This window comes from Cavia porcellus, unplaced genomic scaffold (assembly GCF_034190915.1).
Source record: "Cavia porcellus strain 051 isolate PalLab524CR breed Dunkin Hartley unplaced genomic scaffold, mCavPor4.1 scaffold_23, whole genome shotgun sequence".
Lineage (NCBI taxonomy): Eukaryota > Metazoa > Chordata > Mammalia > Rodentia > Caviidae > Cavia > Cavia porcellus.
This window is the reverse complement of record NW_026947506.1, coordinates 13,594,498-13,648,783: the sequence shown is the minus strand read 5'-3', so window position 1 is coordinate 13,648,783 and position 54,286 is coordinate 13,594,498. Positions and strand designations below refer to the sequence as shown.

The following is a 54,286-nucleotide window of genomic DNA, read 5'->3' as shown; positions in this document are numbered from 1 at the left end:
ATCTGAACATCACATTCTGTGTCTGTTTCTCTCACATCCACATTTCCATCTAGAGTGTAAGGCAATGTTCTTTTATAGTGATTCCTAGCTTTGTGTCCACAGCATTTTCCTAACGTCATTTCTGTAAAAAAAAAATGGGTCTGTGTATTAATGATTTAGCAGAATGAGTTCTTTTTTGATGCCAGCTAAGAAATTTGGACAATAAATTAACTGAATGCTTTGCAGGATATGCTCAAAACAGCCATTTTTAAGAGTGGTATTCATTCAGGAATGTTTAATTTTGTATATTTTGAAATACAGAATGTTTAGCTTCATTTGGGCAAAGGGTACATACATATATTACACATTGATCATTCTGATATGCTTCCCTTTCCTAATTTTTTCTTACCCTGTTTGTCTTTTCTTTCTTCAAAAAGTCAGTCTTTTTTTTTTTTTTTTTTTGTCTTTTTGAGACAGGGTCTCACTATGCAGCTCCGGCTGGCCTTAGGCTCACTTTGTACCCCAAACTTGCAATGAGCCTCCTGCCTCAAGCCTCCGAAGCCCTGGGATTATAGGAGTATGCTACCATGCCTGGCTGGTCATTCTTTTCTTTAGCAGCTCTCCTTGATTTTACTCTGTAACTTATATTTTGATTTCTCATGTAAGGGAAACCATATGACACTTCTCATTTTGCAACTGAGTTATTTCACTGAATTTGATGGGAAGAAGACCAGCCTATTTCTTTTGACAAATGACATGATATTGTATACCTTTAGGCTGATTATGTAGCACATTTCTTTTTTCTTTTCAGTGCAGGGAATGACACATAGGTACATGCACAAAATCTGTAGATTTTTTTAATTTCCTGCTATGATAAATAGTCACAGATGATTAAATTGTTCAGGGAGAGGTTCAACTTGCCATTGTGCAAAATCTGCTTCCAGGGTGCTGGGTTTACAGAAATAAACAGTCACATGGTGATTACAAACAATTTTCTTCATCTGCAAATCCAGTGATATCTAAGATGATCTAAGTCCTTCACTGGTTCTGAAATGAATTACTTTGAGTATGGGCATACATATTTTCTCTCTTCTAAGAATATACCCAGAAGTATGCAAAGACCAACTTTTAGAGGCATCTGGGTACTGATCATCACAGTGACTGTACTTAACAATCCACCAATCTTCTAAGAACCTTAAATCAGAATGGACTCAGTTCTTTGGAGAATGGCTTGAAACACATGTTGAATAACTAGCATTAAGTTTTACTTTGAACACTGCTTCCAGGTTAGCAATATTTAGATACTGAATATATTATATTTACATGTATCTATAAATAGGTATGCTAAACAAGAATTGCTGTCAAAATTGAAAAAAATTTTTATATTCATCTATATATAACACCTAAACTCATTTCAGATACTTTCATGACACGGTTATCAAGTTATACATACTCAAATTGTACACAGCTTTAGAGAATATTTTTGACATTAACTTGAAGGTCATCTCATTTCCTTGCCTGTCATGTTTTTGTTCTCTCACTGACTTCTGAGGAACATTATTTCTCCTGGTAAGTGAAAATTACCTTAGATATCTCCAGTCAGTTTTGCATTCTTTTTCAACTTCCTGGTTATCCCCAGCTATTCCTGAATTGTAGATACAATGACTCATTGTAATAATATATAACAATTAATAGATTTCAATTAGATTCATGATAAAATGTAACTAAGTATGAGATATTCTTGAAAATATTTTTAAATTTCCAATGAAACATAATTAATGACAAACAAAGAATATTCTCTGGTTGTACAAATGAGAAAGAGATGTCACCCTTACCAATCGCAACCATGTTCCTAAAGGTTTCCTCCATCACATCTCTGTAGAGCTTCTTTTGGGATGGACTCAGCAAAGCCCACTCCTCACTGGTGAAGTTCACAGCCACATGCTCAAAGGTCATTGGCTGCTAAAGGATCAGACATATCATTCTCAAAGGAAGGTTGAGAATCACAGCCTGGAATGCATCAACTCCTCTAATAAAATGTTGCATTGAGCGTGACTTGTGGTAGTGTATATCTGTAATCCCAACATTGAGGAGGCTCATGCAGGAGGATTGCCATGTGTTCAAGACCAGTGAGCTCCAGAGTGAGTTCCAGGTCAGTCTGAACTACGCTGTAAGACACTGTCTCAATACAATAAGACAAAACAAAACAATACAAAACAGCTGAATGAAAGCTGAATTCTTCAAATCATAATTACATGTCTTGGTCATTCATTCCATGTATATGCACATTTTCTTCAGACAAAAATTCTGACATTAGATTGCTACTCATTGCTAATGCAAAAGCAGAAGAGCACTGATTCTTTAGCTGGGTCACTGCAAGGGTGTCAGCAGTATCTCTAAGGTAGACCCCTCAGTGGTAGTCTACAAGACCACCATCCAGAAAGCACAGGGCCAGATGAAAATCCAGTGAAATACTTTCATACACTACAGATAATATCTTTTCAAATCTGATTTTTTTTATCGGTACCAGAGACCAATCTCACAACCACCTGCTTGCAAGGCACGTGCTTATGCTGCTGAGCTAAATCCCCAGCCCTTCAAATCCGATTATTGATGGCACTGAGTCCTTGTTTCTGTGATATACTTAAGCAGTATTTTGAAATTTGAATTTGGGGCTGGGGATTTAGCTCAGCTGCATAAGTGCCTGCCTTGAGAGCAGGCAGTCATGAGTTCGATCCCTGGTACCGATAATAAACGAAAAAGACAAAAAAAAAAAAAAAGAATTTGTTTTTCCTATGAAAAACCATATCATATCAGAACATCAACATAGTATACACATAATAACTAAAATGTAAATGTAAAAACAATTATATTGCAACAAGTGTATGGACAATGGAAATAGACAAAGTCTACAAATTATCTTATAGCTCATGTTACCAAGTGACCACCTTCCTCTCAGATATAAGAAATTCTAGGATGGTCTGAGTATAAGATGCATAAAATGTATCATATGTACTGATAACCAATGTATCACAAAGTAATTAGGCACAAGAATGACAAATCCCACCGGTTGCAGTGGTACATGCCTGCATCCCAATGCTTGGGAGGCTGATTCAGGAGAACTATGTTGAGTTTGAGGCCAGCCTATTACACAGCCAGCTGAAATACAAAAGGAGGCTCTAAATCAACTTCCCTACAAAGCAAAACTTCAAAAATCATAGCGCTACAAACACTAAATTTCTAACATTCAATACCTTCTAAGCAATAAGGTTGATATCTTCCATAATAAACACAAAACACATTCAAATTCTACCTTCAAATTCTACCATTATTACAGAAAAAAACAAATAGACCTCAAGAATGGAACACAGAATTCAGTGGTTTGACAAATATGTGGAATACTGCATAGACCTGGTGTTCAATGTCTCTAAAAGTAGTCAAAATCTATTTCATACATGTGCACGGAGAACAAGTATGTATGTGGGAACCTGGGTTGTACAGTCTTCTATTCTATATGCAATAATTATATTATACATTGACATGGAAACGATAACCTTGAATGCCTTGAGAATTCATAATGAAACAAGTTTTTTTTTTTTAATTCTTTTTTTTTTTTTTTTTTGTCTTTTTCATTTTTCTCGGTACCAGGGATCGAACTCACGACCGCCTGCTTGCAAGGCAGGTGCTTATGCCGCAGAGCTAAATCCCCAGCCCCCAAAACAAGTTTTTATATGTGAAAAAAGATGCTCCTTAAAAGAAAATGAAGTACATTGTTTTGAGCTCTTTGCTAATGTTATTTGTCTTCTTTGTTTCTTGTTTTTTCTAGTAATTTGTTTTGTTTTTCCCGCTAGTAAGGGTAAGATAGATGTACATAGAGGCTTATACATGCCAAAACTTCTCCTAAACAGCTTATCAGAGTTGATTGTATTATGCGTGATGAAATGAACAACTACTTTGAAGAAAAAGAGGCATTATGGTATCCAGCATTATGGTATCCATTGCTGATTCCCTATCATCATGCTGTGAAATCCAGTAATGCCATTATTCTTGTTCAGAGTGGCTGTAGTCTGTTTTGTGGTATTACATTTCAACAAACATGAAGGTATGGACAGCTATTTTGAAGAGAATAAGAGACATTATGGTAGCCATTGTTGAATTTCCTATTGTCTGGTTTTGAAGGCCTGAAAATGCCTTTATAATTCTGTTTTGATCAGTTTTATACTGTTTTGTTTTGTATGAATTCATTGTGTGTGAAGATACACAGATAACTACTTAGAAGAAAACAAGAGATATTATGGCACCCAATGTTTTTTTTTTTTTTTTTTTTTTTTGGCTTTTTCGTTTTTATCGGTACCGGGGATCGAACTCACGACTGCCTGCTTCCAAGGCAGGTGCTTATGCCGCTGAGCTAAACCTCCAGCCCCCATGGCACCCAATGTTGATCTCCTGTTGTCTTGGTTTGAAATCTGTGTCACTTACATTGTTTCCTTCTGATCTTCTTTGTTCTGCTTTGTTAAGTTTTGTTTTACCATCTTTAAAATGATATAAAATTTGAAAGAAGAAAATGAAGTAACCATTATCATTGGAATGAAAATGAAATAAATGAAAAAATGAAATATAAACAAGATAAGAAAATACAGATTTTGCACAAGGATTATAGATTAATAACCACAAGTCTAAATGGTATGACAAGTCATTAAAAGAAGGAATAAATAACAAAGACCAAACTGATTTCAGAAAATCACTAAAAAAAAAAAAAAAAATGGAAGTGTAAAGGAACACAATAAGAACAGACTTCTGAGGGAATGGAGAATCATTTTCTACATTGCACTTACTACTCTTACCTAAAAGTTTACCAAAACGTTCAGAACAGTAACTTCTCTTCAGTAAGCTGAGAATACACTGTTAGTATTCCAAGAGAGAGATGTGACTCCTTAGAGAAAACCTGAAAAATTCTATGTCACATGGCCAATGAAATGGATGAGAAAATAGTTGGCTCTTGATTCACCGATCAACACTGGTAAATGACAGTGAAAGAAAAAAATAATTTCTGAAAAAAATTCTTGGCAAATGTATAGTAATCACTTTGGAAAATTCCAAAAGAGAGAACCAAAAGAATACTTTCCATAGATAGGATTGAGTCAGGCAGGGTAACACCTTACCCATTGCCAAAGCCCAGTGAAGAAATTTTGTGAATATTTCCAGGTTATTTACATTATTACAGATTATTTACATTATTACTGTTGAGTCTAACTTACAATTTAGAGAATAAAATTTATTGCCAAGTATTTAAGCACTAAATCACCAATAGGAGAGTACACACCTATACCTGTCTGCATTCATCAACGAAGAGATAACAGTCACCCAGTAGGCATCAACAGAAAAAGCAGCACAGTTGCAAAGTAGAAACCCACAGATCTACAGGTAGCAGAGTCAAACACTACATGGCCCATTAGAAGGACTAGACCAGCTGTCAAAGAAAGACAGAACTGATCCATTGTACATATCTGGGTTACAGACTCAAAACTGTGCCCACTTGGACAGGAGTGGTTGTTAGTTTGACACTGATGAGTGTAGATTACATAGAAACCTATGCAAGAGACACACTGGTCCACCAAGATTCAATAAAATCTGCAGAAGCTGTATTAATTTGAGATTTAGTCAAAGTATGTCAAAATATATCCAGTGATCACATAATGATATAAAAGCCAGTTCTCTAAAAAGAAGAGTCCTGAAATACAAGTTTTTAGTGGATTTAGTGGATTAACTAATGGTTAACTTGGAACACCCAGAACAAATCAGCATGCTTCAGGGTTTAAGGCCCACCAGAGGATTCTTGCCAACAGCATAAAATGAGAGCTGGAGGGAAAGATGGTATGCTACTACTGCTGGAGAAGCTTGGCCTGCTGGTTTTCCTGACAAAAAGTCAGCTGTTGGCATCAGGGGAGCTTGGATCCTCACCATTGCTGTAGGTGGCTTCTGTTCTCTTCAGGGGAGCTCTAGTCTTTATCCTTAGCATCACTTCCTAGCTCTACAGATCACTCAGCGTGGTGGTACAGATCCTTCACCCCAGTGGTGCAGAGTTTCTAGCTTCCACCACTGATCCATTGCCCCTCTCAGTACACATACTTGATACAGACTTGCATGAGGTGTTCTGGGCTCTTGGCCTCTAGTGGGACTTATGGACAATATTGCCATGGGCTTTGGTTCTTCACTGGGACTTGTACAGGACACTGTAATGTGATCCAGGTCCTTAGCTCGATTCTTTGGGTTTCTAGCACGTGGACAGATCTACTGAACTACTCTGCATTTGACACTTTTCGGTGAATATTATTTTAAGAATCCTATAAATTGTGTGTCCTGTGTTAAATATATTCTCTTATAAATCCTAATTACAACATTACTCAAACAGCACCAAATTACATGGGGCAAAACATGAATAGGAAGAAAAATCACTGATGTACAACTTATGACTGAATATTGTAAACCACTTCCATTAGTAACTGATTACTGAAGAAGGAGGAAAAATCTGTAATGGAACAGTTAAAATTAACAACAACATACTTGCTGGGGATGGTGCATAATAGTTTATTTAATAACTACATAATAGAAAATCTTTACAGAATCCCAAGAAATATTCACTCAAATAGACTATGACTAGAGCAATAGAGATCAAATTTCTAGGAGGAAAATAATTGAAATGTATTATGGACATGGACCAACTCCCTACCATAAATATAGTCACTATGTAGTATAAATATAATAAGAAAAGTCAAAAAAAGAGGAAAAAATTTAATTTGTTGAAAGAAATCAAAACTGTGTAAAGCAAGCTCTCTTGCTTATTAAAATGAAATTTGACAACAGTAGAAACAATTTAAATACTCCTAAAACTTAGAGGTGAAATCATAAATTTTAAAAGATACTTGAATCAAATGCAAGACTTGACTAAATATTGAAGAGTAAATATAAGAATGAAAATGAATATATAGGGACCCAGATACAGCTGATTCAGAACAAATTAGAAACAATGAACTACATATTAGAAAAGAACAAAAATCACAACATAAAGTTAGAGAAACAATAGCACCAGAAAAATTAAGTTTTCGCAGCAAGTAGGAAACTTCATTGTTCATTATTTATGTAGATTAGAGAGAAGGGAGGCAAACTGTTAAAACTATCAAAGGCATTATTGAATAATTAATGCAATCCATTACAATAAAATGAAGAGCAAAAATAAAAAAAAATCCTGTCACTGAATAAAGACAAAAGAGAAAACTAAAGAAGTAATGAGCAGAGATTAAGACAGAACCCATAAAATTATCTTTACTTGCCCATGACGTCATGATATGCTGGAAAAAATACAGTACCCACAAAAATCTAGTGGAATTACTAAAATATTCTCCCACAGAGAACATCCATCTTTTAATATATAATAATATACCATGTAACTATGTAGCAGATATAAACAACCAGAGTGGAACTCATAAATGGTATAATATATGTAGCCCTCAAAGTGATACAAGAATTTTACAATGTTAAAAGTCCATAAATAGGAGGTTCAACACTAGATGTAATAAGCACAAGAAAAAACTAAATCCCCAGGGGCTGGGGATTTAGCTCAGCGGCGTAAGCGCGGCCTTGCAAAGCAGGCAGTCGTGAGTTCGATCCCTGGTACCAACAAAAAGGAAAAAGACAAAAAAACTATTACTACAAAAGCATAATAAAATATATTGGATGGAAAAATATACATAAATTGAGCTATTTTACATCTTGACAAAACAATAAACTATCTATAAAATATTAAATGACTTTTTCCTATGAAATTTTTTATTTTGAATTTTCACCATTTGCACACTAACATTTTTCTTATTCAATCAAAACTTTTAACCCATTATCACTTGTAGAAAATAATCAACAATAACTGTGAATTCTATCTGAAAAAAAATTTTTAAGGGCCAACTTGTGATATCTTAAACTCAGTGGCTGTGGAAAAAGAAAGTAAATTACTGAAACATGACTTTCCCTACAAACCATGGGCAAAATATTGAGGTAAAGTAACCACAAATAATCTTTCAAAATAATAACATTGATATAATAACACCAATTATTAACTTACTCAAAAATGAAATAATTGAAACCAAATAACATTTTGAATGAAGAAATCATTAAGGTCCAAATGGTTTTCATAAATTCTATCCTGTGCCCTCATTGAGAGTAGGCTAGATGAAATCAGAGATTTACACTGGAAAGAGCCATAGGTGATTTATTCACAGGCATCATGATTCTATGACCTTTATGCATATTTATGATACATGCATAACAAATTATTAGGTTCTAAATTGTTCTGCTTCTTCAGTAGTAGTCAATACTCTACTCCATTTTTAACTAAGGAAACCTCCCATCTCCAATAAGTCCTTACCTCCTGACAGCACTTTATATCACCCATGAGGAGAGGGCCTACACAATAATCAACTTTCAAACTCATGTGACATATAGGAGACATTTTGTATTTAAACTGCTGTACCTCATCTGCTGCTGGGACAGAAAAACAGGGCACTCAATTGTTGGGAGCCGTGGCACTGTCAAGTCATCAGACGCGGTGATTGCGAGGCCTGTAGGAAAGTACAAAAGCCTGAGCTAGATTACCCCTCTCATCGAGCCCGCCTGTGTGGCGCCTGTTTCCTGCTTCCTGATCCCTATCACCCCACTAAGTTCCCGCCTCGCAGGGTAGTCTGCCTAGCTACTAATGTTGCTAGCCAATCAGCTTATGCGACCCGCCTTGATTTGATTGGAGGCCACAATCCTATATATAGCCAGTACCTCCACCCCTGGGGAGAGAAGCACGGAAGGAGCCGCGGAGAGCGGACCGGTAGAGGCTTCGGGACAGACTGTAGGGGAGAAGCACGGAAGGAGCCGCGGGGAGCGGACCAACAGAGGCTTCGGCCGGGACGAGTCCCGGGGTAGACTGTGAAGGAGGAGAGAAATAAAATAGAACACTTCGCCACCGCCAGATTTTGTCGTGTGTTCTTCCTGCCGGCCGGGAGCGACACCGACACTCAATATGTCAATCTCACACACACTGAATCCTCACACATGTCATTCATCTTCCTTCAACTCTGCTACTCATCAAACTGCATGGTCATAATGAGGCTCATGGGCTCCTTCTTTTCTGGTTTCTGAAAATAGGATCACACTGTGCCACTGAACTTCAGTCAATGTCACATGGAGGGGATCACTAAATGCAAAGAAGAATCTGGGCCCAGGCAAGGGTAGAAAAAAGTGTCATAGGAGGAAAGGCCTAAGGTTATCATTGAGCAGAAAAGTAAAGGAAGTCCTTAGCTTCATGGCACAGATTTTCTCAAACATTATGTAGACATTTGCAGTGAACTAAATAAGTCCACGTCAAAAAGGGAATATAAAGGAAGAAGCTGGTATAGGAGAGTATTATGTAAAGGAATGAAGAAGAAAGGAACAAAAATCTTTTCCCATGCCTCAGACACCAAACACACTTAGTCCAAAGTCACAAAGAAATCCAGAACTTTACAGGCTAATCTTAACAGAAAAGTTAGAGTAATATTTGCAATATACACTCACCCTCAATCACTTCTCTGTGAAGGGCAGATATACCTAAGATCTTAATAGAATGTATTCTATATAATACACTGTCCCCTTCTCAGAGCCTGAAAGTTTCTCTCTTTCAATAAATTAGTTTCTCCATAGTAAAGTTTGCACCTGGAGTCAAGTGATGGTTAGGCCTACTATAAAATTTATTGGCCTGAAAGATGCCGGAGATGATGGAGGAGACAATTTGAGCTACTTTCTTTGAATGAGGAACAACTGCTACAACCTTAGTTAAATGGAGTCTTATTTACTTATACTGGTATGTACAGAGCTGGCTACAGTATTTCCTCTCTCTTTAACTGGCTCTAAGAGATGCAAATTAGGCTAGCAGAGGTATTAATATGTAATCTTTAAGGCCAACCTAACAGTTTCCTGCTTCCTATACGTCAAACTCAGCAGGAAGGCAAGGCCACTCACCTTCAGGAATATTGCTGGGTAAGAGACTCACAGAGGCTATGATTCCCCAGGGCACAAAAGTTTACATATCACACAATGAAGCAACAGCCTCATACACCATTCAGATGCAACTCTCACTGAATTATGTAGACTGATCTTTATGCAGAAATATGATTTTCTCCTCACCTGGATAGCCATCTCAAGTTACTCATGTAGCTCCCACCTCCTCCCTGTCACTGATGCTTGAGCCATTTCCTTCTTCACAAAGTAGTAAATTCCAGGAAACACCTTGAATCATGGCCTTTTTCTGTATAACTTCACTGGGATGGAGTTTTGGACAGCCTGGTTGCTCTTAACTTTGAATATGTCTTGGTGTCTCTACTCTTACCATGGGTTGCACTGTAAATGATAGATTAGAATTAACATCAGGATTCCAATAAAGTGTTAAAGGGATCACAAATACAACTCTCCAAAGTATAATATTTAAAATGAGATTACAATATACAATATTTGGATTACAATATTTGGCACTCAGAGTGGCCAGAACACACAATTTTCACAGCACAAAAACTGTTTTTCAGCCTCTATCACCAGAGATATATCATAAGATAATGCTCCCACTGCTGCCTCTCCCTTATCACAGAGTCAACTTAGTAAACACATTGCCTTTCCCAATCACCAAAAAGCCAAATTTATAAAATGCTTTACTCTTAATTCAACTCAGAGTATCCAGGACAATAAAGTCCAAGTTCCCCACATGCTGAGTGGCTTACATAAGCTAATTCAAGGTTTTCAAATGCTGCCAGGTGATACTGATACAGGGGAATGAAACTCCAGATCTACCATATGTCCCACTCTACTATATGTCCCATAGGAGTTCATGTCCTGTAAAAGCGAAGAATAAATTTTAGGAACAATGGAAGTTAAGAGTAGAATATATTTATTGAGAGAAGGACAGAAGGGGTCCTGAGTAGGTGGCCCAAGATTTTTATAGAGTAAAACCAAAAAGTGAGCTGGGTCCAAGGTGGGAAAACAGGGAACTGGCAAGGTGGGCATGAGGCAGGACATAATTATGGTCAGTCAACAACATTCATTGTTCAGCTAAATTGACCAGATGAGGGTCAAATGGGGAAGCAAGTCCCTAGTGAGTGGGCATTCTTATGGAGCAGTGATCCTTCCTGTAGGTGGTTGGGATGGTGGTTCCAGGCTTTTTCAAGGTGATCCATACTTTAGGGTATGGTTGCATTTGTTTTGCCTTTCCTTTTGGGATCTAGGACACAGTGAGACCTGTTTGTCTCCAAGGTCACAAGACATCTGGTCCTCTGTGCTTCTCCCTTGAGGGCCTGGCCCTGTCTGCATGCCTGTATTTCTATGGAACTTAGCTTCCTTTGACAATACAACTCAACTCATGTCTATCATCAGGGCAATTTTTACATTTTCAATCACATTTAAACACCTTCATTTCAATGCAAGCACAAAGTAATCAAGATAGCAGAGATGACAATTTAAAAATTATTATTCAGGAAAGCCTAATGGGCATCGGCAATTATGCTAACTCTAAAATTCAGGTCCTTCTTTTCATGCAATATAAACAACACCTATGCAGTACGTGGATTTCTATCCCAGAGGAAGGCACACCTCGTAAATATTCTACTCAGGTATTCCAGATTCCACCGAAACTTACAATACATTTGTAGAATGATTACAAGATGCTGTTAGCAAGCAGGTCGCATAAAACTGCAGCTAAAATGCTGGCCTGTCACTTAGCATATGAAAATGCCAAGGATGAGTGTAAACAAGCACTAGCTCCAATAGTTCACACTCAAGATATGTTTATGTCAGTGTACACAAAAATGTAGGCTCCACTACACATGCCTCTAAGCTCCTCAACAATAAATTCCAACTGATTAACTGTTTTAATTGTGGCAAAGGGGAACATACGAGCCAACACTATGCAGTGCCTCTAAAGGTGCCAGTCTCCTTGACTACTAGGCTGTGTCCCCATTGAATAAAATGGTTAAACTGAAAATAAAACTGTAAATCTAAATTTCATAGAATGGCACACTCAGGGCTGGGGAGTTAGTTCAGTGCCATAACCACCTGCCTGGCAAGCGTGAAGTCATGAGTTCGATCCCCTACACGCATGTTCCCCCCCCCAAAAAAGAATAATGGCACACTCTTGCAGAAAAACAAATCTTGTGTCCAGACAAAAGACCTCAATAAAATTAAGAGACTCCTCAGCATATACTCCAATAATTCGAGGCCAATTAAGACGGTTGGACCGAGTTCTAATCAGAGGAACAACAATCCCCCTGGGTCTGCATCCCTCACTTCCCTGCTCCATCAGACCAGAGTCATCACTAGATTTACAGATGGCTTCTCATATTCATTCCTTGGGAGGAAAACAGCCCATTTTATTCTCACTGAAATTATCATTCCTACCCTTAACCCAACACATAAACTTTTTAGAAGTGAACCTTTAAACAACAAACGTCATGCTGGGGTTAATTTGATTTCCATTTTTAATAATTTGAGACAATACCCTAACCCTAACCATGTAACACTTCTGTCTCATTCTCCCAAGTGCTGTACAATAAAATTATGAACAACCATGCCTTGCTAATTTTTCCTTTAGTCAACCACGGAAATCTTGGTAAATCATGATCAATAAAGAACTCCAATCTTAGAGTGGCATAAGGGCAAATGCATGTTATCCCAGCACTCAACGAGGTACAAGCTATCAGAATATCACATCATCTTGGGCAAATTAGAAAGGGATGATCTCAAAATATAAAAATTAAAATTAACAATTAAAAATTTGAAGTTTCATAACTCAGAGCAATTTACTATAGTTCCGTTTCTCTATAGTAAAAATATCAAGCACACTGAAAGCCTCCGGATCCTGGGGAAACCCGTTTCATTCTACTTCAATGATGGTGTGCACAAAACTTTATAAATTACACTAAGGCCTGGCAGTTTCCTAACTGCCGATTTTGCCTTAAAAATGATTGCATGAACTAATCAGTGATAACAGAAGATATATTTATCTATTACTAAGTCCTCTTCCTTTCTTCATACCTGAATCTATTACCACCTCAAAGATGAAGCAAGCACACAAAGTTTTGTTCATGCTTATGCCAAGAAAAATCTTATGTTCAGTGGAGGTCTCTGTTGGAAGTCCTAAACTGACACCTTTCTTTATGCCACTCTCTTCCACATCCTTTCCACATTCCTCTGATCCACTCTAAGCAGAGAACCCTTCATGCCTAACCCTTGATATCATTGTACAACCTCTACTTAGGGCTTCTCCTTTATGCCAGTACTAGTTTTAAAATCTGTTGAGAGCGCTTCAGTATATAAACAATGCACAGGCAAAGTGTTAAACACTTATTAACTCACGGAAAAGCCCTGTTTTTTTCCAATCACACAGATATCACATGAATACAACTATACAAATGCCCAAATTCAGGGATTATCCAGTCAGTGTTTAACAGGCAGCAGAGCTGGGCATGGTAGTGCATGCCTGTAATCACAGCGTATGGGAGGCTGAGACAGGAGAACTGTTGCAAGCTCAGAGAGCTGAAGGCCAGCCTCATCAGCAGAGTAAATGCTGTCTCAAACAGAAAAAAATATAGGCAATGGATTCTGCCTTTGCTAGAACTTTAACATCAGTTCTGTTTTTCTCAAAAATCATTTAAATAGTCTGTGAGTGTCACTAAGTAATTAAGTTAAGAATAGAAATTTCTTCTGCATTGCTCCACATGGTACATAGGAGGAGTTCACTGGGCGTTTGGCAGATGCTCCTCCACTGAGGCACATCACCACACTTCTCTGAATTCTTATAACCTTTGTCAACACCTATCATGATTTTGGAAAAACGAGACATGCTGGAAATTTAGAGGATCACTATACATATCAAAAAGCGTAAGTTCAAGGAGAAGAGTTGTGGATATGAGGCCCTGAAGCACAGACTTTGATAGACTCAGGCCCTCATTCTGTGGGTGATGAGAGTGAGAACAGAGATCTAGCTCATTACAGCTGCACCAAGCTCCAAACCACATGGGAGACAGGATCTCCTTAAGTCCTTTCCTCTGCCCACACTGTTAGAGCAGCAAGGGGTTTTAAAGATGGCTGGTGGTGTCACACTGGGGACAGGGTTCTGGGACCCAGAACTACTCTTGCCCCACCAAGAGGCAAAAGGGACAAAAGATGCCTCACTGCTAGTCCTGGAGGCCCTCAGGGGCGGAAGATAAGCACGCAGGCTCTACACACCACAGCTACTTCTGACCACTTCTAACTGATCTCAAAACCATTTCACCCAGTTCAGGCCTCCCTTCCTCCGACCTCACCATTGTGTGGCTGGAGGGCAGCTCTGGTTCTTTCCGAAGCAGGATACAGCGATTGGGAACCACAAAACACAGTACAGCAAGCATCAGCTCTCAGGGCCTTACTCAGGATGGGTAATAGGTGCTGTACCACCAGAAGAGACCATCTACCTCGGCGCACCTGATTGGACAGTTCATATAGCCCGCCCCTTGATCACTGATTGGCTGCTGCTGTACTGGCTTCCCTCTCATCCAAGAATAAACCCAGGAACAAAACCTTACTTCCTAGAGTGGACCCCAAATGAAAGATTGTAGGCAGAGTCTTCTGGACCACTCTGTTTTCAATGCTGACCTCACCTCGTCTGAGGGATACTTGCATTGAAAGGCTTTACTCCCACCTTTTCACCGCTGCTCCTGGTGTGTTTTTTTTTTTTTTTTAAACTTAGTGTAATAGCTCGCAAATGTGTTGAGAAGGTTTGAGGTTCAACGTTCTGAGAGGACTCAATCCCCTGTCAGAAAAGATCCTGAAACCAGACTTGCTGTCTCACACCTGTAATTCCAGCAGAGTGAGGATCCTTGGTAGTTGGAGACCAGCCTTGGCTACAAAGTGAGCTCAAGGCCAGCCTGGATTGCATGAGACCTTGTCTCAAAAAAAAAAAAATGCACTCACAGAGGCAATCATTTTATTTTATTTTATGTTAATACAGAAAAATGCAAAACGGAAAAAAGGGTAGAAATAGCACAGAATTTCTAATAAAATTAATGCTCAGAAATCACTAGTTGATAAATTACATATTGTCATCTTAGAAATAGTTGTTCAAGTCACAAAATTAAAGCATAAAAGTGCACAATCAATGAGAGTACAACTTTCTGTTCAGTGATCCAACAAAAACTCAGTACTATGGTTATCTTTGTTTTTTTTTTTTAAATCTTTATCCTTTTTATCTGTAACAGAGATCAAACTCATACCTCACACTTGCAAGGCAGGCACTTATGCCACTGAGCTAAACCCCCAGCCTGCTAGGGTTATCTATCTTACACACTTAAACGTACATGCAGTTGTATCCCGTAAGCAGTCTCCTTCACTTTCATTTTTACAATAGCTATTTACACATTTTGTGTATTATTACTCCACAGCTTTTATTATTTTTACACTAGAGAGACAACGTGATATTTACAAATATGATTCTTATTTATTTTACTTATGAGGAGAGGAGGTTATTTTATATTGACAAATAATTTACAAGTCCCTCAGGTGTTTTACTTATTTTGTTGATGTGAAGAAATATCTGATGCATAATCTTATTTCCTAAAAATCAATTATTACAGCATTATAGACCCTATGTGGCTCCATTTCAGCAATCATTGTGACCCTCATGCTTGGCAATTTGCTTACTTTCAAAATTCAGGCTTTTTATGACCCTGGATGAATATCAAGTTTGTCTGAGAGGGTTGACTTGTGTGATTTTCTTTCATCTTCATTCTTTTTCAGGGTAATGTTATCATTTAACTTTAATGGCTTAATTTATACATTAATAGTACATTTCTGGAAATATATTAATTTTGCAGTCAGAAAAATAATATACAGAGGGAGGTAAGTATGAAAATCGTGACAGTGAAGTCTGCTATATCACTAGGAAACACTGAACTATCAAACAGCCTGTCCTCTCTCTGTTCCATTTGGTCCTGGCCTGACCCAGGTTCAGGATGCTTTCTTTTCTATTCTTTCTTTCCTTCTTTCTTTCTTTCCTTCCTTCTTTCTTTCTTTCTCTCTCTCTCTTTCTTTCTTTCTTTCTTTCTTTCTTTCTTTCTTTCTTTCTTTCTTTCTTTCTTTCTTTCTTTTTGTCTCATGGTGACAGGGTTTCCTTATGCAGTTCAGGCTAGCCTTGAGCTCACTTTGTAGCCAAGGCTGGTCTCGAATTCGCAAGGATCCTCTCGCCTCAGCCTCCTGAGTGTTGGGATTACAAGAGTGAGCCAGCAAGTCTCAATTCCCATATGGACCTTCCACAGCCATATCCATGCTAACTCAGTTCACCTGGTGTTTCAAGATGACCATTAGTTAATTAATCACACTACCAAAGTGGTAGTTTAGTTCTTTAAATACTTAAAGTTCAAAATGGATATCAGGGGCTGGGGATTTAGCTCAGTGGCATAAGCGCCTGCCTTGCAAGCAGGTAGTCATGAGTTCATCCCTGGTACTAATAAAAAGGAAAAAGACAAAAAAAAAAAAAAAAAAAAAAAAAGGATATCATTCCACATCTTCAAGTAGTCATCTAGTGAACCATACATTAATAACAGTAACAAAAATTAAGGTTCATTCAGATGAAATGATCAGGAAAACATACCTTCATAAAGTAGTCAACGCATCTGCCTTGATCAATCTCTTACTAGGTGAAACTTTGTGTTCTATTTACTTTCCGTGTGTGTGCCACATTCTCCTTAACTGGGGGCATCTGCATGAATCTGTAGACAGCTTTGTGCAGTTGGGCAGTGATGTTTTTGCTATACTTAAGTTTTCACAATGTGGAATATGCAGGATATTATCACATCAAGGCAGGTATATGCAGGGCACATAACATGTCTTCCTTCTGTGAGGTGACACTATTTTGTTCCCTCTATTTTATATTCTTCACATCTTTGACAGAGCTCACAAGCAAATCATCCTACACTATTCCCTGGACTAGGAACTTTCATGAGTGAAACAGGCAAACCACATCCTTTCCTTCATTTTGAAAATTTATTCCAAAGCAGATGAACATAGATCAAAGTACCTCACAATGCAGGGCCAAATAAAAGTGGCAGTGGATTGGATATGAGAAATCCAGATGGCAAATGATTTTCTTTGGAATATAATTGCAGCCAGAGAGTAAGATCAGTCCACAGAGGAAGAACTCAAATGTCATGACATGTCAACCTCAGGGAGGACAACAGAGGGAGAGGAGAGTACAGTTTAGTGTACAAATGCTTCACAGTTTTTCAGTCAACTAGGCCTTTTTACATTTTTCAGGTTGGGCTAAATACAGTGCACTTATGCATGGCCATATCCCCTGCCATATATATATATATATATTTGTCTTTTTTGAGACAGGGTCTCGCTATGCAGTTCAGGTTGGGCTTGAGCTCATTTTGTAGTCTTGGCTAGTCTTGAACTCCCAGCGATCCTCCTGCCTCAGCCTCCTCAGTGCTGGGATTACAGGCATAAGCCACCACGCCCGACTCATATTAATTTTTTTAGAGCTGTTTTGTTATGCTGCTATATTGCCTAGCAACATTGCAAACTTATATGTGATCCACTTGTGTCAGCTTCCTAGAGTGCTGAGACTTCAGCAGTGTGCAATCACATCCTGCTATGACACATTTTACTAAAAATAATAGGAAAACTTGAAATCAAGACATTATAACTTTTACCACATCTATTACATTCCTTTGGCAGCAGTACTCTACACAACAGTTGAAAGTGAAAAATAGCCACCAGCTGCACCCATGGAAAAGGAAAAATCCACATTTACACAGTTAAACATCTTTTCTATTTAGACAGTGAGACTGGCTGCTGAAAGGGTATGACACAGTGAATCCCGGTGATGAGGCTACAAGAAGTAACAGTATTAACTGTGGGAGCTGACCATGGTCTACTGCTCCCTTTCTCCAGCAGGAAAATGCAGCTTCTTACACCACCTTAATATTAACAAGAAGACCCTTACCGGGACTCACTTTAAGGTTCTCATTAAAGTGTCAAATTCATCACCCCTTCCCCAAGAAACTACACCAAGAATTAGTCTTTCATCCTGATAACAAATATTTAATGCATAGAATCATTTCTATGCATTAAATAGAGATTCACACCTATAATCTAAGCATGCCCAAATCAAAGCCATCTGTAGAAACCACCAAGGAAAACAGTGTCCCAGCCTCAGAAAGGAAACATGCACTCAGTGGCTGTGGCTTGTGCCTTCTCATGAATGTCCAGCCCTGCACCACTCTGCAGCTTTTCTCTGTTCACGCTCATTCTTTTCGTGTTCTCTCCAGCTGGAGGCCATGGATTATCTGATGAAGTAGCAAAGGGAAATTCTAAAACACTTTATATTGATTTAAAAATGAGTGAATAAAAATGCCTTTGAAAAAAAGGAGAGATCTACAAGAAGTATTTATATCTAATCAAATTAGTTTGGGAAATGACTTAACAAGCAGGAAATAGTTCCTGTTCCCTCAGCCTCAGTAGTTCTCCCAAGGGCCCAAGTGATGCTTGTTTCCTGGTGCTGTCGGCCTGATTGTATTTGCATTCTCTTTGCCATTTGAAGATGTTTCTCACGCGCGCATCCATTACCATAAACCCCAAAAGTCTTTTCTACAGTATATACTCAATGTACTAAAAATGATTTATCCTTCAAAAATTTATTCCTCATCCAGGTTTTCTCCTTCCTAGGGTTAACTGACCTCATGTAAAATCAAGGTATTGTCCCGGGACAAAGATAGAAACTTTTCAAGAACCAGTGTCATTTAGACATTCAAGTGGGAAGAGTGGTTATTCTTGAGCAATGTACATGCTTTTTATCATTTGCCAACCTAATCCATCATGTTCCCCATATCAGTTGTGTCTTTTCTTCTGTTGTGGAAAGCCAGAGATATAAGAGTCATGAAACTGTCTATTAGAATCAAAGCATAGTGCCCCCTTATCTGATGAGGATATAATTTCAGGTCAAATGCATGCTTCCAACAGAATGTGGAAATAAAACACACACATGCATACATACACACATATAGAATTTTATATACATATACACCTATGAAAGCATTGAATTCCTTAATTATTCACAGGTAGAGATTTATATTACTTAATACTGAAATGGTTATTAAAACCACAGTGTAACTGGAGCATATGTGCATATGCTGTCTTTCTCTGAATGTTGCCCTTGATATTGTACTCAGCCTTCTTTTTATGGTATGACATCACACAATTGTCATATGATGAGAGCCAGGGGTTTAGCTCAGCAGCACAAGCACCTGCCTGGCAAGTGCAAGGTCATGAGTTTATTTCCTGGTTCAAAAAATTGTTATGAGATCAATGGAGATAAGTGATAGATCAGAGTGGTACATGATTTGAACCTTGTCATTTTTAATTTTGGAATTTTTAACATAAGCTCCTAAACTGGCAGAATTAACCTGTGGATAACATAACATAAGCTACTAATGAATAGTATATGAATAACATAAGCTACTAAACTGGCAGAATTAATGAATAACATAATTATTCATTATGTTAATGAATAACATAATGTTAATGAATAACATAAGCTACTAAACTGGCAGAATTAACCTGTGGATAAAAAGGGATATGATTACCATACCTGTTGTCACATCTCTCAACACATGTACTGGATATACCAGGGCAAAGCTTGTAGCTCAAAATACAGGCATCAAAAATTTTGGTACATGAATGTAATGCTTGTTCTCCTGCATTGAACTCATATTCTCGTGATCATCACATGCTTGTACTTCACATTTGTGGCTCTCCATTTCCAGAGTCACAGTGTGACCTCATCCATTATTTGGGATTCTCATTGGAATCATATTCTGTGGATTTTCCTTAGAAACATACGAAGGATGCTGAAATCCTTATATACTCATGTATTCAGGAAGCTGATACTTATAGATGATCCACTTTACTATCAAAGGTGTTCTGTGTAATATCTTTATAACAAAATTAAAATATCACTTATTGAAAAATGAGAGCTATTTTACAAATGGAAATGTGATAGAAGAAAGGAGAGGGCAAAATAGACTTCAGATGGGTACAACTTTCTGACAAAACCAATGTAGAGATACACACATGTATTAATAAACATTTTATGAAGATTTTCTTAATTTTGGATTGGTAATCTTGTCATCAGCATGACTTCATGAAGATAGTCCATAAAACCCGAATGTCTGTGTGTGACTTTTATTTTGTTACCAGGGCTCAAACTCATGACCTCATGCTTGCCAGGCACATGCTTATCCCAACTAAGCTAAATCCCTAGCCCTGTGTGTGTTCTTCTAGAGAAAATAATTGATGGGCCATTGATCTGAGTGGGAAGTAACTGTCATAATGATAGTGTTGTCTTGCAAGAGGACGTGGAATAGGTGAACCAAGAAAACAAAGTGGAACAGAGAAACTTCTGCCTACTGGAATTGTCTTAAACAGGTTTGATGTCAGGTGCTGTCATTATCCAAGAATGTCAGACCCCATGGTTCAGTCTTTGAGCACAGATCTTTATTAGACATTTTTCAATGGGAGTTCAAATTCTTTCCTCTTGAGCTGTTTTTTTTTTTTTTATTGCTTCTTGTCCTTAAGCTTCTAGCTTCATTTGAGCACTCAGTGGTCCCCACTTTTAAGTACTTATACAACCCATTATAGAGACATTACTCTCTGAATATACAAGAAAATTTAAAAAATCTTTCTTAAGGACTGTAAGAAAAGAAACTATTACATACATGTGCATACATATGCTTCACTGAATTACACTGAATAACAGCATTTAACCCAGGAGAGAATGTAGTAAGGTTGTGTTATACAGGTCACTACCTTAATAAAGGTGAAGTGGTTACAGATGTTCCTTGAGGTACAGAGTGTAAATATTTCAGTAGTCAGTTTTGATTGGTTTTATTCTGTTTTGTTTTTGGTGTGATCTTGCTATAGCTGATGAAATGGGCAACTATTGTGAAGATAACAAGATGTACTATGGTAGCTATTGTTTTATTCCTACTGTCCTACTTTGAAGTTCTGTACCAATTTTGTTGCTTTGTTTTGATTGGTTTTGTTGTGTTCTATTTCGTGGGATTTATGATCTTTAAAATTTAAAAAAATTCAGCAACCAAAAGAGTACAAATTATATAAACATGCATTTAATGTACCAGGTCTAGTGAACACAACAGCGATACACTTGCTACATACACATACTTATGCTTATATTGACCCATAGAAGAGTAGAAAAATCTTAAACAGTGAGCCCATCTCACAATAAAATATCACATATAATTTACTAAATGGAGTAGAGAAGCATATTTATTGTTTATATCTTGTATCTGGTGGCTGATCGAACAGTGCTAACTGCTGCTGCCCCACAGAAAGTGAGTATTCCTATATTAAACAGGTGTATGCTTGGGGCACTGAAATATGTCTGCGACATTGTGGGAAAGATGCTTATAAGAAGCACTACACTGAACAGAATGACTACTCAGTGTTCTTGATATTTTGAACCCTGACTTCAGTATTGGTTCAACTACTTACATTACCACTTATGATGTTGAAATGTCCCCTCTCCCCTCCAGCCTCTTGGACAGTCTTTTCAGTTTGTGGTGATGTGCCCTATGTGGAATGAGATGATGTTCTAATTTGCACTTCTGTATTTGGTAAAAATGTTCAATAGCTTTTTAGGTAGTTATGGGAAATTAGTATTTATTCTGAGAAGTAGCCATTTCACTGTTTTTTTCTTTTTTTGATGTTAGATCCCCAAGAGTTCTAGGCAAGATTTTTCCCATTCCATAGGTTATTCTTCATTTTAGTATTGCCCTCATTTTTGTGCAGACATTTTAAAATGTTATACAATCTTTTTCATTTGCTGTGTTATTCTATCTTACTTGCTACACAAAGCACGAGCAACAGCATTGAGAAAACATTTTTTAATATCTGCATCCAGAACTTGAAATTCCTGGCTCATTTATTTTATGTTCTACTTTAACAAGACATATACGTGACAGCTGCACAAATATTACCAAAGTATGTTTCCCGAACAACCAAATCATAGTGATTTGCAATAGTGATCTTTTCATTGTATCCTGTGTTTATATTCTGGACCTCAACTTGTTTCTTTCCTTAAACTTCACATGCAGTCACAGAGACAACTGCTTCATAGTTTGCTGAGGCATCTAGGTAAGTTCCCCCAAAGTAAACTTCAAAACCTTGATCACCCTGTCTCAACTTCTGCTGATGCTGGAACTAAAGGTCACATTTGACTTAGACCTATACACACTGATCAACACAGTCCAATTATTTAACTACAGGATATTTTTGAAAATAAAATAGTATAACAGGAGCTATAAAAAACCCACAATTTTATCAAATGTATTCAATATAAGAAGCAACTGGTTTAAATGACAGAACATAAAACAAATGTGCTTCTCAAGTGAAGCTTGGGGTTGTTAGAAGGCAAAGTGGGAAAAGAACTACTGATACAGAATAGTTACCATTAAAATAATTTTGATACTGCAAAGTAAACCTAGGACTACTAAAGCACCAGGCTAGGTCTGCCAAACTTGAAGATATATTTTAATATAAGACCCAGCCTCAACTTTTTCTTTATCCACTTAAGTCTTCTGAGTTGTTAGGATTACAAACACAAACCAGCAGGACCAGCACGACTCACCTTCATGGTAAAATGAGAAAGTCACTGTACTCAGGGTAAATGTCTTGTTGTTTGAATGTCCTACTAATAGCTGGAACATTAATAAACACTACTAAGCAGAAATATGCAGCTAGGAAGTTAGCCATATGTTGTAGGGTGTAAAGATTGACACTGTACAGTGTGTGTGTGTGCGCTTTGTAGCAGGAATTAAACTCATACCTTGCACTTGCCAGGCAGCGACTTTTGCTGCTAAGCTGAACCCCGGATGAATACAGTCTCTTTGGTTCCATGAATTATATCAGATATTTCAGATACAAAATACATAATTTTAGGTGATATTAACCAACTGATGTGCAATTTATGTATCTAAGGATAATTATGAATAGGACAAGCTATACTCACTGGATTAAGGATACTTAATGCAGTGCTCATGTATGTTTTCATTATACCATAGGTGTGTAACAAAATAATGTCATCACAATGTAAGTAAGCTTTTGTATTCAAGACTACTATATTAAATATGTCACAAATTGTAGCTCTGTTAAAAAGAGTAAAACTTACAGTCTGATGAGACCAATTGGGATGTATGCACACACTTTGGCTTACTGAATTTTTATTTCTATTTTTGAAGGGGTAAATGCTGTTTACTCAGAGCTGACTATTGAGAGTATCAGCCTCCCTCAGGTGCATATTATCAAGGACAAGGCAGGATATATATTTTTTAAGGCAATTGGCACATACTGCAAACATAAGGCAGTGGTCCTTATAAACAATGAGGAATGTCATTGTACATATTTGTCTCAAATATTGATAAAAGAAAAAACAATCTGAATTATAACTTAATAAATTCCCTTTTACAAAAGTGATTATCACCTCACATGAGTAAGGTGTTCCTGCACACTGTTAGTTCAGAGTATTAGGTAAAAACAATAAGGATTACCAAAGACACAGTGAGACCACAGCATCAGGGGACAGAATAAAGGCATTTGCCTCATACAGTCAATAGCAACCATGCTCCCCAAAACAACTCCATAGCTGACATAAGTTCCTTTCAAACTCTGGTTACTGATAAATGATACCACCATTTACTTTTGGGAGATATCACTATAACTCATTATACGCTTTTGGAGAGAAGTTATGGTTCTGCTGATCAGGGGGAGTCAGAAATTCACAGCAGTTTATTTTTGGTATATGTGGTGGAAAACTTAACACCAGGTTAAATTCATTGGAATATAAACATCACAGCAAAAATTTAGATAGCAAGAGAACAAAAATGATTTTAAAGGATGATATTGGCTTTCATAAGGAAATCATTCAACATTCTGTACATGATATAATATACAATGATGTTAGTATATAAGTAGGTAACCTGTCACAACAGAGAAGTATAATATTTGCTAATTGACAATTTTGTGTGAAAAACAACTGAACTTTGTCAAAAACACATGTTCACAAGCCTCTAAAAACATATATTTTAATATGAAATGTAACATCAAACTCAGAATTGTTTATTTTTTTTATACCAAACATAGAGTGTATGTACCAAAATTTTAAAACACAGTAGTCATAGGGGCTGGGGATTTAGCTCAGTGGCATAAGCTCCTGCCTTGCAAGCAGGCAGTTGTGAGTTCGATCCCCAGTACAGATAAAAAACAACAAACAAACAAACAAACAAAAAAAAAAAACACATAGTAGTCATATCCCAACAATTAACAGAAAACAATAATAACTAAGTAGTTTTAGTGCAGTATATATATGTTTTAAAGACAGAACACCAACTATGTAGACACTAACTGTACCTAAAGTGAAAGGCACATTTTAGTTCACCATGTTTCAATATGCATTAAGCAGAGACACTCAAAAATACAAAATTATGTTAGTTTGGTATTTTTGCATCAAACTCTACAGATACATAATCTAGGTATATATGGTGATTTACTGAGAACCACACAAATCTATGTTCTTTGGGATTAGTATTTTCTGGAAAGTTAGTAAATAATAATTGACATCAAATTTTTCTATTAATTATTTCTTCAGGTCTCTACTACGTGAGAAATTTTTAAAGAATTTTCAAAACAGGTTTAGATATACACACTTTCTTCCCAGTGAGGCTTCCTTCATTTATTTAACAATGTATGCTGACTGGCATCTTTCCCATATTGCTTATCTATATAGGATTTCTGCACAGTAAGTTCCTTTATGTATGTGACAATCATCATGTGTGCTGAAGGTATTCCCACACTGCTTACATACATCAAACCACACCATTTGCTGTTTCATGTACTTTACATTCACCGTGCCTGCTGAACATTCCAGCACAGCTTACACACGTCACCTCCCCAGTGTGAATTTTGCCATGTATTTAACAAGATCTGCATATAGTGAAAGCTTTGCCAAAATGTTTACATAGTTTCTTCCCTGTATGAGTTCTTTCACATACTTTATGTTGACTATACCTGGTGAAAGCCTTTCCACATGGCTCACATACATAAGCTTTTTTCCTAGTGTGAAAACTTTCATTTATTTGAAATCCTCATGTCATGATTGTTTTCCCATATTACTTACATACATAGATTTTCCACCCATGGAAGTTGATTTATGTATGTTACATTCACTGTGCCTGGTGAAAATTTTTCTACATTGCTTACATATACAGGAATAACACCTATGTGAACTCTTTCATGAATTTTACATTGAGTATGCCTACTGAAAGCTTTCCCACATTGTTTACATACATAGGGCTTCACCCCAGTGTGAAGTCTTTCATGTATTTGACAATATCCTTGTGTGGAAAAAGCTTTCCCACATTGCTTACATACATAGGGTTTCTCCCCAGTATGAAGTCTTTCATGTATCTGAGAAGATCCCTTTGTGGTGAAAGCTTTCCCACACTGCTTACACACATAGGGCTTCTCACCAGTGTGAACTCTTTCATGTGCTTGACAATGATATTTTGTGATAAAAGCTTTCCCACATTGCTTACATACATATGGCTTTTCCCCAGTATGAATTCTTTCATGCATTTGACAATATGCACGTGTGCTGAAAGCTTTTTCACAATGCTTACATACATATGGTTTTTCCCCAGTGTGAATTCTTTCATGTATTTGACAAGATCCACGTGTGGTAAAATCTTTGCCACAATGCTTACATACAAAGGGTTTCTCTCCAGAGTGAATTCTTTCATGTTGTTGACAATTTCCACGTGTGGTAAAAGCTTTGCCACATTGCTTACATACATAAGGTTTCTCCCCAGTATGAAATCGTTCATGTTGTTGACAAGATCTCTGTGTAGTAAAAGCTTTCCCACACTGCTGACATACATATGGTTTCTCCACTGTGTGTGTTCCTTCACCCGCGATACATTTACTGTAACTCATAAAATCTTCCCCACACTGCTTACGTACACAGGATTTCTCCCGAGTGTGAGTTCTTTCATGTCTTCGACACTCAGTGTTTGTGCTGAAAGCTTTCCCACATTGCTGACAAACATATGGTTTCTCCCCAGTGTGACGTCTTTCATGTATTTTACATTCACTGTGCCTACTGAAAGCTTTCCCACATTGCTGACACACATAGGGTTTCTCCACTGTGTGTGTTCTTTCATGTGTTTTATATTCACTGTAACTCATAAAAGCTTGCCCACACTGCTTACATACATAGGATTTTTGACTGTGAGTTCTTTCATGTCTTCGACAATCAGTGTTTGTGCTGAAACCTTTTCCACATTGTTTACATACATATGGTTTCTCCCCAGTGTGACGTCTTTCATGATTTCGACAAGAATAGCAAGTGGAGAAAGCTTTCCCACAGTGCTTACATACATACGGTTTCTCTCCAGTGTGAATTCTTTCATGTATTTGACAAGATCCCTGTGTGGAGAAAGCCTTCCCACAGTGCTTACATACATAATGTTTCTCCCCAGTGTGAATTCTTTCATGTCTCTGACGAGACCTGTTTGAAGTGAAAGCTTTCCCACACTGCATACAAATATATTTCTCCCCTGTGTGATTTCTTTCATGTATTTTACATTCACCGTACCTGCTGAAACCTTTCCCACAGTGCTTACATACACAGAGCTTCTCCCCAGTGTGAATTCTTTTATGTCTTTCACAATCACTGGGCCACCTAAAAGCTTTTCCACATTGCTTACATATAAAGGGTTTCACCCCTGTGTGTGTCCTCTCATGTCTTTGACAATCAGCATGTGTCCTGAAAGGTTTCCCACAATGACTACATAAATAGTGTCTCTCATCTGTGTGAAGTTTCTCATGTATCTGACAATTTCCATGTGTAGTGAAAGCTTTCCCACATTGCTTACATACATAAGGTTTCTTTCCGGTGTGAATTCTTTCATGTACTTGACAATTTCCACATGTGTTGAAACCTTTCCCACACTGCTTACATACATATGGTTTCTCCACGGTGTGGATCCTATCATGTTTCTGACAAGATGTGTATGTAGTGAACGGTTTCCCACATTGCTTACATACATAGGATTTCTCCACTGTGTGAATTCTTTCATGTGTTTTACACATACTATACCTTCTGAAGGATTTCCCACATTGCTTACATGCATAGCATTTCTCCCCAGAGTGAGTTCTTTGATGCCTTACACAATTACACTGCCACTTGAAAGCTTTCCCACTTTGCTTACATACATAGGCCTCCCCTCCAGTGTGATTTCTTTCATGGCTCTGAGCATCATTGTGTGTATCTGTTTCTTTTGCATCCTCTTTAGCATCTGGAGTAGAAAGGAATATTTCTTTATATTGATTCCAAGATGTATGTTGACAGCATTTCTCTAAATCTTCATTTCTGTAAAGAAAAAACATTGCAATAAAATGGGTTTCCACATTACTGTTTTACCAGAAAAAGTTCTGTTTTGATGCTTCCTACAAAATTTAGACAATGAAATAACTAATTATCTTGCCGGACACATTCAAAACAGCCATTCTCAAGAGTGATATTCATTTGGCAATTTAAAAGTTGCTATATTTTGAAACACAAAATGTTTAACTTCATTTGGGCTTATGGGTACAGATGTGTTTACCACATTTTGATCATTTTGATACCATTTTCCCCAACACTCTCTCCCCCCTCTCCTTACCCTGTTTGTGTCTCCCATCTATAAAAAGTCAGTCTTTTCCTTTGCTATCAACTCTCCTTTATTTTAGTCTAACTTAAAATTTTTGTTTTCTCCTATAAGAGAAACTATATGACATTTTACATTTTATTTATTTCACTTGACATTATGGCATGAAGATTCACCTGTTACTTTTGGCAAATGACATGGCAACAGATCTTTTGGACTAACTTTATTGCACCATTTTCCTGTCCAGTGCAGGGATTGAAACTCAGGTCTTGGCACAAAATCTCTAGCTTTTTACTTCTTACTTTGAGAGATTTTTTATTGATGATTAAATTGTTCAGGCAGACCTTTAACTTGCCATTCTGAAGATTCTGCTTGTCAGAATACTGAGTTTACAGGAACGCACTATCACAGTGAGCCAAACAATAATTTTCCTTATCCATACATCCAGCAAAAGATATTTAAGCTGATTTAAGGACTTACCAATTATAACTTGATGTGCATTGAGTATGGGTATGCAGGTATGTGAATAACATGAGGATTTTAACTCTTTTGAGACTATACCAAGCAGAAGTATGTTTGGACCAACTTTTAGAGACATTTGCGTGCCAATTATCATAGTAACTATACTTAGCATTCTACCAGAAATGTTGGAGGCTACCTTCTAAGAATGTTAAATCAGAATAGACTCAATTTTCTAGAGAATGTCTTCAAAAATATATTGAAACTCTAGAATTCATTTGTACTTTGAATACCACCACAAGGTTAGCAATTTTTATACACTGAATATGTTACATTCATCATTCATATGTATAATATACTACAGGTGGATTCCTATCAAAACTCAAAGTTTGGGACTGGGGATTTAGCTCAGCGGCATAAGAACCTGCCTTGCAAGCAGGCAGTCGTGAGTTTGATGCCTGGTACCAATTTAAAAAAAAAACCTCAAAGTTTATTATTTTCATATATATCTACATATAATACTCAAATGCAATTTGAAACATTTAATTGATTGAATTCTCAGATTATACATACTCAACCTGTATACCTCTTTGGAGAATATTTGTTACATTAAATTGAACTTCACTTCATTTCCTTGGATGTCATGTTTCTGCTCATGCACTGAATCTTGAGCAATATTCTTTTTCCTTGTGAGTGAAAATTACCTTAAACATCTCCAATAATTTTTGTATTTTTTTCCAATTTCCTGGTTGTCCCCAGCTATTCCTGAATTGCAGACATAGAAACATAAGAATTCATTATGATACGTAAAAATTAATAGGTTTCTACTAGATTTATGATAAAAAATAACCAGGTCTGGTTATTCTTCAAATTGTTTTAACATTTTTTCAATGAAATATAATTTACAAGCAACAAAGAATGCTCTCTGACTGTATAACTGAGAAAGAGATGTCACCCTTACCTATAGCAGCCATGTTCCTAAAGGTTTCCCCCATCACATCTCTGTAGAGCTCCTTTTGGGATGGATTCAGCAAAGCCCACTCCTCACTGGTAAAGTTCACAGCCACATCCTCAAAGGTCACTGCCTGCTTAAAGATCAGACATATATTTCTCAAAGGAAGATTGAGAGCCATAGCGTAGGCTATTTTATATCCTGTCATAATACACTGAATTGAGAGCCAAGTCTGGTGTACATATGTGCAATCCCAGCACTCAGTAGAAGGGATTGTCATGAGTTTTCAGTGAGTTCAAGGTCACCTGACTTACAGTCTAAGAACCTATCTCAATAAATCAAAACAAAACAACAAAACAGTTGAGTGGAATAAAGTCTTAATTCCAAAACTTGATCATCAATTACATGTGAATGCCCAGTTTTTTAGAAAGCAATTTTGACACTAGATGGTACCTCATTGTTAATGTAACAACAGAATAGAAACACTAGTTCTTTTTCTGGGTCACTGAAAAAGTAACCATGCACTATTTATAAAGCAGATCACACAGTGAGAACCTAAAAAATCACCATCCAGAAAGCTCAGGGGCAGATGAATATCCAATGAATCACTTTGATAAATTCTAGAAATATCTCTTTTCAAATCTTATTATTTATAGCATTGAGTCCTTTTTTTCTGATATACTTAAGCAGCATTTTGAAACTTGAATTTGGTTTCACAGAAAAAAATTATTAAACATCAAATATGGTACATACATGATAAATAAAATGTTAACAGAAAAACAAGTTTATTGCAACAAGTCTATGAACAATGAAATCAGGCAAAAGGCTACAAACTATCTTATAGACACCAAGTGATCACTTCTCACTCAGATGTAAGAGATTCTATGGCAGTGTGAATGGAATATGAATAAAATGTATTATACATATTGAAAACCCACATATCACAAAGTTGGCAGAAAAAGAACATTTCAAGCAGGTGTGGTAGTACATGCTTGCAATCCCAACATTTGGGAGGTTGATACAGACCAAATGCCTTGAGTTTAAGGACAGCCTCAAGTTATATAACTATCTGAAATGCAAAGAGAGACTCTGACTCAGACACCCACAAAGTGAAACCTCAAAAAAAAATCACTTCATAAGACAAATTTGATTTTAAAAATTTGTACCTGTAAAACATAATAAAACTCTAACAACATTCAATACCTTCTAAGGAAGAATGTTGATGCCTTCCATAATATACACGAAACATTCAAATTCCACCTTTCAGGAGACAGTCATCAGATAAAACCACAAACAGATCTCAAGAATGGAACACAGACATCAGTAAGTTGACAGGTATGTGAAACACTGATTGTTACTACAGCTGATGTACATCTCTGGATGAAATTGCAATCTGTTTCATATATGTTCAGGGAGAACATATATGTGGGAACTTGGGTTGTACTGTCTTGTAGTCTACCTGCAATAATTATACCTTGAAATGGGAAAGATAAAACTTTTAATGCCTTGAATTCATACTGAAATAACTAGCTGAGGAAACAGGATGCATTCTTCCTATGAGCCAACAGTAACTGGGGCCAGGAGGAGAAACAGGAAGCACCCTTCCTGTGAGGCATGTGGTGCATGGGCTGGGAGGTAAGAGAAGAGTCCCTTCCCTATGGGCAATGAGGTGATTCAGAGCAACACAGACTGATTGACAGTAACTGACATACAAAAAGCAACTGAATACTTACACTGTTTGACTGACTTTGCAGGCTTAAAGCTGGCAGTCTGCACATCTATTTAGAGGATAACAATGTGCAACAGGAACTGTGGGAGATTTTCTTCTGGCTTGTTTTTTAAATCAAATATTGGTCTCATTTTTTCTTGCTCCATTTTATTATTTTTGTTTTATTCAATGTTTCATTTTAATTGGTTTTATTCTGTTCTGTTTTGTTTGATTTTACTATGTCTGATGGTATGGGCAGCAATTTTGAAGGTAACAAGAGGCATTATGGTAGCAATGGTTGATTTCCTATTAGCTTGTTTTGAAGTGCTGTATCACTTTCACTGTTTTACTTTGTTTAGTTTCATTCTCTTTAAAATAAAAAAAAAAAGTTAAATGTGAAAAAGCTTTCCTTAAAGGAAAATGATGTAAACATTAGAATTAGAAAGATACATTGAAATTTATGAAAACCACAGGATGTAAACAAGACAAGAAGATATTTTCTGCATATACAATATATTTTATAGGGGGCTGGGGATTTAGCTCAGTGGCATAAGCGCCTGCCTTGCAAGCAGGCAGTCGTGAGTTCGATCCCCGGTACCGACAAAAACGAAAAAGACAAAAAAAAAAAAAAAAAAAAAATCCTACAATATATTTTATATAAGAAGTAAAGGTCAAACAATACAAATCTTACAAAGTGACTACAATATATCTAACTGGAGAGAAAACAATGAATAAACACCACCACCCAAACTTTTCAATTGATACACTTGAGACCCATTTCTTTTTACTGTACAGTTTACCAACCATACAGACTAATGACTTCTTTCCAATGAGCAGGTACTATACTGTGCTATCATTCCTTGAGAGAGATGTGCTCCTGTTCAAAAAACTTCCAAATCTCATGAATGGAATGGATGAGAAAGTACCTGACATTTTATTTGCATATCAATACTTGTGAACAACAGTGGGGGGGGGACCCCTGAAAATATTACTCTACAAATATAATCATTTATTGAAAAATTTAAGTTTCTACAAACAATGCTCTTTAAACCAAGACCACTGTTTGTAGAAACTCACACATGGTGAACTTTGGAACAATAACCAAACTGGGAGGGTAGTCATTCATGGACAAGAGAAGGTTGAGTCAAGTAGGGGATCAGTCACCTAGATGCTCTCACCCACTGCCCAATGCCTAGGGAAGACATTTTCTGAACATGCTCAAGATATTTACATTATTACTAATGTAAAAAAATTAGTAATGTAGAAAAAAGTTTTCTTCCTATCTATGAACAAGGAATATCTTTTCATTTTCTGAAATTCTCTTTTCTTTTTTCAGAGTACTGTAATTTTCAATGTACAGAGCTTTTACTTCTTTTGTTTCCTAAGTATTATTTCCTAAGATTGATTCCTAAGTATTTCATTCCTAAGTATTTCATTTTGGGGGGAGTGCAATTGTGAAGGGTGCAGTTTCCTTTATTTTTCTTTCAGTCAGTATGCTGTTTGTATATAGAAATGTTATTTTTCAGAGCTGACTTTGTATCCAACTACATTACTGAATTTGGTTATTAGATCTAGGGGTTTTTCAGTGAAGTTTTTGGGGTCTCTTATGTAGAGTATCATAATATCTGAAAATAACTTCTTCCTTTCCTATCCTTATTCCTTTTATTTCTCTCTCTCTTGTCTAGTTGCTCTGGCTAATGTTTCTAGAACTATATTGTATAGGAGTGGAGATAATGGACATCTTTCTCTTGTTCGATTTTAGGTTGAAAGCTTTCAGTTTTTGTACATTTACTTTTCAGAGATAATTTAAAAAATAAGTATTTTCTTTAATGCTGATAATTTGTTAATATTTCTAACATTTGAAACATCTTTTGTTGACACTCTACAAATGATGGCATCAAATAATGTCCCAATGCTTTTTTCTTATGAAGACGATTTAAATATCATTTTGACTTCTGAAATATTTGTTATTTCAGTAAGATTTTTCAGAGAAACCTGAAGACCTTCTATTTGAGATATCAGGTATTCTTGATTTATTTGTCCCCCCCCCCTCTTTGATGTAAAGAATTAGAACGTGTCATTTGCTGAGGCACCGAATTTTTTCAAAGCTTCTGAAATATTATTTGAGGACAGGTTGAAAATAATTTCACTGGAGTTCATGTCTTCATTTTTCTCCCAGTCACTATTATTTGAAGTGATTCTATAATCACTGCAGGATTTATTAATGCACCATCAATGTTGCCTTCCAGGCCTTTTTTCTCAAGTTTCTGACTTTTTTTTTTTACAACTTTACATATCAGAAGGGTCACCCTGAATTCTGGAAATAGGTCCAGTTGATGTGCTAACTGCATTTCATAGACAAGCATTATTCTGCTGCATCAAACTGTCCATTCTTGGTCTGTTGGGACAAACTTCCTTTCAGAAACAAATCCAGTTTTTGTGCATTTAGTAAGACATTGACTATTAGTTTACTGTATATGGCTTTTATCAGATTGAGGTAAAGACCATCTACTCTGATTTTCCATAAGGTTTTTTAATCATGAATAAGTGTTGAATTTTATCAAAAGCTTTTACTGAATCTATTAAGATGATCAGGTGATTCTTGTCTTTGGTTCTGTTGATATGATGTATTACATTTATTGATTTGCATATGTTGAACCATCCCTGCACTCCTGCGATGAATCCCACTTGGTGTATAATCTTCTTGATGATTCGCTATATTCTGTTGCCAGTATTTTAGTGAGGATTTTTGCATCTAGGTCACTAGGGAGATTGGCCTGTAGTTCTCATTTTTCATTGGTTCTGTCTCTGGTTTTGGTATCAGGGTAACATTTGCTTCCAGGAATGAGTTAGGGAGAATCACTTCCCTTTTAACTTCTCTGAAGAGTTTGAAGAGTGTGGGCATAAGTTTTCCCTGATTTTTTTGTGGAATTTAGCTGTGAATCCATCAGACCCTGTGCGTTTCTTTGTTGGTAAGTTTCTAATCACATCTTCAATTTCATTAAATGAAATGGGGTTATTCAGAAGGTTTATACCTTCTTGATCCAGCTTTGGTAATCTATATACTTCTAGGAATCTGTCTATTTCTTTTACATTATCAAACCCTATGAGAGTAAAGGTTTTGGAAGTAGGCATTGATGATCTTTTGTATTTCCCACAGGGTCTGCTGTGATTTCATTACTTTCATTTCTTATTGTATGAATTTGATTTTTTTCCCTTTTTTGATAAAGTTAATTAAGGGCTTATCAATTTTATTTTTTAATTTAATTTAACTTTTTGTACTGGGGATCAAACTCATGACAGGCCACTTGCCAGGCACTTATGCCGCTGAGCTAAATCCCTGATCCTTATCTATTTATTCTTTCAGAGAAACAAATCTTCAATTCATCAATTCTTTGTATTGTTTTCTTAGTCTCAACTGTGTTAATTTTTGCTTTGCTCTTTATAATTTCTTCCCTTCTTTGGGCTTGACCTGCTCTTCTTTTTGAGATGTTGGGACAACATCTTTGGGCTTGACCTGCTCTTCTTTTTTGAGATGTTTGAGGTGTAGCATCAGGTTGTTTATTTGTATTCTGTTATTTGTGTTCTGTTTTCCTGATATGAGAATTCACTGCAATAAAACTCCCTCTGAGGACTTTCATTGTGTCTCACAGGTTTTGCTAAGTTGTATTTGCATTTTTGTTTGCTGATATTGTTTAATTTTTTCTTTAATTTACTCTGTGACCCACTGGTTTTTCAGGAGGTATTACTTAATTTCCACGTTCATGGAGTTTTTGTGGTTTCTTTTGTCATTAATTTTCAATTTCGTGGCATTATGATCAGATAATATGCATGTGATAATTTTTGATTCTTTTGTGTTTACTTAAGCATATTCTATAGGCTAGCATATGTTCTGTTTTAGAGAATATCCCATGTACAGCTGAGAAGAATAATGTTATTGGGTGGAATATGCTGTACACATTGACTAAGTCCATTTGTTCATAAGTTTGATTGAGTTTTTATTTCTTTGCTGATTTTCTGTCTAGCTGATCTGTTTCTTTGTTATAAAGGAGTATTAATGTTGTTATAACTATGTTATTGCTTATTTGATTTTTCATGTGTATTAATGTTTGTCATATATTTTATATATATATATATATATATATATATATATATATATATATATGAGAGAGAGAGAGAGAGAGAGAGAGAGAGAGCGGAGACAGAGCTGCGTGCTCCCATATTTGGTGCTTATATATTTATAAGTGTTTGCTCTCCCTCTTGAAGTTTTCACCTAACCAGTATGTAGTCACCCTTCTTTATCTCTTTTGAGCATTCTTGGTTTGAATTCACATTTTCTATACACAGGATAGCTACCCCTGCTTTTTTCTGGGTTCCTATTGCATGAAGTATTGTTTCCTATCCTTTGACTTTCATTCTATGAATTTCCTTTTGAATTAGATGGGTTTATTGTGTATAGCACATGATTGGACGTAAAATGCACAAAATAAAACTACAAAACTGTAATAAACTACATTGGATGGACAAATATAAATAAATCAAGCTATTGCACATGTTGACAAAATAATAAATATCTGTATTAGATGAAAAATTTTTATGAAAAATTTTATATTACATTTTGATCATTGGCGCAATAGCATTGTTCTTATTTTATGAAAAACTTTTACCTGACATCACACAGGGTATCACATGAGGGGTCTATTAGCACATGTATGTTCCCTCCTATTACTCTCATTCTCTTTCAATTCCAGTACTCAGTAAGAGACTCCCCTCAAAAACATATCTTACTCTAATTGTCTCCAAAGTAACCCAACTGTCTGCAGTTACTCAGATAATATTTTCACCCATCAGTATGTACTTCTGAGTTTTCACCTATTCATCTATACCACTGGAAATTAGATTTTATCATGAATTTTCAATGGAGCAATAGTAGTACAACCATTGTTTCCATGTTTCTTATTAATCACTACTTTTGTTATATAGAGAAGAATTATGAAGACGTAAGTCAGCACAAAAACCTGGGCATGAAGGCTTATGTTGCAGAGAGTGAACTTATTGACAGGCAGTTAGAAAAGGACCAGGTCCAAGACACAGCCATGTTTGAGACGAGGTGAACTAAGCCTGTAGCTGAGACCTAAGCTCATAGAAACCAGATCATAAGACAAAGACAATCCCACATGCTTAACAAATGAAATAACAGTTCAAAGTTGTATTATAACTAGTACCACCTGCTAATGTGAGCCCAAATAATGGAACAAACAAGTAGGTAAGTGGTGAGAGTACCCTGATCCTTAGTTCTACTCCTTCCAGTATGCCTTTGCTTTTTGTAGTTAACAGTTACAGATAAGCTGAATGATTCCTGTAGATAAATCCTTGTTACCTGCCTCCTTTTAGTATTAGATCAATATTATCAAAGCAATTATACTTGTCACTCAATAGGTCAATTTTAGCTTCATCTGAGGCCATCTGCAAATTGTTTTACTGTATAAAATATCATAAGAGAATGAAATTTTATCATACAAAAAAAGCTTCATAAGCTTCATTTCCAATCCACTTTCATGCTCCCTTCTGCTCTAAGGAGCTTTTCTCTTTCATTACCTTCTTTCTAAATTCCCTTCAGTACCCTCTGCTCCATTCTTCCCTGATATGAAATATGAACTTGGTACATTTAACAGGTTGGAATGCATTTTACAATAACATTTCAATTTGGTTGTCATAAAAGCTAAAATGTAGAAACAAAAATCTGTACAAATTGAAGAATAACCAAAAAAATCTAGGAGCTGGGGATTTAGCTCAGTGGCATAAGCACCTTCCTGGCAAGCACGAGGTCATGTGTTCTATCTCTGGTACAACAAAAACAAAAAACAAAAAACAAAAGCAAAACAAAACAAATCTAAGTTTTCCAAAACAATAGCCATTCATGAATGGAAAGAATTTACAGATAAATGCTGCCTCTTGTAAATAACATGCAGAAGAGATAGAAGAGGCAATGTTGAATTATTCACATATACAAAATGGTCAGAATATGAAAATACATAGTACATAGTACAATAACAATTTACCTGGTTTGGGAAAAATAGAAGAAATAAGGAGACTGTTGTTCTTTAGGAGAAAACAGAATGTTCTAAATGGACTAGGCTGTTCACTTGCATATTTTCAAATGAAATGAAACATAAACATATTTCAGTAAAGTTAGCTATATCTACTTAATGATAAATGGACAAAGAATATTGGAGGACTACTGGCAGTGAAACTAATAATAAAGAATGAAGGGAGAAATGCAGGAAAGCCAAAGAGATTTGAGAAAGAAGCAAATGAAAAGAGGGCTATAAGAACATTAAATGGATGCAAGGAGTAATAGAAGTAGAGAAGGGAAACTAACAAAAGGGACAGAGAAAGGAAACAAAAAGAAAAAGAAATAAAAAAGAAACTAGAATATAGTAGTGAGTGGGAAAGAGACAGAACCAGTAAATGGAAGAAAATGAAGAAACACTGGAACCATTGTGTTCCTACTTACTAGATCCCTTGCCTCAAAACTTCTAAGGGAGTCTGATGGGAAAGGCCTTTTTTCTGCTGTTTGGCTGATCATTTCCCCTTAGGATAAAAGTGACAGATCATTGACATTCTCTAACAGATTCTAGAGTCTCTTTTGAGATATTGTAGAATTTGGGTGGGAAAGAACTAACAAAGGTCAGGGAGCTTGCCAACACAATGAGTTAAATTATATCTTAGAGAAGGCCACGTGTCTCCCCTCAGACAGGAGACCCAGAAGATGATAGCCAAAATGAAAACACAGGCAAAGACAATGAAGACACAGCAACTGATGACACTACAAGCATGCTGAGTAGGATTTCTTCTCTGTATAAGGCCCACTCCTGATGGAAAGTGTCGCAGAGAAAATCTTGTGTAACATTTATACTCTCATCAACATAATTCCTATAAGTGAACACATTCCAGAATGAAACCACAAGGTAGACACTGTTACAGACAGTAAAATGGATATTGTAACACTGTCAGGCAAATAGACAAATACCTTGCATATCCCATATAACTAAAATTGAGTGTACCAAAGGGGAATTAAGAACATCTGTAGAGCCCAGGACACACATATGGCACAGAAGTAGAGGCACAACGTGCTCACCACCATTGGTGATGACACTAAACACAATTTTAGAGATGGAAAAAGCAGACAAGTACATGGTTGTGTCCATCATGCACTCACTCCAGACAGAACCCTGTGAGCTGATTCCTCTGCAGGGTAAAATGGTTCATCAGCAAGCACAGCAAGAAGGGCGCTATCTAGAAAAGCCATGGGAAAGCCAAGAAGCCAAAAAGAATAACCTGAGAAAAGATCCAATGTTTCTGAACAAGCATGGCTGCTGTAATCTGCAGAAATCCAAATCAGAATGAGGACACAGTGGTGAAATTTAAATTGTGACACAAACCAAATAGCAACTTAATACATTTATACTACTGAACAACTTACTAAGCTCTACACTGTCACTTTATGTATCTGTTGAATTATAATAGTCATGAATTTCACTGTAATCTAAAAATGAGACCTATATATTAAGTTAATAAGTCAGAGTTGGACAACTACTTCAGTTTTATAATACGGACTGCAGGAGAAGGCAGGCATTTGGAACACTGCAAACAGGCATGAGATGACCAAAGTATAACACTTTTCCTAATAAGCGTGGTCTAAGAAAAGCAAATTTGATTTTGGTATTTAATAGAACATATTCTCAGAGCGTATTCATCTTTTCATTAATTACTTCAATGATTTGATTTACTTTTAATTTGCAGTCAGAATTCTATCCAGAAAGCTTATTTTCTATAGAATAAAAAATAAAGGGACATGGGCAAAATGCTATGCACTTGCAAACTAAGCTTCCCGGTGAATACAGAAAGAAGATCATAATTTAAAGGTTAGAATGGAAATTTAGCAAGGTATGAAATTAGCATCAAACTGCAAATATCTTACAAAATTTCCTTGCAACTGAATCAGTAAACAGCATACTTTCATGCAAAGAGACACATGACTGGCTACAATCAACATACATGTGTAGCTGGTTTTAGTAGCAAACTTACCATCCATTAGAGATATGAACTATTAATTCTAATACATTTAAACATACTCAAACACTAGGTATCAGATATACCTTCACTGTGTATTAAAAAAAGAAATAGTTTCCCAAAAAGTAGACATTTACAAAAAATTCTGTTTGGACATAAGAAATTTTCCTTCAATTACAAAGTATAAATTTGTTATATATAGGCTAACACAAAAGTACTACCAATGGTAGGAAAGGATTAGCTTTACAATTTCAATTTGTTTTATTCTTTTCTCACCAGAGAGATGGAATACTGGACTTCAGTCACACTAAGCATGCAGTTTATTTTATTTTTTTAGAGCAGAATATATTTACTGAGAGAAAGAAAGCTTTTGTCTGAGAGACAGACAGAAGGGGTCCCAAGGGGGTTGCCCTGAGCCTGCAATTTAATACTGAAAGACATGATGCATTCTTGTGTTTCTGATGCAAAATATATTTTTAAAAGTTTTTTTATGACGCTTAGGCTGGCCTTGAATATAAAAGGTAGCCCAGGAGGCTTCAAAGTTGTACTTATCCTCCCTCACCTGAGTCTGCTCAGATTTCAGGTGGGAGTCATCATGCCTAACCCAAACCTAAATCCAAAGATTTTACTATCAGTGAAAATATAAAAAATTTTACTAGTGAGGAAGAGACAACATGGCTGAATAAAGGAGGAGCCTCATTCAGAGCTACTGACAAATTCAATAAAACACAGGTAATTGGCAGAAAGAGGAGGGACATACATCCTGAAACCAAAAGCAATTTGACATGAGAGATTCCCTGACTGCCTGGCCAGCTATTCTTTTCTTTATTTCCCTTTCCTTTTGTGCACCATAGCACTAGGAACAATATTAAAAATTACAAGTTTGCAGAGTAAGTGAAATAGTCAGGTCACAGAAGCATGGTGCAACCCATGGTCACAGAAGCAAAGGAATAAAACAGCCTTGTACCTTCAAAGGTTCCACACAGCACTCTACCTCATTTTGGTGACAAAGTAACAGATTACACCCAGAGATGGTTGGCCAGGCTGCAGACCTTGTAAAGTAACCACTCCCTCCTCAGGAGAACAGTAAGACCTGGGACTGAGCAGCCCTGGATGGCAACAGCAGAAGCAGAGGAACACCAGAGGAATTTTATTTGGTTTCATGTTTCGCTAGTTTATTATTTTTTCCTTTCCTTTGTTTTTTTTTTGGGGGGGGGGCTTTTAACATATTTTGGTTCTAATCTGGTCATCTTATTTCCCTTTTTCCTTAATTTATTTCCCTTGACTAAATTATATTTTCACAGGAGTGAACAGTTTCTCTAATTTTTCTGCTTAACCTTCAATAATTTCTAGCTTACTCATTCTTTCTTTCTTTTTGGCCTTCTTCTCTAGTTAACCAGCTTACATGATCATTACTTGGCCTGCAGCCTTGCTTCTGTTTTATTTCTTTTCAGTTATCTCCATTTTATACACTGTGCTCCTTAAATTTCCCTCCCACAGGGTAAAACCATTCTTCCACGGGGAAATACTTTGCTTACAAGCTCTGAATTTATCATCAGTTCTGTTATATAACAGTTGATTTTGCTCCTGTGGTTTAAGATACAATCTTAATACTTACCACAGTGTGTAAGTTTCTAAGCTGTGCTTGATGCTATTATTACTGCTAATTATACTAATTTAGCTAGGTCATATCTGTTGTAATCAGTTCTCCCTTCTGTAATAATCCTGGGAAGCTCTGGGGTAATGACCTCACCACATCCCAGGAAAAAAAGGTCTGGGGACAGAGCTAAACAGATACCAACATTTTACACAGTTAATTTCATGTTTTTGTTTTGGTACACAAACTTAATTAGCTAGGAAGATAGGATTCTGGGATAACACAAACCAGAAATCTCCTACACACAGAAGACATCTCTGAAGTACAAAGAATTACTAGAGAGGCTTTGATACTAGTGATATAACTACAAAAACTTAGGAGGGTCAACACAGAAACAAACCCCAAAAATGTTACAAATAGCAAATGATGCCACAAAGAAGAGAAATGCAATCTCAGACCTCCAACCCACAGAGAAGCAGCCCAGGAGAGAATAGGATAGAGAAAAATGAAGACACAACCTGAAATCTATGAAATGATAGCAACAAAAGTAAAGAAACTAATCCACTAGGCTACACTGGAAATCAGATCAGAAGTAGTCTCTCAAGTGAAAAGAGAAATGACAACAATAATGAAGGAATTGCCCAGCAAATCTAGAGTAGAGAGAGATAAAAACATAGACAAGTATACAAAAATGATGGAAACTTTGAGTGATTCAATATAGGAAAGAAACAGAACGTATGAAATGGATTCAGATAGATATACAGGAAATTAAAAATTCAACTGAAAGCTGGAAAAACTATTGGAATGAAACTGAAGACATACTTTCAGACTTTGAAGACAGGACCATGGCTAGAGATTGTGAACATAAATATCTCTTAAAAATTATGTGATCAGAAAATAAAGATTCAATGGCTGCAAGACAATGCACACACACACACACACACACACACATATTACTAATAGGTGTTCATGAAAAAGCAAGAGTCAACACAAATGACATAAAATGACTTATCTGCAGAAAAATACCAAAAGTTCCTTAAGCAATGGAAAAGAGCCTACATACAGATAAGTGAGGCATATACCATTCCAATTAGCCAAAATAAATCTACAGCCAGACATATAATAACCAAAATCCCAGAAATTCAGCATAAGGATAGAGTATTAAAACTGTTAAGAGATAAGAAACTGATCACCTATAAATAAAAATGTTTTAGAAAATGTTTGTAGAATTTTCAACATAAATCCCCAAGTCAAGAAGAGTTGGCATAAAATATTTCAAGTGCTGTAAGCAAACAACTTCCAGACAAGATAGATGTACCCTGAAAAACCACCTTCCAAAATTAATGAAGAAATAAGTACTTCCATGTAAAGAAAAATGAAGAAATTCAAAACCTCCAAACCTTCCCTACAAGAGTAATAAGAAATATCTAGATAGGGATAAAAATGACCATAATTCCAAAGCAACAACAGAAAGAAACCACCAGACAGAGCAAGCAATTAAACAAAGGGGAAGATCAGGGAACCAACAGTAGGACAATATGAAAAAGATAAGCTCCTACATATATGTCAGAACCCCAATGTAAAGGGCATCAAATCACTAATCAAAAGAAACAGACTGGCAAATGCATTAAGAAACAAGATCCAACAATATGATGTATATAAGAAACACATTTAACTGAAAAAAAAATTCATAGACTGAAAGTCAAAGGATGAAGAACAATATTCCATGCAACAGGAACTCAGAAAAAAATAGGATAGCTATTCTCTTTGCAGACAACATGAAATTCAAACAAAAATGATCACAAGAGATATAGAAGGTTACTACATACTTTTTAGGGGGAAACTTCAAGAATAAGAGAAAATAATCATAAATATGTATGCAGCACAAAATATGGGAGCACTCAAATGTACAAGATAAATATTAACAGAAATGAAAAATCAAATAAGCAATTATACATTTGTAATGTCACACACAGACAATAAAGAATCAACAAAGAAATTATGAGAACTGAACCAAACCTGTGAACAACTGGACTTAGTAGGTGTTTACCGAGTGTTTGACCCCAAAACATCAAAATACACATTCTTCTCAGCTCTACATGGGACGTTCTCTAAAACACACCACATATAAGCCCACAGAACAGGCTGAAGTAAATGCAAAGAAAATAAAATTACCCCATGCATGTTACCTGATCATAGTGCAATGAAATTGGAAAACAATGATAAAAGAAGTTGCAAATACCTGGAAAATAAATAGCTCCAGAAAAACCAATGGATCACATATTAAACTATAGAAATTAAATTATACCTACAAATAAAGGAAAATACAGATACAACATACTTAAACCTGTGGGATGCAAAGAAACCATTCCTAAGTGAGAAATTTATGGCAATGAATTCTCACATCAGGAAAACAGAACAAGCACAAATAAACAACCAAATACTGCACTACAAGCTTGTACAAAAAGAAGAGCAAGTTAAGCCAAAAGCAAAAAAGAGAAAAAAATTGTAAAGATCAGAGCAGAAATCAATGCAATTGAAACTAAGGAAACAGTACAAAGAATTAATGAATCGAAGATGGTTCTTTGAAAGAATGAATAAAACTGATGAATCCTCAGCCAATCTTATAAAAAATATGAAACAAGTCTGAGATTCATACTTAAGGAATAAAAATGATGAAATCACTACGGATCCTGTGGAAATTCAGAAAATCATGAATATCTATTTCAAAAATCTTTACTCCATTGGGTGGAAAACACAAAAGAAACAGGTTGCTAGGTATCTATTAATTACTAAAGCTGAATCAAGAAGATATAAAAATTCTGAATAAACCAGTATCAGATAATGAAATTCAAAATGTAATTAAAATCATACCAACAGGTCCTAATGAATTCACTGGTGAATTCTATGAGAAATTTAGAACAGATTTAGGGTAATACTCTGCAAATCTTCAATGAAATTGAAAAGGGAACAATATTCTCTAACTCATCCCTGGAATCAAATATCACCTTGGTACCCAAACTAGAGAAATACCCAACCAAATAAGACAACTGTAGGCCAATTCCCTAATGTACATAGATGCAAAAATCTGCAGTAAGAAAGTAGCATACAGAATATAACAAATCTTCAAAAGATCATAGAAAATGTCAAAGTGGGATTCATCTCAGGGATGCAGAATTTGTTTCATATACACAAATCAATAAACATCATACACCATATCCAGAGCTGAAGTCAAAAATCACACGATCACTCAGGAAATGTCGAAAAAAAACTTCTGACAAAATCCAATACTCATTCATGATAAAACCCTAAGAAATAGGAATAAATGGTTCTTATTTTACTCTCTTAAAAGACATCTATGACAAGCCAACAGCTAGCATCATATAAAGGGACAAAAAAATGAAAGCTTTCAACTAAAATCAGAAATAAGACAAGGATATCCACTATCGCCACTTCTATTCAATATACTTCTGAAAACATTAACCAGAGAAACAAGACAAGAGAGAAATAAAATGAATAAGCATAGGAAAGGAAGAACTTAAATTACTTATAGATGACACAATACTCTACATAGAAGAACACAAAAACTCCAGCACAAGACTTCTAGATTTAACAACCAAATTCAGTGATGTAGCTGGAACAAAGATGACACACAAAAATGAATAGCATTCCTATACACAAACAACAAACTCACTGAGAAATCAGAGACACCATGCCTTTTACAATAGCATCCAAAAACTGAAATATTTAGGAATCAGTCTAACAAACATCTCTAAATACAAAATTTCAGTACTTCGAAAAATATATTGATGAAGATACTAGAAAATGGAAAGCTATCACTTTCTCATCCATAGGTAGAACTATGAAAATGGCTGCACTCCCAAAATCTATATACAGATTTAACACATTCCAAATCAAAATATCATTAACATACCACACAGAACTAGAGAAAACATTCCTAAGGTTCATTTGGAATCAGAAGAGACCTAGCCTAGCAAAAGTAATTCTGGGAAACAGGCAAGGCAGATGGCATCACAATCCCTGACTTGCAATTATACTACAAAGCTTTTTTGATAAAATCAGCATGGCAAGGACTGAGACATAGCTCAGTGGCATAAGTGCCTGCCTGGAAAGCTCAAGTTCCTGACTTAATACCAAGTACCAAAAAAAGGAAAGAAAAGAAATCAGCATGGTACCTACAAAAACACAGACCTGAAAAATCAGTGGAACATAGTGAAGATGCAGAAATATACTCAATCACTTTATCTTTGACAAAGGGTACAAACAGATTCATTGGAAGAAAGACAGCCTTTCTAATAAATGGTGCTGAAAAATCTGGCTCTCTACACACTGAAGACTAAAACTAGACCATGTCTATCACCATACACCAAACAAAAGTCAAAATGGATCAAAGATCTAAATATTAAAACAGAAATGCTAAATCTACTGGAAGAGAAATTTGGTGGAAATCTTAAAGACAAGGTGTAGCAGAGATTTCAAGAACAAAACCCAAACTATACAGGAAAGTCTTCAAAGAATCAACCACTGGGATCTCATCTTATCAACAGCTTTTGCACATCAAAAGAAATCACCAATGGACCGAAAAGAGAGACCACAGAGTAGGAACAAAAGTTAGCCAGTTTTCCCTTACACAAAGATCTAGAAAACATACAGAATCCAAAATCCAAATTCCCAAATCCAAAAATGGCATCTGAAATAAATATGCACTTCTCAGATGGAGAAATACAAATAGCAAATATATATATATAAAATGAAAATGGTCAACTTTGTTGCTCATCCCAGAGATAGAAATTAAAACAATATTTATATTCCAGCTCACAGCAGAATGAATGACTGTTATAAGGAATTCAACCAATAACAAATGCTAGAGGGGCTTTGGAGAAAAAAGAATGCTATACCACTGTGATTGGGAGTGCAACCATTGTGGAAATCAGTGTGGACATTCCTTAAAAAACAAGGATTAAAAATGCAATCTGACCTAGCCATGCTCCTTTAGGTATTTACCCAGAAGAATTAATAATATCATACCACTTCAGTGTATGTGCACCCATGTTTATAACAGTGCAACTTGTAATACTAAATATTGGAAACCATACAAATGAATAAAAATATGTGGCATTTTTATACAGTAGGACATTTTTATACAGTTTTATACAGTAGGACACGCAGCCATAAAGTATAAACAGGATACTTCTATAGGTAAAGGGATGCAACTTGAGACCATGCTCATAAATGAAAATAATCACACTCATGTGTGTAAACATCATATTACTCCCTAGTGTTGAAATCTGTATGAATAAATAATGTGTCAAATGTATAATAGATATTGTGAAATGAGAAGAAATTGTTCAAAGGATAAAGCAACTACAATGGGGAGAAGGTAAATAAAGAAAACAAAAAAGTGAAAAAGTGCAAGTTAGTTATTCTATTAATGCCTTTTAGTTCATCGAAAAAGGAGATTTGCATTATATTGATTTAATAATTTTATAAACCCATATCTTGTACTCAGAGTAACTGCCACTTTAAAGATAACAATATGCAATGCATTAACTATTATTTTTCTTCTATTATGTTATGAAATCTTGTCTTACCTTTTTTCCATAAAAAATTTGTTATTAACAGATTCAAAGGTGCACACATGTCACCATATTATGTGACTATAATGAATATTATAGGTAAGAATATATATTTTGAAAAATGTAATTAGTTAGAAGTTTTAGATTTTTTAAAATTTTTACAAGTACTTCTAAATTCTTCCTTCAAAGAGGTCAACTAGAGGTCACAAACTGCTTCCTCATCACTCCATGACCATGTGTAATTTTTCTAAAGAAAATGCCTCTACATAGGGGTAGGCAGAGAATTCATGAACAAGAATCAAACCGCATGGGAAATACTTCCCAGAATCAATAACTGGGACCACATCTTATTAAAAAGTTTTTGCATGTCAAAAGAAATCTCTAGCATAGTGAAAAGAAAACCCACAAACTGGGAAAAAAATCATAGTGAACTGTACCTCAAAGGACTTCTGTCTAAAATATGAAGAATTAAAAAAAAAAAACCAGATCCCCGAAACTCAAGGACCCTAAGAATGCAATCCAAAAATGGGCATCTGAGATGAATACACAGTTCTCAGATGAAGAAATACAATTGGCAAATAAATACATGAAAAAATGTTCAGCATCACTGGTCATTAGAGAAATGCCAATTAAAACAACACTGAGGTTCCATTTCCTTCAGAAAAAATAGCCCGGATTAAGAAAACTATCAACAACAAATGCTGGAGAGGCTGTGGGGAAAAAGGAACTCTCCTGCACAGTTGGTGGGAGTTTAGACTGCTACAACCACTGTGGAGGTTAGTCTGGAGATACCTCAAAAACCTGGAGGTCCCATTTGTTCCAGCTATTCCTTCCACTCCTGGGCATATTCCCAGAACTGAAAACATCATACCACAGTGATTTATGTGCACCCATGTTTATACCAGCACAATTTGTAATAGCCAGATCTTAGAAACAAACTAAATGCCCATCAACTGAGGAATGGATAAAAAAGATGTGGTATTTTTATACAATGGAGTACTACTCTGCTATAAAGAGGATCACATTGATATTTATTAAGTAAATGGATATAAATCGAGACCATACTCATAAATGAAATAAATCAAACTCACATGTGTAAATACCATATGGTCTCCCTAGTGTAAGAAATGGGAAGAGTACATGAGAGACAAAAAAACTCAATTACAGTTAAAGTATAAGAACCTGCTTAAAGGAAAAAAAAAAATATCTCAGGGAAAATGAGGGAAAATAAAAAAAGTCTAAAATTATATAAACACACTTAGGATAACTAAGATGATTGTGCTCCAAGCTCTATAAGTCCTTGGAACAAAATAGTTAACATTCATAGGATTGGAACAATTGTACATATTATTGTATGGTGATCTGAGGAACTCCTGAAGATCATTATATAAAATAACAACCCTAGTTATGCTCCTACCACCTGGTTTTGAAGGCTTATATTGTCAGTGTCTCTTTGCTATTGTTATTTATAAGTCTTTTTTGTTTCACATTCATCTAGTGATTTGTTTTGTTTTGTCTTGTTTTTCCCTCCAATACAGAAAGGACTTATGGATGCGTAGAAATTCTAAAAAGTTTATAAGAATCGATTATACAATGCATGGTGAAATGAACAGCTACTTTGAAGAAAAAGAGACACCGAGATACCCAGTGCTAATTCCATAGCATCACGATATAAAATCCAGCAATACTATTATTCTTTGTTCAGAGTGATTTTAGTCTGTTTTGTTTTGATTAATTTCAACATACATGAAGGTATGAACAGCTATTTTGAAGAGAAGGAGAGACAATATGACAGCCAATGTTGACTTTCTTATTGTCTGGTCTTAAAGACCTAAAATGCCTTCATCAGGCTCTTCAAATTAGTTTTATAATATGTTGTTCTGTATGAATTCACTGCATGTAAAGATATGGACAACTATTTGGAAGAAAACAAGAGACAATATGATAGACAGTGAAGAGCTCTGGTTGTCTTGCTTTGAAATCTGCATCTCTTACATTGTTTTCCCATGATCTGCTTTGTTCTGTTTTGTTGTTTAATTTTACCCTCTTTAAAAATAAAATTTTAAAAATACCCCTACTTGTGTCACTGGAATGCATGGAAAATACTGACATCCAGAAATGTTCTCATATACCACCAAACATTATTATAGCAAACTTTAAAAATTATTACAACTTATATATAAAAAACATTTATAGTCTGAAAATTTTTCAAAAACTAATCCATAAAATTAAAGACTATGATATGAATATTGGGAAGAAAATGTATGTACTTGGATTTGATGATGCAGTCAACTACAGATGCATTAAATTACATGTTTAATACAATTATACCAACAAAACAACACAAATTTCAAAAACATGTATGAGACTATCTTCTAAAACACACTCAAGGGACACTCATGTTTTTGAAATATCAAATAAATAAAGCAATGTTCTCTCAATAATTTAAACTTTATTGGGGGGGGGTGTTGGTACCAGGAATTTAACTCACAATCTCATGCTTACCTTGCTGAGCCTAGCTCTCTCTCAATAATTTAGAAAATACTTCTTACAGTCATTTAAGCCTCAGACTTAGGCAACATGCATACACACTAACCATAAAAAAATTCAAAAAATATATTTATTTATGTTATACAAACCGAGATTTGATAAGGCTGGCAGTAAAAATCAAGAGTAAGAGGCAACTTATCAGTTCTTTATGGTGGCACACTGCTCATTTTATATGATGCAAAGCTTTCATTTCTGTCAAACTTTCAAAGGTACACTCACCATAGATTTATGAAAAAATATAAGACATGAACCTACAATACAGAAAGTATAGGAAAATGACCAGCTGAATAATAAGGAAATCCTTGAAAGTGATATTTAAATCTACAAAATTTAAGGTGATTTTGAAAAGATATAAAAGGTGATAGTAAGGATTTCTGCTCAGCAAAAAAATTCTCAGTGAAATAAAAAATGCAGCTGGAAGGTGTGTTGATTCTCTACGAGTGATAATGAGATACCTACAAAAACAACAGCAAAAAGAATACTTATCAGAACACTCTCATATGAGTAAATAGTATAAGCAGATATTTTACAGAAGGACTTACAGAGAAAATGGAAAAAGAAGCCCTAAAAATCAGAGCATTAAAGACAGAATAAATGCAAAGAAGCAATTAAATTTAATTATCAATACATGAACTTGTCAGATTAGAAAAACTCTAGTGTTGATGGTTATGAGAAACAGAAACTACACCCAGCAGTGGTGCTTGTAGCATGGATGGTATACAATAAGATTCTGAACTATCGATACATACCCTATGCACCAATAAACAACCTTGGAGAATATGTGGGATTGTTTTAAATCTGTTTCTGGGACAGGAAGTAAGAGAATGTTCTTGGTATATTCATATCAGTGACAGAATTAGACAAGCCTGCTCTCCCTAACAGTGGAAATCAAATAAAATATGTGCACACAAACAATGGAGTCACTGTCAGGAATTACATCTACATATAGCAGTTCAAATAAATCTGGGAAAGATTACTGAGTGAATTAGCTGACATACAGAGTAAACTCTTGAATATAGTATTTGATCACACTAATTAATATACATATACATATATAAACATACATACATATATATATACACACACTAGGCTGGTGTGTAGCTCATTGTTAGAGCACAAGAATAGTGCTCAGCAGTATCTAGGGTCTACAGTGACAATAAAAAATGTACATGAAGCCACAGAGTATAATGTAGTAGTGAAAAGCAAGGGATCAGTGTGGAAAGAAAACACACCTACAACAACAGGCCTGTCAAGCACAGCATTATGCTGTGCTTACTGTTAGTGACATTTAGGGACAAGATTTCCTTCTAATAAGGGCCATTCTGTTTGTGATATGATATTGTTAATATTCCTGACCTCCATCCCCAAGATGGTACTAAATATTTGTTACACTGTGTCATAATTACAAGAAAAAGTTGAAACACATTCACATTTCCTCATGTTCATAATCTCCACTGCTCGAAAATCATTCACTTAGCAGGTGGAGCGGACATACAAGCTTTTCAGTGACAAGGTACGGAAATGGGCAAAGATTCTAAGACCTGCCGAATTGCTAGCTCTGCACCTCCAAACTCAATCTCAGTGACTCCACACGAAGTACTCTGTCTGTACTTGCACACCCTCTCCTTGTCCTCACCATTTGAACTACATTTCAGATGTCACAAGCGTGAAAACCAGAACAGGCTCCACTGCTTCATGCTGTATGATGACACCCACAGGGAGATACAGACAGACTGAAAGGTACTTTACACTGAAGCTCTGTGCTTTGTCTCAGCTGTGACATACACCTTTCCCATGGGAATCTCCAGGATACCAACATGGAAGGTCTGTCCTCAGTAAGTGGGCAATCAAGAGAACTTAGGGGGATTGCTTAGGGATTGCTGTCAACTTTAACTTATGGGAACATAAGTAATTTCTTTTTCCAAGGAGATATGAATTACTGCAAAAATAATGTTATTAATAAGTAACACTATTGGACAGAAATGCCTTCAACTCTTTAATGTCATGGAAATGCAAGTGGGATTACATGAGTGGACCATCTAGAATAGAAAGACACATGTTTACCTGAGGTTCAAATAGAAGGATTTCCAAAGTCAGCATAATTAGAACTAGGAATGGAAGTATTTTCTCTTCAGCCACACACATGCTTGATGACTTATGTTCCAACTGCTCAGGCCTGTGTTTGATCAATGAAAACTCACTCTCCAAACCCCTTTATACTGATGAAATGCAGTCAGTATGATCAGAATGGGGCACCTCTCTATAATGTTAAAACGATAAAAACAACCAAACCAAATCAAAGCAAACAAAGAAACAAAAATTTAAATCCAGAATAGTGCTCCCTTTTCCAAACACTACTGATATTGTTCTTCTGAGTCAGCTGCCCTGGGCAACCTGATTAATAGAGCTCTCAAAAAAGGAAACAATCTGATGGTTATTATGTTTTTTAGAGGGTTTTTTGAAGAGTTAAAGTGGATATACTACATGACTGAGAAAGACAAAATAACATCATCAATTCAGAGGAAGTTCAAAAGAAAATGTGCTGAAAATTTACAGAATATGCATGGTCAAAAAAACACTACTGCTAAGCTTTGGATCCTTTAAACCTGCTCAACACACTTACTTGATCTCGGCTTAGGGATATATATGTAACACAAGACAAAATCATAAAAAATACTGAACCACTCATGCACTTATTGAATACAGTGTGCTTCAAATCTCTGCTTGTTTAACACTGCTGTCCTGTTGCTGAGAAGTGGTTCTTTACTGCTGTCCACTATTATGAGCAAGTATTGTACCATATATCAGTAGTGTGCAAAAGGAGTAAAATAAAAAACTCAAGATTTCCTTTGAATTGGTTTTCTTTCATTGTTCATTATTAGACATTTATCACCGGGCTAAGGCATGTTAAATGTCTTACTGTTAAGTGGAGGTAAATCACACAATTTACATTTCATACTGAAAGGCGATCTTGCTTGATTGTCCAGGTTTGGTGCACTGTTGTCTCCCATGTGCCTAAGAGTAAAGGGGTGAACCACCACGGCTCATGAGTTTTTACTTTACCTAAGCACTACCCAGCTGTGGTGGTGAACCCCTGTAATCCCAGCACTCTGGGGGACACTGAGGCAGGTGGATTCCCATCAGCTCGAGGCTAGCCTGCACCACATAATGAGTTCAAGGCCAGACTGAACTATATGGCAAGACATTGTCTCAATAAAATTTTTTAAAAAAAGGAAGAAATTTTATGAAAACATTGAAACCATAGTAAATTAGAAGCAATAAAGAACCTCAGTCTTAAACTGGCATAATGGCACATACTTGTCAAAACAACAGTCCATAACGTTCAGAATCTACCAATAGATACTGGGCAATATAGTAAGACATGATCTCAAATTTTAAAAACAAAAATTGAAAACTTGGGGGTACATAGTTCAGCAAATTTCCAGTTTTTTCTACAATAAAATCATCAAGTATATCTTAAAATCTTCTATGTCCTGGGGAAACCCCTTTTATTTTAATTCACTGATGGTGTTCACCAAATATTTTAACCTACAACAATGCCAGACTGTTTTCCAATTTCTGATTTTGCCTCAAAAACGATTCTACGGTTGGATGTGCTCACACACACTTGTAATCCCAGCACTTGGAAGGCTGAGGTAGGGGAACTGCTATGTGTGTCAGGTCAGCCTAGACTACAAAGTGAGTTCAAAGGCAACCAGAACTCTAAAAGCAGACTCAGTCTAAAAAAAAAAAAGAAAAGAAAAAGAAAAAAAAGAAAGAAAAGAGAAAAACAAAAACAAAAACCCCAAAACTGGTAACATGAACAGACCAGGGATAACAGCACACACTTCTCTATCATTAAATTCTCATCATTTGATCCACCCTAGCAGAAAACCCTTCATGCTAACCTTTAATATCCCTGCACAACTTGTATTTGGGGCTTCTTTATACTAGAGCTCCTAATGAAATCTATCTCAGAGAGCATTTTAGCATTTACACAATGTCTATGATCAGCCCTAGCTCTGTAGCCATTAATTCAGAGATAAACCCCATCCCTTTCATTCCTACCCATATCACACATATATGTCCATGCAAATGCCCCAATGCAGGGGTTTCTCAGCATGAGTTTAATAGGCTGCCTATCCTGGAAGTTGTGCTTGTCAAGTACACTTTTCCCTCTCCTGATTAATATTTTAACATCTGCTCCACTTTTTTTCAGAATTCTAAACTCTAAGGTAGTTCTCACATAGTCTGTCAGTAGGCGTGTCACCTGTTAGATTAGACATTTCGTTTGCACTGCTCTGTATGGAACACAGGACTTCACTAGGAGTCTGGCAAGTGCTCCACCACTGAGGCACATCACCCACTGTGTTCAATTCCCAGAACTTCTGTCAACACCCATTATGAGTGCGGAAATATGACGACATACTGGAAATGTAGGGGGTCACTATAAAGATAAAAAAGCTGAACTTTCAGGAGAGGAGTCGTGGCTGTGTACCCTGCATCCCAGACATGTATAAACTTCTGATCCTCCAGAGCTGCTGCTGACAGGAATGTCAACGAGGACCTAGCTCACCACAGTGCACTCAGCTCAAATCCTCTCTGGGTCAGGGTCTCCCCAAAGCCCCTTCTCTCCTCAGTCGGGTGGAGATGCAAGGGCAGGAGGCTTCCCAGGCGCCACGGTGAGCTGATAAGAGTCACAGTGAGGATAGGGGTCAGGGGACACAAACGAGCCTCGCCCCAGCAAGGGGCAAAAGGGACAGAAGATGACTCACTGTCAGTCCAGAAGGACCTCTGGGATCTACAGCTAAGTACGGAGGTTCTAGGCACCACAGCTGCTTCTGACCACTTCTAACGAGGATCGCACAAATTTCATCCCATTTCAGGCTCCCATCCCGTAACGTTACCATTGCGTGTCCTGAGGTTTCCCAGGTTTTTTCTGAAGCAGGATAGTAAATAGAATCCATAAAATGAGGCCTAGCAAGCCTTCCTCTGTCCCGATTACCCTCAGAAAACGCAATTGACGCCATGACACTAGAAGACGCCCTATATTGGCCCACCTGATTGGACAGTTCACGAGGCTCGCCGCCTCTTCACTGATTGGCTCCTGCTCTGTTGCCCTCCCACCCGGCCAAGAAAGAGGACAGAAACAAACCCCTATCTGCAACCCTGGATCACAAAGGAAAGTTTGCAGTGCCCAGACTCCTGAACCAGGCTATCTTCTACAATGCTGACCTCATCTGGTCTAATGGATACTTGCATTGAAGGGCTTTACTCCTGCCTTTTCAGTACTGCTCCTGTTTTCTTAAAGTACTCCATGGACTCTTCCAGAAAATGGGTTACAAATGTGCTCAGAGGGTGCTAGGGCCAATATTGTAGGGAAGAATCAATTCCCTGATGTCAAAAAACATCCCGAGCCCAAGCCAGGCCAAGACACAGCCGACTATAAAAAGGGCAAACTGTTTGAGAGGTCAGTCTATGGAGTGAAGCAGCAAGCTTCATTGTCAAGATTTTCACATTTATCTCCTTGCATCTATTGATTTTCAGCCC

The 54,286-nt window shown here is 36.3% G+C and overlaps 1 protein-coding gene and 1 pseudogene across 5 annotated transcripts; both read right to left on the bottom strand.

Annotated features, from left to right (window-relative positions):
- Positions 1-20,549: 20,549 nt before the first annotated feature.
- On the bottom strand, positions 20,550-53,803 carry LOC101789007 (zinc finger protein 709-like). Of its 5 annotated transcripts, XM_063233807.1 has the most exons (5): positions 53,644-53,791; positions 30,942-31,284; positions 29,218-29,341; positions 28,961-29,021; positions 20,550-27,520 (listed from the first exon to the last, which is right to left on the bottom strand). In XM_063233807.1, exons 2-5 carry the CDS (start codon positions 30,984-30,986, stop codon positions 25,264-25,266), a joined length of 2,487 nt encoding a protein of 828 aa, XP_063089877.1. In that variant the 5' UTR covers positions 30,987-31,284; positions 53,644-53,791; the 3' UTR covers positions 20,550-25,263. The 5 variants fall into 5 exon arrangements, with proteins under 5 accessions (XP_063089877.1, XP_063089873.1, XP_063089874.1 ...); XM_063233803.1 differs by lacking the exon at positions 30,942-31,284 and having other exon boundaries at positions 29,218-29,344; positions 53,512-53,803; XM_063233804.1 differs by lacking the exon at positions 30,942-31,284 and having other exon boundaries at positions 53,512-53,803.
- LOC134472438 (EKC/KEOPS complex subunit TPRKB-like) lies at positions 31,292-53,505 on the bottom strand (annotated as a pseudogene).
- Positions 53,804-54,286: the final 483 nt, after the last annotated feature.

What these genes read in the sequence shown, in the direction of transcription:
- LOC101789007 (XM_063233803.1), bottom strand. Translation starts at nt 53,766, where the DNA reads ATGGCGTCAATTGCGTTTTCTGAGGGTAATCGGGACAGAGGAAGGCTT. An exon ending in GAGGTCCTTCTGGACTGACA is followed by an intron (nt 29,345 to 53,511) that starts GTGAGTCATCTT and finishes CTGATCTTTAAG; the next exon opens with CAGGCAGTGACCTTTGAGGA. An exon ending in TAGGAACATGGCTGCTATAG is followed by an intron (nt 29,022 to 29,217) that starts GTAAGGGTGACA and finishes TCTGCAATTCAG; the next exon opens with GAATAGCTGGGGACAACCAG.